At 45.4% G+C, this 60948-nt stretch overlaps 3 protein-coding genes and 1 non-coding gene across 4 annotated transcripts; 2 read left to right on the plus strand and 2 right to left on the minus strand.

The window, feature by feature from the left end:
* The first annotated feature begins 2097 nt into the window (after positions 1 to 2097).
* DPRX (divergent-paired related homeobox) lies at positions 2098 to 17890 on the plus strand. Its single transcript, XM_069552480.1, is given in 5 exon segments — positions 2098 to 2124; positions 4180 to 4189; positions 13381 to 13540; positions 17568 to 17735; positions 17737 to 17890. Coding segments are annotated over 5 exon segments (519 nt in total).
* LOC138419873 (U6 spliceosomal RNA) lies at positions 7836 to 7942 on the plus strand. The gene has a single exon (XR_011249124.1). It is a non-coding gene; the product is annotated as a U6 spliceosomal RNA (small nuclear RNA).
* A 5752-nt stretch (positions 17891 to 23642) lies between the features above and the next one.
* On the minus strand, positions 23643 to 31528 carry LOC138418268 (cationic amino acid transporter 3-like). Its single transcript, XM_069549416.1, is given in 12 exon segments — positions 23643 to 24028; positions 24195 to 24303; positions 24572 to 24744; positions 24939 to 25135; positions 25337 to 25439; positions 25541 to 25740; positions 25907 to 26129; positions 26300 to 26412; positions 26614 to 26779; positions 28475 to 28633; positions 29209 to 29608; positions 31379 to 31528. Coding segments are annotated over 11 exon segments (1908 nt in total). The 5' UTR covers positions 29588 to 29608; positions 31379 to 31528; the 3' UTR covers positions 23643 to 23942.
* An 8867-nt stretch (positions 31529 to 40395) lies between these two features.
* On the minus strand, positions 40396 to 57537 carry LOC138419254 (cationic amino acid transporter 3-like). Its single transcript, XM_069551867.1, is given in 14 exon segments — positions 40396 to 40912; positions 41077 to 41185; positions 41457 to 41476; positions 41479 to 41622; positions 41818 to 42017; positions 42207 to 42309; positions 42412 to 42551; positions 42718 to 42940; positions 43086 to 43198; positions 43600 to 43777; positions 45350 to 45508; positions 46803 to 47205; positions 47430 to 47535; positions 57325 to 57537. Coding segments are annotated over 12 exon segments (1866 nt in total). The 5' UTR covers positions 47176 to 47205; positions 47430 to 47535; positions 57325 to 57537; the 3' UTR covers positions 40396 to 40808.
* Between the last annotated feature and the right edge of the window lie 3411 nt (positions 57538 to 60948).

Below are 60948 nucleotides of genomic sequence, written 5' to 3' on the forward strand. Positions count from 1 at the left end.
CAGTTGCAGTGAGCAGGGGCTACTCTCTGGTTGAGGTGCCCGGGCTTCTCATGGCAGTGGCTTCTCTCCTGGCAGAGCATGGGCTCAGTAGTTGCGGCACACGGGCTTAGTCCCCCTGTGGCATACGGAATCTTCCCAGGCCGGGGATCGAACCCATGTCCCCTGCATTGGCAGATGGATTCTTAACCACTGAGCCACCAGGGAAGTCCTGGTGGGTGCTTTTTAAGTTAATATGCTTAGGACAGTATTTGTTTTTGCTTAGGGGTTTGGGGGTGGGTTTCAGTGGGTATTTTTGTTTTGGGGAAATGATATCTTAGCAGAGATTTAGATGAAATGACAGAAGAAGTCATGCAACTATCTGGAAGAAGGACATTTTAGCCTTCAATCTATAGGGAGAAGTCAACAAGATAAGTGTAGAGAGAGCCTCCATAAGGCAGGGCTTCTTAACCTTGCTACTATTGATGTTTGGAGACTGATGGTTCTTTGTTATGAGCACTGTAATGTGCATTGTAGAATATTTAGAGCATCCTTGACTTCTACCCATTAGATCAGCAGTCTCCAACATTTTTGCCCCCAGGGACCAGTTTCATGGAAGACAATATGTTGATTCAATAAATTTATGTGTTGTAGAAAGATTACCACCACAGCATTAGCTAGCACCTACATCCCGTACTTAATTTTTTTTTTTTTTTTTTGTAGTGAGAACATTTAGGATGTGTTGCCTTAGCAACTTTCAAGTGCACAATACAGGATCATCAGCTATAATAATCATGCTGTACATTAAATCCCTGCTGCTGCTGCTAAGTCACATCAGTCATGTTCGACTCTGTGCGACCCCATAGACCAGCGGCCCACCAGGCTCCCGTCCCTGGGGTTCTCCAGGCAACCATACTGGAGTGGGTTGCCATTTCCTTCTCCAGTGCATGAAAGTGAAAAGTGAAAGTGAAGTTGCTCAGTCCTGTCCAACTCTTCGAGACCCCATGGACTGTAGCCTACCAGGCTCCTCCATCCATGGGATTTCCCAGGCAAGAGTACTGGAGTGGGTTGCCATTGCCTTCTCCCATTAAATCCCTAGAACTCATTAATCCCATAGCTGGAAATTTGTACCCTTTGAACAATAGGCAGAGATTCTGCATTTTAACAAGCTCCCGGGTGATGCCATGAGGTTGGTTTGTGGGTTTCACTTTGAAAAGTAAAATCAGTCTGTAATGAAAATTGTTTTCCAGATACCCACTGCTCAAATATCAATAAAGAAGCCAGGTTGGTGGAAAGAAAAGTTTGCTTTATTTTAGATGTTGGCAATGAGGTGGAGAGGGTGGGATGTGGAATCCTGCCCAAAGTCCAACTATCCCCACCCCACTGAAAACCAGTGGGCAAGAGCTTTTTTAGATGGGGGGAGAGGGGCGTCATGAAGAAACAGCACAGTCAGCTCTGACAGTCATCTTGAAATTAATTGGTCATCAGTGGTCAGATCAGCATCATCTCGATTGTTTTCAGTGCTGCTTATCTTCAGCTCCAGGATTGGATGGTTCCCATATCCTTAGGGCCAATTCTCAGAACTGTGGCAGCTGTTGCCATGGCTGCAGTCTGGTCATCCGGTCCTTAACTTCTTTCACCTGGTGGGGGTTTCAGTCTCTACGGGACAGCTCATAGGATATGGCTCAGAATCCCGTCTATAGACCTGGAGAAGGATCTGAAGGTTCTTGACTTTGCCTAATGACTAAACTGGCATCATCTGGTCTCCTTTGACTCTTCCTTTGTGTCTGCGTCTTCTCACTTCTCTGACTAAACTTATTCCTTGGCTGAAGTTTCCCCACAGACAACAGACAGGTGGAGGATGAGGTTGGAGCGGGGAGGACCATAGGGTCCTGCTCCATTTCAAATCTGTGCTTAACAAATATCAGATTAATGACAGAAATGGGAGAGATCTACAGGCTCCAGAAGACCAGGGATCAGATTAGTAGATGAGGATGGGAGACATGGAGTGGGCGGGACTGGGGTATGGCTGTCAAGGGAGGTATTTAAGTCTTGATGTGAATTTTGCCATTTCTTATTACTAGAAGCACTAGAAACATAGAAGCACATTTGGATAACAGGATGTCGATGCAGACGACACTTCAGAAGGTAAGTCAGGGCCTCCCTGGTGGGTCTGTGGCGAAGAATCCACCTGCCAGTGTAGGAGACATGAGTTCAATCCCTGGTCTAAGAAGATTCCACATGCTGCAGAGCAGCTGAGCCCATGTGCCACCACTGCTGAGCCTGTGCTCTAAACCCCATGAGCTGCAACTACTGAACCCACATGCTGCAACTATAGAAGCTCGCATGCCCTGGAGCCCGTGCTCTGCAATAAGACAAGCCCTTGAAAGGAGATGCCCACGCATTGCAACAAAAGGTAGCCCCTGCTCGCTGCAACTAGAGAAAAGCCTGTGAAGCAAGGAAGACACTGCATAGCCAAAAAAAAGCAAATAAATAAATGAAATTATTATTTTTTTAAAGGTAAGTCAGAGGAGAGAGAGCTGAAGGAAAGGTATGTGAAGAAGTTGAACACAATTGACAAGGCTGGTGGAGACGGCTTAGTAGTTGTCATCTGAGGGCAAACCCAGTCAGAGGCAATGCCAAGTCTTAGTCTGAATTCCAGACCTTCCCTTTGTTAACTCATAATTCCTCTGATCCTTGAGAAATGGGCACTCTGATCCCTCTTGAAAGTGAAAGTGAAGTAGCTCAGTGGTGTCCCACTCTTTGCAGCCTAGTGGACTATAGCCCACCAGGCTCCTCCATCCATGGGATTCTCCAGGCAAGAATACTGGAGTGGGTTGCCATTTCCTTCTCCAGGGCATCTTCCCAATCCAGGGATTGAACCCAGCTTTCCCGCATTGCGGGCAGATGCAGGCAGATGCTTTAACCTCTTAGCCACCCGGGAAACCCTTAAGTGAAGTCGCTGAGTCGTGTCTGACTCTTTGTGACCCCATGGACTGTAGCCTATCAGGCTCCTCCGTCCATGGGATTTTCCAGGCAACAGTGCTGGAGTGGATTGCCATTTCCTTCTCCAGGGGATCTTCCCAACCCAGGAATTGAACCCGGGTCTCCCGCATTGCAGGCAGATGCTTTACCGTCTGAGCCACCAGGGAAACCCTTAAGAGGATGATTTTGTCACAGTATATAGGCTCTACCAAGAAATCTGGTTTGGAGAACGAAATGGCAACCCACTCCAGTATCCTTGCCTGAAAAATTCCATGGATGGAGGAGCCTGGTGCGCTACAGTCCATGGGGTCGCAAAGAGTCGGACACGACTGAGCAACTTCACTTCACTTTCTCTTAAGAAATCTGGTTGAGACTTCTGGAAATTTGGAAAGCTCATTTTACTGAGCATTGAGTAGATTTCAGGGCTTCTGCTACACTTCAGGTGTGATCTGATTCAGCCACTCAAATCTTTTAAAGTGGTAATGGTTAGAGGTCTGGTTTTACAGATAACCAAGCCAGATAGCCATTGTTTACAGTAAAGTCTATGCATATTAAGGGTTTTTTTTTAATCCCTTTAATTGATTTTTTCCACACCCTTAAAAATCTTTGAATGACATTTAATTATAGTATAGTCAAATGTTTCCATCTTTTTTCTTTAATGGTTTTCTCATTTTATATCTAATTTCAAGTCCATCCCTACTCAGAGGTCATAAAGATATTCCCCAACAATGCCCTCTAATAGATTTAAATTTTATTTTTATTTATTTATTTGGCTGCACAAGGTCTTAGTTGTAGCACTCAAGATCTTCATTGCATCATGTGGTATCTTTAGACACAGTGTTCAGGCTTCTGTAACAACACAAGAGCTTAGCTGCTCTGAAAGTATTGGACTTATTACAGAGTCCAAGCTCACTCTGCTCTGCTGCACGACAGGCAAATAAATCTGAAACGAGGTGCTGAGGCAAGGAAGAGACTTCCTTAGCAAAGCCAGTTGACGGAGAAGATGGCAGACTAATGACTCAAAATAACCATCTTATTGGGGTCTGGATGCCAGATTGTTTTATAGAACAGAGATAGGGGAAGGTGAGGAAGTAAGGTTAAAAAAAAAATGGAGAATGTAGAGGGAGAGACAGAGACAGTGAGAAATGAAAGTAAAAAGGGCCATAATCTTGCAAAACATCTCCAGGACAACCGGCCTTCAGTGGTAATCTCCTGCAGGCATTCACAGGTGGGCTGGTCAGATCATCTCTCTGTGAGCTGAACAAAGGACTTTAGTCTAACAGTCAGGTTGAAGGGCAGGGTTCTCTGAGGCTGGCCATTATGTATGATTACAGCTGGTTCTTCCTTGGTGGCTCAGATGGTAAAGTGTCTGCCTGCAATGCGGGAGACCCGGGTTCGATTCCTGTGTTGGGAGATCCCCTGGAGAAGGAAATGGCAATCCACTCCAGCACTCTTGCCTGGAAAATCCCACGAACAGAGGAGCCTGGTAGGCTACAGTCCATGGGGTCGCAAAGAGTCGGACACGACTGAGTGACTTCACTGACTGACTGATAGCTGGTTCTAGCAGTAAACAACCTGCCTGCCAATGCAGGAGACACAAGAGACTCCTGTTTGATCCTTGGGTCAGGAATATTCCCTAGAGGAGGACAGTTCAGTTCAGTCACTCAGTCGTGTCCGATTCTTTGCAACCCCATGAATCGTAGCACGCCAGGCCTCCCTGTCCATCACCAACTCCCAGAGTTCACTCAGACTCACGTCCATCGAGTCACTGATGCCATCCAGCCATCTCATCCTCTGTCATCCCCTTCTCCTACTGCCCCCGATCCCTCCCAGCATCAGAGTCTTTTCCAATGACTCAACTCTTCGCATGAGGTGGCCAAAGTACTGGATTTCAGCTTTAGCATCATTCCTTCCAAAGAAATCCCAGGGCTGATCTCCTTCAGAATGGACTGGTTGGATGTCCTTGCAGTCCAAGGGACTCTCAAGAGTCTTCTCCAACACCACACTTCAAAAGCATCAATTCTTTGGTGCTCAGCCTTCTTCACAGTCCAACTCTTGCATCCATACATAACTACTGGAAAAACCATAGCCTTGACTAGACGGACCTTAGTCAGCAAAGTAATGTCTCTGCTTTTGAATATGCTATCTAGATTGGTCATAACTTTTCTTCCAAGGAGTAAGCATCTTTTAATTGCATGGCTGCAATCACCATCTGCAGTGATTTTGGAGCCCCCCAAAATAAAGTCTGACACTGTTTCCACTGTTTCCCCATCTATTTCCCATGAAGTGATGGGACCGGATGCCATGATCTTAGTTTTCTGAACGTTGAGCTTTCGGCCAACTTTTTCACTCTCCTCTTTCAATTTCATCAAGAGGCTTTTTAGTTCCTCTTCACTTTCTGCCATAAGGGTGGTGCCATCTGCATATCTGAGGTTACTGATATTTCTCCTGGCAATCTTGATTCCAGCTTGTGTTTCTTCCAGTCCAACATTTCTCATGATGTACTCTGCATAGAAGTTAAATAAGCAGGGTGACAATATACAGCCTTGACATACTCCTTTTCCTATTTGGAACCAGTCTGTTGTTCCATGTTGAGTTCTAACTGTTGCTTCCTGACCTGCATACAGATTTCTCAAGAGGCAGGTCAGGTGGTCTGGTATTCCCATCTCTTTCAGAATTTTCCATAGTTTCTTGTGATCCACACAGTCAAAGGCTTTGGCATAGTCAATAAAGCAGAAATAGATGTTTTTCTGGAACTCTCTTGCTTTTTCCATGATCCAGGAGATGTTGGCAATTTGATCTCTGGTTTCTTTGCCTTTTCTAAAGCCAGTTTGAACATCAGGAAATTCACAGTTCACGTATTGCTGAAGCCTGGCTTGGAGAATTTTGAACATTACTTTACTAGCATGTGAGATGAGTGCAATTGTGCGGTAGTTTGAGCATTCTTTGGCATTGCCTTTCTTTGGGATTGAAATGAAAACTGACCTTTTCCAGTCCTGTGGCCACTGCTGAGTTTTCCAAATTTGCTGGCATATTGAGTGCAGCACTCTCAGAGCATCATCTTTCAGGATTTGAAATAGCTCAACTGGAATTCCATCACCTCCACTAGCTTTGTTCGTAGTGATGATTTCTAAGGCCCACACACTTCACATTCCAAGGATATTTGGCTCTAGATGAATGATCACACCATCGTGATTATCTGGGTCATAAAGATCTTTTTTGTAGAGTTCTTCTGTGTATTCTTGCCATCTCTTCTTAATATCTTCTGCTTCTGTTAAGTCCAGACCATTTCTGTCCTTTATCGAGCCCATCTTTGCATGAAATGTGCCCTTGATATCTCTAATTTTCTTGAAGAGATCTCTGGTCTTTCCCAATCTGTTGTTTTCCTCTGTTTCTTTGCATTGATCGCTGAAGAAGGCTTTCTTATTTCTCCATGCTATTCTTTGGAACTCTGCATTCAGATGCTTATATCTTTCCTTTTCTCCTTTGTTTTTCACCTCTCTTCTTTTCACAGCTATTTGTAAGGCCTCCTCAGACAGCCATTTTGCTTTTTTGCATTTCTTTTCCATGGGGATTTTCTTGCTCCCTGTCTCCTTTACCATGTCACGAACCTCCCTCCATAGTTCATCAGGCACTCTATCTATCAGATCTAGGCCCTTAAATCTATTCCTCACTTCCATTGTATAATCATAAGGGATTTGATTTAGATCATACCTGAATGGTCTAGCGGTTTTCCCTACTTTCTTCAATTTAAGTCTGAATTTGGTCCGAGGTCAGGGGTATCCAATGTCAGGGGCAGTGGCTGGGAGGAGCCACCCTACATCTAAGGAGCAGTGGCTGCACGCACGCAGGAGGGTCTAGAGGAGCTATCCCACTTTGAAGGTCAGGAAGGGCGGTGGTGAGGAGATACCCTTCGTCCAAGGTAAGGAGCAGCAGCTGCGCTTTGCTGGAGCAGCTGTGAAGTGATACCCCACGCCCAAGGTAAGAGAAACTCAATAAAATGGTAGGTGTTGCAAGAGGGCATCAGATGGCAGACACGCAGAAACCATAATCACGGAAAACTAGTCAATCTAATCACACTAGGACCACAGCCTTGTCTAACTCAATGAAACTAAGCCATGCCCGTGGGGCAACCCAAGACAGGTGGGTCATGGTGGAGAGGTCTGACAGAATGTGGTCCACTGGAGAAGGGAATGGCAAACCACTTCAGTATTCTTGCCTTGAGAACCCCATGAACAGTATGGAAAAGCAAAATGATAGGATACTGAAAGAGGAACTCTCCAGGTCAGTTCAGTTCAGTTCAATCGCTCAGTCATGTCTGACTCTTTGCGACCCCATGAATCCCTTCATCACCATCTCCTGGAGTTCACTCAGACTCATGTCCATCGAGTCTGTGATGCCATCCAGCCATCTCATCCTCGGTCACCTCCTTCTCCTCCTGCCCCAAATCCCTCCCAGCATCAGAGTCTTTTCCAATGAGGCAACTCTTCTCATGAGGTGGCCAAAGTACTGGAGTTTCAGCTTTAGCATCATTCCTTCCAAAGAAATCCCAAGGTTGATTTTCTTCAGAATGGACTGGTTGGATGTCCTTGCATTCCAAGGGACTCTCAAGAGTCTTCTCCAACACCACAGTTCAGAAGCATCAATTCTTCTGCGCTCAGTCTTCTTCACAGTCCAACTCTCACATCCATAGATGACCACAGGAAAAACCATAGCCTTGACTAGATGGAGCTTAGTTGGCAAAGTAATGTCTCTGCTTTTGAATATGCTATCTAGGTTGGTCATAACTTTTCTTCCAAGGAGTAAGCGTCTTTTAATTTCATGGCTGCAATCACCATCTGCAGTGATATTGGAGCCCCAAAAAATAAAGTCTGGTGCTCGCTTCGGCAGCACATATACTAAAATTGGAACGATACAGAGAAGATTAGCATGGCACCTGCGCAAGGATGACATGCAAATTCATGAAGTGTTCCATATTTTTAGCAAATGAAGCAACTGACAGACAACTAATCTCAAAAATATACAAGCAATTTATGCAGCTCAATTCCAGAAAAATAAATGACCCAATCAAAAAATGGGCCAAAGAACTAAATAGACATTTCTCCAAAGAAGACATATGGATGGCTAACAAACACATGAAAAGATGCTCAACATCACTCATTATTAGAGAGAGAAATGGAAATCAAAACCACAAGGAGGTACCACTTCACACCAGTCAGAATGTCTGCGATCCAAAAGTCTGCAAGCAATAAATGCTGGAGAGGGTGTGGAGAAAAGGGAACCCTCCTACACTGTTGGTGGGAATGCAAACGAGTACAGCCACTATGGAGAACAGTGTGGAGATTCCTTAAAAAACTGCAAATCGAACTGCCTTATGACCCAGCAATCCCACTGCTGGGCATACACACCGAGGAAACCAGAATTGAAAGAGACACATGTACCCCAATGTTCATCGCAGCACTGTTTATAATAGCCAGGACATGGAAATAACCTAGATGTCCATCAGCAGATGAATGGATAAGAAAGCTGTGGTACATATACACAATGGAGTGTTACTCAGCCATTAAAAGGAATACATTTGAATCAGTTCTGATGAGATGGATGAAACTGGAGCCGATTATACAGAGTGAAGTAAGCCAGAAAGAAAAACACCAATACAGTATACTAACACATATATATGGAATTTAGAAAGATGGCAATGATGACCCTGTATGTGAGACAGCAAAAGAGACACGGATGTGTAGAGCAGACTTTTGGACTCTGAGGGAGAGGGAGAGGGTGGGATGATTTGGGAGAATGGCATTGGAACATGTATACTATCATGTAAGAAACGAATCGCCAGTCTATGTCCGATGCAGGATACAGGATGCTTGGGGCTGATGCACGGGGATGACCCAGAGAGATGTTATGGGGAGGGAGGTGGGAGGGGGGTTCATGTTTGGGAAAGCATGTACACCTGTGGTGGATTCATGTCAATGTATGGCAAAACCAATACAGTATTGTAAACTAAAGTAAAAATAAAAATTTAAATAAACTAAAAAATATATAAATAAAAGACCCCACAGAGATCCCTCACCCTTTCTGTCATGTAGGGACACTACAAGAGGTCTGTGACCCAAAAAGGGGTCCTCACCCAACTATGCTGGCATCCTGATCTCAAACCTCCAGCCCCCAGACTGTGAATAAAAATTTGTTTTTTTATTAACTTAAATAAATAAATAAATAAAAATAAAGTCTGACACTGTTTCCACTGTTTCCCCATCTATTTCCCATGAAGTGATGGGACTGGACGCCGTGATCTTCGTTTTCTGAATGTTGAGCTTTAAGCCAACTTTTTCACTCTCCTCTTTCACTTTCATCAAGAGGCTTTTTAGCTCCTCTTCACTTTCTGCCATAAGGCTGGTGTCATCTGCATATCTGAGGTTACTGATATTTCTCCTGGCAATCTTGATTCCAGCTTGTGTTTCTTCCAGTCCAGCATTTCTCATGATGTACTCTGCATATAAGTTAAACAAGCAGGGTGACAATATCCAGCCTTGACGTACTCAGGTCAGTAGGTGCCCAATATGCTAGTGGAGATCAGTGGAGAAATAACTCCAGAAAGAATGAAGGGATAAAGCCAAAGCAAAACAATACCAGCTGTGGGTGTGACTGGTGATAGAAGCAAGGTCCTATGCTGTAAAAGCAATACTGCATAGGAATCTGGAATGTCAGGTCCATAAATCAAGGCAAATTGGAAGTGGTCAAACAGGAGATGGCAAGAGTGAACATCAACATTCTAGGAATCAGAGAACTAAAATGGACTGGAATGGGTGAATTGAACTCAGATAACCATTATATCTACTACTGCGGGCAGGAATCCCTCAGAAGAAATGGAGTAGCTATCATGGTCAGCAAAAGAGTCCGAAATGCAGTACTTGGATGTAATCTCAAAAATGACAGAATGATCTCTGTTCGTTTCCAAGGCAAACCATTCCATATCACACTAATCCAAGTCTATGCCCCAACCAGTAATGCTGAAGAAGCTGATGTTGAACCGCTCTATGAAGACCTACAAGACCTTTTAGAACTAACACCCAAAAAAGATGTCCTTTTCATTATAGGGGACTGGAATGCAGAAGTAGGAAGTCAAAAAACACCTGGAATAACAGGCAAATTTGGCCTTGGAATGTGGAATGAAGCAGGGCAAAGAGTAAGAGAGTTTTGCCAAGAAAATGCACTGGTCATAGTAAACACCCTCTTCCAACAACACAAGAGAAGACTCTATACATGGACATCACCAGATGGTCAACACCAAAATCAGGTTGATTATATTCTTTGCAGCCAAAGATGGAGAAGTTCTATATAGTCAACAGAAACATCTGACTGTGACTCAGATCATGAACTCCTTATTACCAAATTCAGACTTAAATTGAAGAAAGTAGGGAAAACTGCTAGACCATTCAGGTATGACCTAAATCAGATCCCCTATGATTATACAGAGGAGGACATGGCAACTTTATCTAGCATTCTTGCCTGGAGAATCCCCACGGACAGAAGAGCTTGGCAGGCTACACCAGTCCATGGGGTCACAAAGAGTCCGACACGACTGTAGAGACTTAGCACGCATGCATAATAACAACAGCAATAAAAAGCAAGTCAAAGAGACAGTTCCAACATGGAGTCAGAATTGACTCTTCCTTGCAACAATCTTAGTTCACCGACCAGTGACCAAACCCATGTCCCCTGCATTGCAAAGCAGATTCTTAACCACTGGATTACCAGGGAAGTTCCAGCAAAGCCTTTTTAAAGACAAGATGAGAGAGAAGACTTCCAGGTTAGCTTATGTACAATTCTCTGGTTAATGGTAGGGTAACAGGGCTTCCTAGGTGGCTCAGCGGTAAAGAATCCACTTACTCAGCAGTAAAGAGTCCACTTGACAATATAGCAGATGAGGGCTTGATCCCTGGGTCGGAAAGATACCCTGAAGAAGGAAATGGCAACCTGCTCCAGTATTCTTGCCTGGGAAATCTCCTGAATAGAGGAGCCCGGCAGGCTGCAGTCCATGGGATTGAAAAGAGTTGGACCTGACTTAGTGACTAAACAACAGAGTGATGTCACAGGGATTAACAGTATCCATCCTTAGGCACCAGTAGGTCTGGGGGCTACGGGCCCATGGTCATCAAATAGTTAAAAATCTTCCATTTGAGGGGAGGGGTTTCTAGCTTCTGTACAACAACTCAGGAAATGTGCATAAGATATTATTATCTTGGTGCTTCAGAGACGAGCCAAAGGAGAGGATATGGGGGAGAGTCTCCTCAGGCAAGCCCCATAGAGCCTTCCTTGGTCACGTTAGCAGTATTTAACACAGTGTGTATATATATTTTAACTATTTTATTTTATTGGTTGTACCATGTGGCATGTGAGATCTTAGTTCCCCAACAAGGCATCAAACCTGTGGCCCCTGCATTGGAAGTGTGGAGTCTTAACACTGAACCATCAGGGTCAGTCCCTAATATAGTGTATATTTTAATACTCTGTGTATGTGTGGCTCCGCTGAAGTGTAATGTCCATGAAAACAGTATTATTATTATTAGACTTTTATTAGAGTAGGTTTAGCTTCACAGAAAAATTGAACAGAAGGACAGAAATCTCCCTCAAACCTCCTGTCCCCACACAGGCATTGCTCCTCCCTGAAGCAACATCCCACACTGAGTGGTACATATATTCAGTTCAGTTCAGTCACTCAGTCATGTCCAGCTCTTTGCGACCTCATGAATCACAACACGCCAGGCCTCCCTGTCCATCGCCAACTTCCGGAGTTCACTCAAGCTCATGTCCGTCTAGTCAGTGATGCCATCCAGCTATCTCATCCTCTGTCATCCCCTTCTCCTCCTTCCCCCAATCCCTCCCAACATCAGGGTTTTTCCAGTGAGTCAACTCTTCGCATGAGGTGGCCAAAGTATTGGAGTTTCAGCTTCAGCTTTGGTCCTTCCAATGAACACCCAGGGCTGATCTCCTTTAGGATGGACTGGTTGGATCTCCTTGCAGTCCAAGGGACTCTCAAGAGTCTTCTCCAACACCACAGTTCAAAAGCATCAATTCTTCGGCCCTCAGGCTTCTTCACAGCCCAACTCTCACATCCATACATGAACACTGGAATTACTGTTGATGAACCTATATCAATAGGTCACAATCATCCAAAATCTATAGGGTTCATTCTATGGGTTTAGGAGAGCAGTGATCTTGTTTTCCCATTTCATGGCTGGTGTTCCGAAAAGATTACCTGAATTTGAGAAAAGTTATTAGTAAAAATGGGATGAAGGACAAGGATAAAATCACGTACATTGGATTGAGTTGTTCGTATTCCCTACTCGCAAAAAAAAAAAAAAAAAAAGAATCCAAACTTGGGATTCAGGAATCTATATTTAAGTGACCCTTTCCTGTGGTGGGGCTTACCTTGAGGCTCAGTTGGGTAAAGAATCTGCCTGGAGGGGAAAGGCTACTCCAATATTCTGGCCTAGAGAATTCCATGGGCTGTATAGTCCATGGGTCTGCAAAGAGTCAGACATGACTGAGTGACTTTCACTTTCACTTTTCCTGTGGTGGGTATTTAGATAGCAACAGTGACAAAAGATGAGGCTTTAGAGAAAGGCTTTAGTAGGAAAGCCATTGTCAACTACAAATTGGCACTTACCAAGAGCATTGCCAATGACTGAACAAAAAAGACATTTGTCATCTGCCTCTTCAGAGATTGAACCCAATGCTGCTATAGCTGTTGACCTTAAACAGTCCCTGAGGGAGTTCAGGGTGGAGTGAAGCACTCTGTTCTCCAGGGAATCTGGTGGGACAGGTCTTTAGATAGTTAGATGTTTTTAGGAACAGATTTTTGATCTCAAGGTCTTCCCTTGTCTGGAAAATCTCATGGATAGAGGAGCCTGGTGGGCTGCAGTCCATGGGGTCCCAAAGAGTTGGGCACAATTGAACTACTCACACTTACTTTATGATCTCAATCCTTGCATCTCCTCGTATCTAAGGAAGCACTAAATCCCTTCATGGTGACATCAGATCTCCATGACTAACAAAATCCTTGTGTGAAATGAGTGCTTCATGGCATTGAACTCCCCCTTCACCAAACCCTTATATATTGACTTTCCCCCATTGCTGCTTTGGAGCAGTCTCTCAGAGCTATCTGAGATGCTGTCTCCCAGGCTGCAGTCCTCACTTTGCCCCAAGTAAAACTTAACTCACAACTCTCAAGTTGTACATCTTTTTTTTTTTTTTTTTTTAGCCAACATCATCCACATTGTGTATGAATATCTGGGCATTTCAGTCACTGGAGAGGCAAGCTTGACCTCTGGAGAGAGGAAGGGGGAAATTCAGGCTTTTGAAAATGAAACTGAATTTAGCATCTCATTCCTGCCTTTCTCTCCTTCCTAGGAAAGTATCGCAAGCACTCAAAAAGGAAATGAACCATATTCACGGAGAAACAGTTGGCATATTTAAATTTTCTTAAAAATAAAAAAAACCCATACCCCACCCTTGGCCTCCAGAGAGAAATGGCCTCAAAAATGGAGCTCCACCTAACAGTCCTGCAGGTCAGAAAACAAGCCCCATCTCACTAGGCCACCTCATTTGTTGTTCTTCTTCTTCAGTTGCCAAGTCATGTTGCAACCCTGTGGACTGCAGCCTTCCAGGCTCCCCTGTCCTTCACCATTTCCCAGAGTTTGCTCAATTCATCCTCATTGAGTCAGTGATGCTATCTAACCATCTCATCCTCCTCAGCCCCCTTCTCCTCCTGCCTTCAATCTTTCCCAGCATCAGAGTGTTTCTCAATGACTTGTTGCATCCAGTGGCCAAAGTATTGGAGCTTCAGCTTCAGCATCAGTCCTTCCAATGAATAACCAGGGCTGATTTCTAGGATAATTCCTGAGGCTTGATACCACTGCAATCCCCAAGACTCTGAAGACCCAGACCACTACCCATACCCTATTACCCTCTCTCCTTTAACCCCTAGAGCAAGATGGGCAAAATTTTTGCGTAAAGGACCAGATAGTAAACACTTGCGAGCCATACAATCTTTGCCACAGCTGTTAAATTCTGCCTTGATAGCAGCATAGGAGCAGCCATCAAGGTTGTGAAAACAAATAGATGTGTCTGTGTTCTCATATGGGCTTCCCTGGTGACTCAGAAGGCAAAGAATCTGCCTACAATGCAGAAGACACGCATATGATTCCTGGGTAAGGAAGATCCTTTAGGGAAGGAAATGGCAACCACTCCAGCATTCTTGCCTGGAGAATTCCATGGATATTTTGTGTTCCATATGACTTCATGGACACATATTAGAAGTTATATCTTATTCACATGTCACAAATTATTCTTCTGGTGCTGGTTTTTTTTTTTTTTTTTCCTCCCAACCATTTCAAAATGTAAGACCTCTTAACTCGTGGGCCATACTGAAACAGATAGTGGATCACACAATTACCGTTAAGTGGCTTATCTTTAATCGCTCTCTTTATGTCTCCAAATTCCAGCTGCAGTGCTTCTACCATTGCCATTTATTGTTAGGTCGTTCAGTCATGTCCGAATGACTATAGCTCTCCAGGGATTCCCTGGTGGCTAGACAGTAAAGTGTCTGCCTGCAATGCGGGAGACCCGGGTTCAATTTCTGGGTCAAGAAGATCCCCTTGAGAAGGAAATGTCAATCCACTCCAGCACTCTTGCCTGGAAACACTTTCACTATAGCCCTCCAGACTCCTCTGTTCCTGGGATTCTCCAGGCAAGAATACTGGAGTGGGTTGTCATGCCCTCCTACAGGGGATCTTCTGAAATCAGGGATCAAACCCACATCTCCTGCATTGGCAGGCAGGTTCTTTACCACTGAGCCACCAAGGAAGCCATGTTTTCTCCCTCAGCTCAGCTCAGTCGCCCAATTGTGTCCCATTCTGCGACCCCGTGAATCACAGCACGCCAGGCCTCCGTGTCCATCACCATCTCCCAGAGTTCACTCAAACTCATGTTCATCAAGTCGGTGATGCCATCCAGCCATCTCATCCTCTGTCGTCCCCTTCTCCTCCTGCCCCCAATCCCTCCCAGCATCAGAGTCTTTTCCAGTGAGTCAACTCTGCATGAGGTGGCCAAAGTATTGGAGTTTCAGCTTTAGCATCATTCCTTCTAAAGAAATCTCAGGGCTGATTTCCTTCAGAATGGACTGGTTGGATCTCCTTGCAGTCCAAGGGACTCTCAAGAGTCTTCTCCAACACCACAGTTCAAAAGCATCAATTCTTCAGCGCTCAGCTTTCTTCACAGTCCAACTCTCACATCCATAGATGACCACTGGAAAAACCATAGCCTTGACTAGACGGACCTTAGTCGGCAAAGTAATGTCTCTGCTTTTGAATATGCTGTCTAGGTTGGTCATAAGTTTTCTTCCAAGGACTAAGCGTCTTTTAATTTCATGGCTGCAGTCACCACCTGCAGTGATTTTGGAGCCCCCCAAAAAATAAAGTCTGACACTGTTTCTACTGTTTTCCCATCTATTTCCCATGAAGTGATGGGACCGGATGCCATGATCTTCGTTTTCTGAATGTTGAGCTTTAAGCCAACTTTTTCACTCTCCTCTTTCACTTTCATCAAGAGGCTTTTAGTTCCTCTTCACTTTCTGCCATAAGGGTGGTGTCATCTGCATATCTGAGGTTATTGATATTTCTCCCAGCAATCTTGATTCCAGCTTGCGTTTCTTCCAGTCCAGCATTTCTCATGATGTACTCTGCATAGAAGTGAAATAAGCAGGGTGACAATATACAGCCTTGACGTCCATCCTTGACGTACTCCTTTTCCTATTTGGAACCAGTCTGTTGTTCCATGTTCACTACTAACTGTAGCTTCCTGACCTGCATACAGGTTTCTCAAGAGACAGGTCAGGTGGTCTGGTATTCCCATCTCTTTCAGAATTTTCCACAGTTTGTTGTGATCCACATAGTCAAAGGCTTTGGCATAGTCAATAAAGCAGAAATAGATGTTTTTCTGGAACTCTCTTGCTTTTTCCATGATCCAGCGGATGTTGGCAATTTGATCTCTGGTTCCTCTGCCTTTTCTAAAACCAGCTGGAACATCAGGAAGTTCACAGTTCACATATTCCCTACCCTTCACCAATACTCTTTTCACAATCTCTTTAGCAGTATATCCTGAATTCTGCCCCTTGTCTTTATTTCAAGGTCAATGCTTTGTCCTAGATTGTGTAAACACTTTTCTTATCTAACTTAGTGGCCTCTGCAAAGCACTCCTTACCATCAGTTCATCTCCAGTCAACCTTGGAACATGCCGTCAGATCAGTTATCAATGTTTTTGCTTAAAAAGTTTGTTTTGGAGAAAGAAAATTTGTTTAGGGACAGTCTGGTGGCTAAGACTCTACTTTCCATTGCAGGGGGAATGAATTCCACCCCTGGTCAGGGAACTAAGATCCTGCAGGCTGAGCGGTGCAGCCAAAAATATATACATATATTTTAAAAAGGGATTTCCTTGATGGTCCAGTGCTTAAGACTTCACCTTCCAATGCAGAGGGTGCAGGTTCAATCTGGTCAGGAGCCTAATATCCCACAGGCCTTGGGGCCAAAAACCAAAACATAAAAGAGAAGAAGAAAAAAAGAAAAAGAAAATAGAAAAAATATTGTAACAAATTCAATGAAGACTTTAAATATGGTCCACATCAAAACGTCTTTGTAAAAAATTTGTTTGTCACTTAGCCTTTAAGGTCCTTCATGATCTGACTCAAATCCTTTTGTTTTAGAATATAACTTTTAAGTTTACATGTTTTTTTTTTCAACTTTACATTTTCAAGTACAATTTTCCCAGGCAATTTAAAACAAAACAAACCAAAGAAACAAAAATAAGTGATGGTCAGATTTGGCCCAGCAGCGGACTGTGTACAGATATCCGTGCTATGGCACCCCCTAGTGCTGACCACTTTGCTTTCCCATACCTTGCCTTACCTTATAGTTTAAGCTATAGTTTTTCCAGAAATCATGTAGTGATCAGAGAACTGGGCCATAAATAAGGCTGAGCACCTAAGAACGGATGCTTTTGAATTGTGTGCTGGAGAAGACTCTTGAGAGTTCCTTTGACAGCAAAGAGATCAAACCAGTCAGTCTTAAAGGAAATCAACCCTGAATATTCATCAGGACTGATGCTGGAACGGAAGCTCCAATACTTTAGCCACCTGATGCAAAGAGTAGACGCATTGGAAAAGACCCTGATGCTGGGAAAGATTGAGGACAAGAGGAGAAGGGGGTGACAGAGATGGTTGGATGACATCACAGACTGAATGGACATGAGTTTGAGCAAACTCCAGGAGATAGTGCAGGACAGGGGAGCCTGGTGCTGCAATCCATGGGGTCCAAAGAGTGCGACATGACTTAGGGGCTGGACAACAGCAGCAAATATCTTGCTCTGGGGGCTCAGATCCCTGCCTCGCTTTCTGTGCCCACAGCCTCATTCCTGCTTCTTCCTGGCCATAGGTTGGCAGGGGTTCCACAAGCCAAGATGTGGAACCAGAGCCGTCCTCATCTAGAAACATCAGTTAAATGATTGAGTAAAATAAAAATGCTTCTGAAATCCTCTCCTCATGATTGGTTCAAGAATTGTAGAGTGAAATTCAAGAAAGCCAAAGATGAGGATTTCCCATCAGAACAGCAAGACATTCTACAGCGATTCGCTGAGGTCATGGTCAAGATCGGCTCCGCCAAGGAGAATGTGGCTGCACCTCCAAGGTTCTCTCTGGAGCCTCCCATGAATCCCTATTTGTGCAGATCTTCTGATACCTTCCTTCCAGCTCACCATACAGCCTGCCCTGAAGGCTCTCACAGACCATTCTCTGGGCCACAAAATGGTCCATGTTGGCTGCTGCCAAGACCCAAATATATACTGCCTCTATCCCATTGTAGAATCCTGAGCTGTCTCTACAAACCTCAATTCTAATTCTTTGGGCTCTTTTTTTTTTTTTTTTCGACACAAAGCTCTGAGAGAAGCCAGGCCCAGAAAGTCATATGTTATGATTTGTCATGATTCCCATTCCAAGCTGGAATCAAGATTGCTGGGAGAAGTATCAATAACCTCAGATGTGCAGATGACACCACCCTTATGGCAGAAAGCAAACAGGAGCTAAAAAACCTCTTGATGAAGGTGAAAGAAGAAAGTGAAAAAGGTGGCTTCAAATTCAACATTCAAAAAGCTAAGATCATGACATCCAGCCCCATCACTTCATGGCAAATAGATGGGGGAAAATGTTCTCATCACAAAAAAGAAGCGAGAATTGTATGATGGGATGGAGATGTTAACTAACGCCATGGCAGGAATCATTTTGTCATATATAATTATATCCAGTCACCATGCTGTACACCTTAAACTTATACAATGTTATATGTCAATTATATCTCAATAAAACTGGAGAAACAAATTTTAAATAAAATCTGTGTATTTTATTTTGCATAATTTATACCTTGATAAAAAAATAAATACATAATAGGACTAGTAAAGACAGTTACCTTCTTTTTTCCTGCTTCTTTGTTTTGATTTTGTTTCTGTTTTTTTAATTTTTCTTCAGTATTGTTCAGCTAATAAGATTTAGTCATGAGACTTCACCAGTGGTCCAGTGGCTAAAACGATGTGCTCCCAATGCAGCGGGCCTGGGTTCAATCCTTGGTCAGGGAACTAGATCCCATATGCCACAACCAAGATCTGACATAGCCAAATAAATGGACAAATATTTTTAAAAAATTAGTCGGTGTTGGCTTGTTTTTCTACTTCCTACACTTTGGTCACCTCCCCAATTATTTTATATCTGATGACAACCCAAATATCTGCAGTCTCCCAACTTTTCTGTTTCTTTTCTCTTTTGTTCTTTTTTCCCCTTTCTCCTTCTACTTTTCTTAAGATAATGGAAGGGACTTCCCTGATGGTATGGAGGTTAGGACTCCCAGCTTCTACTGCAAGGGGCCGAGGCTTGATCCTGGCTGGGGAACTAAGATCCCACAAGCTGTGGGGCATGGCCCCCACCCCCACCCCAAAGACAACGGCAACACCATAAAATCTTCCAAAGAGTTCTCAGGCTCCTGATTCCTTCCTACTAACCCCTCTCCCTGCGTGTTCGGCATTTATGAATACAGTAAAGTGTGATCAACAAATCATGTACTTTGACATGCACCTGTAGGATTTTGCACTTGCTGTTATTCAGTTGCTCAGTCGTGTCCAACTCTCTGCGACCCCATGGTCTGTAGCCCGCCAGGCTCCTCTGTCTCCACTACCTCCCAGAGTCCTCCGCTATCTCCAAGAGGTTGCTCAAATTCATGTCCATTGAGTTGCTGATGCAGTCTACTTTGTAGCATGTGTCAGATATGAGCATGACACTCTTGCAGGTAGACACTGATAGCCCTGCGCACCTGTCTCATAAAGGCATCCTACATTTGTGTGTCTACAGTGCTGAAGTTTTGGGGTTAATTCTGTTGTTGTTGTTGTTGGTGGGGGGCGGTGAAGTATAGTTGATGTACTGAGATTTTGTCACTTCTAATCCACACAGGAGCTTCAGAACAGAGGCTTCACCTCCTCGTTTTCCAGCCCTCTCCTCGATGTGTACTCCCCACCCACAAGTTCCCTCGTAGTCGTGACCCTGCACTACAGGTGGCCTTAGAGAATTCCAGTTTCTTTCTCTCATTCTCTTTCCCACCAGAGGCAACCATTCTAACATGTTTTGTGTTCCTCATTCTGTGTATGTTTTTGTGCGTGCGTGCTCAGTCATGTCTGACTCTCTGCAACCGCCATGGACTGTGATCACTCACCAGGCTCCCCAGTCCATGGGATTTCCCAGGCAAGGTTACAGGAGTAGGTTGACATTTCCTTCTCCAATTAATTATACATATACAAATTTTAATATGTATACATACATAGACATGTATACGTTCAGTGGACATGAATTTGAGCAAACTCTGGGAGACAGTGGAGGACAGAGAAGCCTGGAGGAGTACAGCCCGTGGAATCACAAAGAGTCAGACGTGACAGTGACCGAGCAACACATACACATGGTCAGGCACACCTCCCTTTTCTGCCCTTTGAAGATACTGCATTTTTTACAAATTGAAGGTTTGCTGCAACCCTAGGTTATCAGATCGTTGTTAGCTTTTTTTTTTTTTGGCTGTCCCGAGTCTTGCGGCATTCAGGATCTTTGATCTTAGTTGCGACATGTGGGATCTAGTTCCCTGACCAGGGATCAAACCCAGACCACCTGTACTGGGAGCAGGGAGTCTTAGTCACTGGACCACAAGGGATGTCCCAGCATGTATTTTTTGGTAATAAAATGCCTTTTAAAAATTTTATTTGTATTTACTTATTTGACTGTGCCAGGTCTTAGTTGTGGCATGTGGGATCCAGTTCCCTGACCAGGGATCGAACCTGGGACCCCTGCATTGTGAGTGCAGAGACTTAGCCACTGGACCACCAATGAAGTCCCAAGTGCTTTTCAATTAAGGAGTGTACATTGCTCTTTTGGACAGAATACTTTGCACACTGAATAGACTACACTGTAGCATAAACATAACTTTTACATGCCCTGGAAAATGAAAACTTGTGTGACTCTCTTCATTACAGTGCTCTCTTTATTGTGGTTGTCTAAAACCAAACAAGCAACGTCTCTGAGATACGTCTGTATTGGCTCTTCACTTTGGGTCATATCATTTATTTATTTAATTATATTTAAATTTATTTATTTTAATTGGAAGACAATTGCTTTACAATATTATGTTGGTTTCCGCCATACATCACCATGAATCAGCCAGAGGTACACGTATGTCCCCTCCCTCTTGAGCCTCCTCCCTCACCTCCCACGCCATCCCACACCTCTAGGCTGTCACAGAGCACTGGGTCTGAGCTCCGTGTCTTATAGAGCAACTTCCCACTAGCTGTCTGTGTTACACACGGTAATGGATATGTTTCAATGCCCCTCTCTCAATTCGTCCCACTCTTTCCTTCCCCCACTGTGTCTAAAGTGTGTTCTCTATTGCTGCCCTACAGGTATGTCCATCAGAACCATCTTTCTAGATTCCATACATATGTGTTAATATATGACATTTGTTCTCTTTCTGACTTAGTTCACTCTGTATTAAAGGCTCTAACTTCATCCACCTCATTAGAACTGAGTCAAATGTGTTCCTTTTTATGGCTGTGGGTCATATCATTTAATTGGTATAAAAACGGGACCATTCTTCTGCCCTGGAGAATTGTCAACATGCTGGTTTTGGTTGACTGTGTTTTCAGTTGAAATGTGAATCTATCCCTTATGTTCATGATGAGCTGTGGTTGATCTAGAGGCTTGAGGACTTTCTGATTCAGCTTTTCATCAGGACTGTATTCCAGGCGGTGTTCTGTGTTGCCTGTTACAGCACACTGGGCAGCATGGGATATCTGGTTGTCCCCCAGTGGTAAGGGAAGAACAGCAATCAGGTGATGTCAGCCTCCTCCATCAGAGCTTCACCTGACAGAATCAGTCACATTAATTGTGTCCTAAATCTGATTTCATTGGAACTTGCAAGACAGTGACTTTGCCTAAATCTGTTCATCCTCCTCCATCTATTTTTAAATTCATGTAGTAACTTTGGTTTGTTTTAATGACAGTACTTTGGCCACCTGATGTGAAGAGCTGATTCATTTGAAAAGACTCTGATGCTGGGAAAGATTGAAGGCAGGAGGGGAAAGGGATAACAAAAGATGAGATGGTTGGATGGCATCACCAACTCGATGGACATGAGTTTGAGTAAACTCCGGGAATTGGTGATGGACAGGGAGGCCTGGCATGCAGCAGTCCATGGGGTCGCAAAGAGTCTGACACGACTGAGCAACTGAACTGAAATGAATAAATTTGCTACTCAATATCTTGACCTGCAGCTCTCCTTCACTGCACTTCAGTTGCTCGTTCCCACTTCATTATTACCAACATCTTCAGTGTGTATAATCTCAATTTCAAGCATTCTGTTTGCAGCAACACCTTTTTATTTTGATTTCCCCATTTCACATCCCATCTTTTAGTTCCACGTCCCATCTTTTAGTTCCACTCAACTGTAACCATTTATCAATCAAGTGTCTGCCTCCAATGCGGGAGACCTGGGTTCGATCCCTAGGTTGGGAAGATCCTCTGGAGAAGGGAATGGCAACCCACTCCAGTATTCTTGCCTGGAGAATCCCATGGACGGAGGAGCCTGGTAGGCTACAGTTCACAGGGTCGCAAAGAGTTGGACATGACTGAGCGACTTCATCTTCACCTTCAGGACTACTTCCCATCCCTGTCACTCACCTCTGGCAATGCAGGAGGTTTGTTGTTGTTGTTGTTTTCAATTAAGAACTTTTCCTCATCAACTCTACTGTGTAACTCTTAGGGTCTGTGACAGAAGAGTAAAGTGCTTATTACACAGTGTGATTCTATATCTCAGTGAAACTGGAGGAAAAGATGAAAATGACTGATTGTCTTTCTCACTGTAAAATAACCCACTTTATCTGTTATTATGCTCTTTTTCTTAAAATCGACTTTGTCTGATATTAATACTGCTCTGCTGGCTTTCTATGTTACTCTTTGCATGATGTATCTGTTCCTTTCCTTCTACTTCCAACCTATCTCTTTTCTCATGTTTAAATTGCAGCTCTTTTTTCTAAAGAAAGATTTGAGTTGCCAGATAACAGGAACATGAATTTGTAATTACAAATCCTCCCACAAAGCAAAGCTCAGGCTCAGGTGACTTCTCTGCTTAAATTCTATCAAATAGTTAAAGAAAAAATAATATGGACACTTTATAAGCTCTGTCATAAAAAAAAAAGGAGTATGAGAACATGTTTAAAGTCATGAGTTGTTCAATAAAGCTGATTAGATTTTCAATTTTTTTTAAAAAAGTGAAATTCTTTCTTTTAAATTCATTTTTAATCTTTTTTTCTGATTTTTTGGCCACATTTCACAGTGTTTAGAATCTTAGTTCCCTGACTGGGAACTGAACCCTGGCTATGGCAGTGAAAGTGCAGAGTCCCAACTCCTGGACCTCCAAGGAATATCCTCCAAGTGTAATGCTTTTTCTTTTCTTTTATATATATATAATGTGGACCATTTTTAAGTCTTTATTGCTTCCATTTTATGTTCTGGTTTTTTGGCCATGAGGCATGTGGCATCTTGGTTCCACAACCAGGGATCAAACAGGCACCCCCTACATAGGAAGGCCAGGTCTTAACCACTGGACGGCCAGGAAAGCCCCCTAAAGTGCAACTCTTGTCATAATATGGGCTTCCCTGGTAGCTCAGTTGGTAAAGAATCTGCCTGCAATGCAGGAGACCCCAGTTCGATACCTGGCTCAGGAAGATCCACTGGAGAAGGGACAGGCTACCCACTCTAGTGTCTTGGGCTTCCCTGGTAGCTCAACTGGTAAAGAATCCACCTGCAATGTGGGAGACCTGGGTTCAGTCCCTGGGTTGGGAAGATCCCCTGGAGAAGGGAAAGGCTGACCACTCCAGTATTCTGGCCTGAAGAGTTCCATGGACTGTATAGTCCATAGGGTCACAAAGAGTCGGAAACAACTGAGTGACTTTCACTTTCTTGTCACAATATATGGTTACCTGTGTTTCCTTCCCATGTGACAGCTTATGTGTTTTCACTGGAAACAGGCACAAAGAGGCATTGCTTATATTCAAGTTAATATTTTATTTCTTCCTTTGGTTTCTGGTTACATTTTTGTACATTTTTCATGAAAATTCACTTTTCTGGATGTGTATTATGCTTTCAAATGTTTCTGTCAGCATTTACAGCATTGAAGTCACTTTGTCCACTAGCAATAAATACACAGCTGTAAATGCATTCCGCCTTCACAGTCCATAGAGGCTCACAGTGCCCCTCGAACCAGCAGATCCTCCAGTGCATGGAGGGATTCCACACAGCATCCATGTCCTGTAGTTAAGACAATTCATCACTAGGGATGCTTCTGTTAAGTCTGAGAAGTGGAGGCTGCTGGCTGTTGATCATTGTTCTCCTGGCTGTGTCGGATCCCATATCCAAAGTATATGGCAAATCCTAGGAGGGAAATGAGACAGAGAGAAGGGAAAGTAGGTGCTCTCCTCATTACAACTGCCCAATAGGGCTCCTATCATGGTGTCTGACACAGTTTAGGAGAGAGGTAGTAGGAAGAATATTGGGTTCCATCACTCAAGAAGCCTCTTTATCCCAGAAAACCACTCACCAATTGCCATCCAGATGCCAAATTGAGCCCAGGTCTGAGTGGTCATCTGTATCATCAAGTAAGCATTCACTAAGGTGCTCACCAGGAAGACGGCAGGCAGAGCAGGGACCTGTGAGCAAAGTCAGTTCATTCCTGAACACACCCCAGATGTCTGAAAGGGAAACCCTACCCCATGAGGGCAGGAAGACTCCAGTTCTGCTCAGACTGTGTGCTCAGTGCTTAGTGAGACTGAGTTTGTAAAGCACTGAGTGTGGATCAGGGAGGAGTCCATTGGTTTCAGCAAATCCCCTCGTTGCCTGTCCAGCAAAGGATGTTTAGACCTAAAGCACACAGACCTTCACTCAAGGTGGACACTTTAGACCCATAAGGTCACCTACCCTGAATGTAGGTTCAAGAGGAGAGGGGCTCTGAGGCTGCCTCCAGATGATGACCGTGACCCCAGTGATGAGCAGCAGCAGCAGCACAGCCACTGTTGTGAGCACGGGGTCTCCAGAGAACACCTGGCTGGACCACCAGTACAGGATCAGGCTCAGGATTATCAGCAGAAGCACTGCAAGGGTCAAGGTGGAGAACAGGCTGGACCCAGAAGACAAAGATGTCAGGACCTCAGGTCACATCCCTCCCCAGGCTGCCCACATCAGGAGGGGCCATCATATCTCCAAGACTCCTCAACTGACAAAATACACACTCCAGTACCACCCTGTCAATTTCAGAATATGACCAAGGAGAAATCCCACTGCTCACCAAGCAGGGAGGCACATCCATAGACAATCCAGCCAGATTTCCGGGTGGGGATGGTGCTGGGAGGGAACCACAGACTCTTTAGAATGCCTGAGATTCCTGCTTCAGGTTCAGATTCCAAAGGACCTCCTTCAGCTTCAGGGTTTGTCTCAGTTTCCTCCTCTGTTTTCTCCATGCTTCCATTCTGGGCTGGTTGATACCTGAATTAGAAATATTAAAGCAATAGTAGTAACAGCCCCTACTGCTGATCCAACATCAGTCTGTCTAATGCCTCTCTTTCCCCAATCAGTGGTAGCAGGACATTAAGGAGGCAGCATGAAGGTGGAAGATGATTCCCTCCCCATCAACCCTTACAAGTCAAAGACCACCCCCCCCCCAGTCCAGGTGTCATGGGGTCTCACCTGAGGACAAGGACAGAAAATGTCACCAGGGAGTAGGCAAGCAGGGACCGAAGTGACATGAGGTCCACCAGGTCAGTGAAGTCGAAGAGTAACGCCATCACCGCTGGGATGAGGGAGCAAAGACAGTGGGGGAAGAGTGAGAAACCACTGGAAATATGCAAGTTAAGACATATGATTTTAAAAGGGTGAGTTCTGTCTATTCACCTGCAAGAGTTCCAGGAACCAAGACAGCCATAATGGGGTTTCCTATGGGTGCAACGGTGCGGACAATGATGCGGGCATCGGTGCGGGCATCAGTGCGGGCATCGGTGGGGGCAGGGATCCAGGTAAGTCTCCGGAAAAGGAGCCCATCCTCTGCCATTGCATAGGTCAACTGAGCCATGATAAACATGATGCTCAGAAGGCTGGAAGGGAAAATGGGAATGTGTGAGAAGGGGCAGAAACAGGAGAGACCGGGGCTTTTGCTCCCTGGTCTACCTGGGGAAGATGCCTTTCTCTCATCTCTCAGTCCCGAGGGCTGGGGATACCCGAGCGTCTGACAGTAGATGAAGAGAAAACCATGAGACTGACCTGTATAAAAGAATGCAGAGGGTGCCAACAGCCACGACATATTTGGCCGGCTCCCACCCAACATAGACGAAAGCCTGCGGCAAGGGGCTCTCGAGCTGAATCAGGTAGTAGGGCACCATGAGGGTGAGGGCCGCCGAGACACCAAAGCACACCAAAAAGCAGATGAAGAAGGAGATGACGACAGCCAAGGGCATGGACCACTGAGGACGGCTGGCTTTGCTCCCTGCAGGATAGGAGGAGGTATTGGGTCACTGGGGTTTCACCGAGGTGAAATCACAAAACCCACTTTACTCTTCAAGTTTCAAAAGCAGCCTAACCTTCTACCCACCTCTGTGTTCAAGGGCAGCCCATTCTGTTCCCAAACCCCGATGGGACACACGATGCCCATGTTACCTGCACTGACAATGTGAGCAAAACCAACAAATGCCTAGAAACATGTAGCTGCTCCCTGGAGAATTCCATCAAAGCCAAAAGGCACAAGCCCTCCAGAACCCAGAAGGCCCAAGCTATGGTGAGAGGAGCAAAGAGGAGGAACGTGAGTGAGGTGTGTTCGGCCATCTCTACTGGGCCCCTTAGTACCACAGGTCCTGGGCTCCAGGGACCCTCACACTTGGACCATCACCCCAGGTCTCATTAGTCCCCACCATGTTCCCAACTCTGCACACCACACACACACGCATTACTACAACCAAGGGTACCCTCCTAACCTGTAGGCATCACCAGATCCAGCTGCAGCCAATTGGTAGTCCTGTTCTGTGAGCTTCCAGTTGTGCAGGTCTCCCTTAATGAAGCCAAAGACGATGATGAAGCTGAGAACCAAAATGTTCAAGCCTGTGAACACGGTTGACTCATAAATTCTCAGAGCCAGGAGTCCTGTGGGAAAAATGGAAAATGAGACAACAAAATAACTAAATCCAGGACTCCCCTGGTGGTCCATTGGTTAAGACTCTGAGCTTCCACTACAGGGAGCATAGGTTCAATCCCTGGTCTGGGAAGTTCCCCATGCATTACAATGAGGCTAGAGAAATAAGTAACTAAATCCAGAGAGACAGAAAGCAGACTAGTGGTTGCCCAGGGCTCGTGGCTGGTGGTTGTGGACAGATGGCAGTGACTGCTCAGTGGGTACAGGGTTTCCTTCTGCTGTGATGAAAATGTTTGGTACTGGATGGGGTGGTGGTTACACAGCATTGGGAATGTACTAAGTGCTGCTGAATTGGACAATTGCAGATGGATATGTTCTTACTGTGACCATCATCTCACAAAATCCATGTCTATCAGATCATCCTAAACTTTTACAATGCTGTATGTCAGCTGTTGTTGCGGTTCAGTCGCTCAGTCATGTCTGATTCTTTGCGACCCCATGGACTGCAGCACACCAGGCTCCCTGTCCTTCACTATCTCCCACAGTTTGCTCAAACTCATGTCCATTGAGTTAATGATGCCATCCAATCATCTCATCCTCTGTCGTCCCCTTCCCCTCCTGCCTTCAGTCTTTCTCAACATCAGGATCTTTTCCAATGAGTCAGTTCTTCTCATCAGGTGGCCAAAGTATTGGAGCTTCTGTTTCGGCATCAGCTCTTCCAATAAATATTCAGGACTGATTTCCTTTAGGATTGACTGGTTGTATCTCCTTGCAGTCCAAGGGATTCTCGAGTCTTGTCCAGCACCATGATCAAAAGTATCAATTCTTTGGTACTCAGCCTTCTTTATGGTCCAACTCTCACATCTGTACATGACTCCTGGAAAAACCACAGCTTTGATTACATAGACCTTTATCAGCAGTGATGCTTCTGCTTTTTAATATGCTGTCTAGGTTTGTCATAGCCCTTCTTCCAAGGAGCAAGTCCCTGTTAGTTTCATGGCTGCAGTCACCATCCACAGTGATTTGGTAGCCCAAGAAAATAAAGTCTCTCACTGTTTCCAATTTTTCCCCATCTATTTGCCATGAAGTGAATTATATCTCAATAAAGCTGGGAAAAATAATAAAGTGGTTAAATCTATGTGGATTTCCTCTCAGTTAAAAAAAAACTTTGATCTCAGTATGGAGGAAGAAACTTGTTGGTCTAGGTAAGTGATTCCCAGCTGGGATGATTTTTTGCCCCACTGGGATATTGGCACTGTCCAGAGACATTCCAATTGTCACAGTTTGGGGGGCTGACTGTCACTGGTATCTGGTACATAAAGATCACGGATGCTGCTCAACATCCAACAATGATTTTTTGAAGGGTACCCCTCTTGGCATGTGGGATCTTCGTTCCCTGACAGGGGATAGAACCCAAACCTTCATCAGTGAAAGCACAGTGTCCTAACCATTGGACCACCAGGGAACATCCCCAACAATGATGTTTTATAAAGCAGAAATGCATAGGCCAGCACCCCACACCAAAGAATGACCCAACCTAAGTTACCAATAGTCCAAGGGTAGGAAAAAATGCCTTGCCTTCCTCTCTTTCTTATTCCAAACCATTTTCCCAGTCCTAATTACCCACCCTTCTGCCTTCGAGGCTTCCCCATGCCAGCTCCCCCTACATACCTGCTCTTCCCTTTCTGTCTCTGGTCTCCTCTCACCTGTGAGCAGCAGCACCAGGCCCAGGGCAAGAAAGTCTGGAAACGAGGCCAGGAAGGAGGGCATTTGCAGAGAGAAAGTTCCCCCTAATGCCTCAGAGATGTGGTTCCCAATCAGGCTGTCAAAGGTGGAGCTCCAGGCCCGGGCTATACAGGCAGTGGCTGCAGCAACAGAAGGAGGAATGTTTACAAGCAGACAGAACTTGAACCCCTATTATGCACCGTGTGAGATATTTGGGGCAGGAGGTGAGCAAAAAACACCTGATCTCAAAGAGTTTCTCATGGGGCGGACAGGGGAGACCCAGGTGATTCACAAAAAGGCCAACTATTGACTATGCTAGGAGATAAAAGTGATGGAAAACAAAGAAACACAGGTAAATGGGAGTAGGAGGGACTAGATCAGAGTTGAATTTTTAAGTTGAGGTGTAAGGGAAAATCCAGGAAGACGACAGCTGAGCAAAGACTTCACTGTGGTCAGGGGATGAGCCTAGGGGCTTGCCTCCCTCTCACCTGCTCCCTCCAGTTCCCTTTCCTCTGGTTTCTCGGTCCATCATTTAAGGAAAGCAGGATAGACCTGCGTGCAATGAGGTCGTGCAGTTTTCCTGCCACCGTTCCCCCTCTCCCAACCCTGCCCTGAGGGTGGATAACAGGGTTCTGATGAACGAGTGAAGCCCCCACTCATCTCTCCTACTTTCTGCATCTTAAGGCCCACTTCTCCCCTATCCCCATCGTCTCACCGATAATTAGATACAGTAAGAGGTTCCAGCCACTGATGAAGGTGTACAGTTGTCCCATTGTGACATAGATGACGAAATACCCAGAAACAGGTCTTTCTACTCTGGCTGCCAACTCGACATAGCAGAGCCCAGACAACACAGTAGTCAGGCCGGCCACCAATAAGGAAAGGATGATTGCTGGTCCAGCTACGTATTTGGCCACTCCCCCAATCAGAATGTATATGCCAGCTCCCAGCATGTTGTCCAAACCTATCACCACCAGGTCCAGGGTGTTCGGAGGATGGGTCTCAGAACTCTCAGGTTCCTCCCGGAACTGTGGCTTCCTGCGGACCAGCTTCTGACCAAACTGGCGAAGATACTGACCCAGCATCAGAGACATAGTTGAGAAGGCTACGATCTGCTGAGAAAGCAAGACATGAAGTCATCAGTGATGTCCATCTGCCCTTGACCCTGGAAGCTCAATTGCACTGAGGAATGGAGGGATGGGGAGCAGGTGGTAAAAGGACACACTGAACAAGTTCTCTCTGTGTGAACTTTGGTTTCTTCGAACGTAAAGAAGATTTTTAATATATTTCAAGGTTACTCGAAGATTTGCTTGAAGAGAAGTGAGGGGGTTGAGAATTCGTCTTCCCAAATGTGCCACTTTGGCTCAGGGATTCTTTATGAGCTGAAGGTAATTAAGACCCAGGAGGCTTGGAGAAGCTTCCTGTCGCTCCCTTGTCTGCGTGTGTCAGTTGCTCAGTCACGTCTTTGCAACCCCTCTGACTCCTCTGTCCATGGGGTTCTCCAGGCAAGGATGCTGGAGTGGGTTGCCATGCCCTCCTCCAGGGGATCGTCCTAACCCAGGGACTGAACCCAGATCTCCTGCATTGCAGGCAGATTCTTTACCATCTGAGCCACCCTTAAGCCACTCGCCAATATACAAATACTGTATGATTCCATTTCCATGAAGTATCGAGAGGAGTCAGAGCCACAGAGACAGAAAGTAGAATGGTGGTTTGCCAGGGGCTGGGGTTAAGGGGGAAATGGGGAGGTGTTGTTAAATAGGGCACAGTTTCCATTTTACAAGATACAAAAGAGCTCTTCAGATTGGCTGGACAGCAATGTAAATATACTTAACATTACTGAACTGTGCACTTAAAAATGACGTAGATGGGAATTCTCTGGCAGTCCAGTGGCTTGGAGTGAGAACTTTCACTGCCATGGACCTGCATTTGATCCCTGGATGGGGAGCTAAGATTCCCCCACCCACAGATCCCCAAGGGGGAACTGTGAACCATGTGGGTGTTGGGGCTGAATTTTTCAAAAAACAGTTATGATGGTAAATATTATGTATATTTTACTACCTTTTTGCTGTTGTTGTTGCCAATGATAAATAATAGAGACCAGCTTCAAAGTGTTGCTGGGTGTAACAAACCCTAAATTGATTTAATATAAATCAACATAGCATTAACTTGAGCAAACTCAGGTGGTGGTGAAGAACAGGGAAGCCTGGTGTGCCACAGTCCATAGGGTCGCGAAGAGACGGACATGACTGAGTGACTGAACAAAAACCTACCATCATCCCCTACAGACACCAACACCTGCTGACCGTATCAGCAGATGACGAACTCATAGATTCAAAAGGCGGACGGTATACAAGAGACCAAAGTTGGTGGCCCACATATTATAGGCCCTGTATAAGGCCAATCTTCACTATTGTTTGAGCACAAGTATCACCCGTCTGTCCCCCTCAAAAAAAAAGTGATAAAGAGCCTGCCTGCCAATGTAGGAGATGTAGGAGATGCTGGTTCGATCCCTGGGTTGGGAACATCCCCTGGAGCAGGAAATGGCAACCTACTCCAGTATTCTTGCCTGGAGAATCGCCATGGACAGAGGAGCCTGGTGGGTTACAGTCCATAGGGTCGCAAAGAGTCAGACAGGCTGAAGTGGCTTAGCACACACACAAGACCTCCAGGCACTGATCTAACCTCCCCTCCCGCTGCCCCCCAACTAATTCTCACACAAAACACAAGAGCTCCCAGCTCCTGCTTTCATCTGTAAAATGGGTCTCTCCACACTAGTCAGGAGCCACGCTGACCCCTCTGCACTCTGGGGTTGCAGAGGTCTCTTTGGGAGGATGTGAACTCAGCGCCCAGTCTTCCACAGAAGAAGGTGACCCCAGACTTACTGGATCCTTGGAGTAGAGTTGGAGCACTGGTCAGTCAGGGAGGCTGAGGGTAATCGTGTGGGGCTGGAGCTGAGACATCTCCAAGAACCGAAGCAGGGAGTCCTGAGCACAGAATGCAGTCCTCACCCCTGGGTTGTTGGGGTGGAGATGGGGCTGGGAGGGCGGGGACCATCTGCTGTGTTGCTATCAGCCCTGACTCCTCTGTGGTTACCCTCGGGGGAGGTTCTGAGAGGGTTCTGTGTTTTTTTTAAGTAGTTAAGATGATTGTGTGTTAATTAATTAGTTTACTGATTGGTATGCTTGGTCTCTGTGGCTGCGTGCAGGGCTTTCTCTAGTTGCAGCGAGTGGGGGCTACTCTGTGGCGGTGCAGGAGCATCTCACGGCTGCAACTTCTCTTGTTGTGGAACACAGGCTCTGGGGTGGGTGGGCTGCACTAGCTGTGCCTTGTGGCCTCAGTAGTCCTGGCTCTAAGAACGGGCTTGGGAATTGCAGGGCACAGGTTTAGTCGCTCTAAGGCGTGTTGAATCTTCCTTGATCAGGGATCGAACCTGAGTTCCCTGCATTGGCCAGCAGATTCTCTACCACCAGGGAAGGCCCTGAGCTGTTTTCTTTGTTGTAGTAAAGTACACACAACAAAATTTACCGTTTAATTCATGTTACGTGTGCAGTTCAATCATGTTCTGTGTGTGTGTGTGTGTGTGTGTGTGTGTGCTAAGTCACTTGAGTCATGTCCGATTCTTTGCAACCCTGCCAGGCTTCTCTGCCCGTGGGAGTCTCCAGGCAAGAATACTGGAGTGGGTTGCCATTTCCTCCTCCAGGGGATCTTCCCAACCCAGGGATTGAATCCAGGTCTCCTACATGTCTTGCATGGGCACCCAGATTCTTTACCACTAGTGCCACTTGGAAAGCCCCTCAGTCATGTTAGGTATATTCATATTTTGTGCAACCCAATTCCAGAACATTTTTCACCTGGCAATGCTGAATCTCTGTTCCCGTTAAATAACAATTCCTTCTTTTTACTTTTCCAGTTCCTGGCAATCATCATTCTACTTTCTGTCTCTGCGAATCTGATGACTCTAGAGCCTTCACTTAAATGGAATCAAACAATAGTTCTCAAGTGTAGTCATGCTTATTTTACTGAGTATGATATCTGCAAGGTGCATCCATCATGTGTTAGAATTCCCTTCCTTTCTAGTGCTGAGTAATACTTTATTATTGGTACATATCTGGTCAGTGGGCACGTGGGTTGCTTTCATGTTCTAGTTATTGTGAAAAATGCTGCTATGACCAAGGGTGTACAAATATCTCTTCCATGGTGCACTTTCAGTTCTTTTTGGTATATCCTCAGAGGTAGAATTGCTAGAGCATAAAGTTCTAAGATTTTTATCTGCTTGTGATGGAGAAGATGTTCACATATTGAGGTATGGGGAAGTCATTTGCTTATACATGCTTCATCTTGAACTGTGTGTGAACTAAACCAGCCTGTCTAACCCCCACAGCTCATCTGCTTTAACCATTGAGGTAAAGAGCATCTGGTGTGAAGATAAGAATGAGTAACTCCCTTCTAATGGTGCCCATATTAACACTCCCTCCAAGATAAGGTTCCCTTCCCGGACACCAGGGCCCTGCTGTCTCACTGCCTACATACTGAGTCTGTCTCTTTTGAAACCCTGAAGGAATACACCCTGTCATGTGCGATGCATGTTCTCTGTTTGGATGTGATATAAGACTGTGCCGGAAACCATGCTTCAGTGGGACAGTTCTGAGAATTCCCTGGCAGTACTCTGTGCGTCCTCTGCAGTGGGCATGGGTTCAATCCCTGGTTTGAGAACTAAGGACCTTCCACCCTCCCCTCCTTCCTCATGCCATGCAGCTGGGCCAAAAAACAAAACAAAACAAAAAAACAAAAAAAAAAGCAACAACAAAAAAACCCAGAGCAGTTCTTCAAAGTTATTTAAGTGGCTGTCTCCCAGGCTATAGTGCTCAGCTTGGCTCAAGTAAAACTCTTTTATTCCTGTTAGATTGTTTATTGAGTCTTTCCATGGACACTTGAACTCATTTGATCATAAAGGACCATGAGACGTGTGACCCGACTTGGGTCCCGACTTACAACTCTGCTCCCTCCCAGTCCATTTGCTGGACTCCCCACTGTCTGCACATGACCTGAGACACTCCAGTGCAGGGGGACACACAAGCCCAGCTGGACCCCAACCGGGAGAAGGGGAACTTAAAGCCTCTGATGTTAATTCAAGCAACACAACATGGAACCAGCATCTCACGTGCACCCAGCCTTGCGCAAAGGATGGAAGAGGGTAAAGGGGGTGTGACTTGGTCTGCTTCTTCAGGGAGCTCTCTTTGCTGGGAGAGCTGAGCACAGAGATGGAGAAGGAAAACGATGCAAGAGATCAGGAGCCCTGCTCCTCCTGGAAGGAAAACCCGAGAGTGAGAGGGGAACGTTGCAGCTTTGGAGGATATTAAAGTGTTGACTAGATTCCGACCTGAATCAAGTGACCCATGTGCTAAAACACTGGGCACAAAGCAGCAAAAGGAGACCAAAACGCAGCACTCGATGGACTCTCACATCTGCTTTTTTTTTTTAACATTGAAGTATAGTTGATTTACAATATTGTAAGTTAAAAAAAAAAAAGCCACACAAGATGAAATGAAGTGGTTTAACCTTTCTGGAAAGTTCTAGTTGGTTGAGTGACGACATGGTTAAATCCCCAACTTGGTAAGAAAAGTGTAGTATTAGTCACTCGGTCATCGGACTCTTTGTGAGTCCATGGATTTTAAGAAGGATGTCAAGAAACACCTGGAGTAACAGGCAAATTTGGCCTTGGAATGCGGAATGAAGCAGAGCAAAGACTAATAGAGTTTTGCCAAGAAAATGCACTGGTCATAGCAAACACCCTCTTCCAACAACACAAGAGAAGACTCTACACATGGACATCACCAGATGGTCAACACCAAAGTCAGATTGATTATATTCTCTGCAGCCAAAGATGGAGAAGCTTTATACAGTCAACAAAAACAAGACCAGGAGCTGACTGTGGCTCAGATCATGAGCTCCTTATTACCAAATTCAGGCTTAAATTGAAGAAAGTAGGGAAAACCGCTAGACCATTCAGGTATGACCTAAATCAAATCCCTTATGATTATACAGTGGAAGTGAGAAATAGATTTAAGGGCCTAGATCTGATAGATAGAGTGCCTGATGAACTATGGAAGGAGGTTCGTGACATGGTAAAGGAGACAGGGAGCAAGAAAATCCCCATGGAAAAGAAATGCAAAAAAGCAAAATGGCTGTCCGAGGAGGCCTTACAAATAGCTGTGAAAAGAAGAGAGGTGAAAAGCAAAGGAAAAAAGGAAAGATAAAAGCATCTGAATACAGAGTTCCAAAGAATAGCAAGAAGAGATAAGAAAGCCTTCCTCAGCAATCAATGCAAAGAAATAGAGGAAAAGAACAGAATGGGAAAGACTAGAGATCTCTTCAAGAAAATTAGAGGTACCAAGGACACATTTCATGCAAAGATGGGCTCGATAAAGGACAGAAATGGTATGGACCTAACAGAAGAAGAAATTAAGAAGAGGTGGCAAGAATACACAGAAGAACTGTACAAAAAAAGATCTTCATGACCCAGATAATCATGATGATATGATCACTCATGTAGAGCCAGACATCCTGGAATGTGAAGTCAAGTGGGCCTTAGAAAGCATCACTACAAACAAAGCTAGTGGAGGTGATGGAATTTCAGTTGAGCTGTTTCAAATCCTGAAAGATGATGCTGTGATAGTGCTACACTCAATATGCCAGCAAATTTGGAAAACTCAGCAGTGGCCACAGGACTGGAAAAGGTCAGTATTCATTTCAATCCCAAAGAAAGGCAATGTCAAAGAATGCTCAAACTACCGCACAATTGCACTCCTCTCACACGCTAGTAAAGTAATGCTCAAAATTCTCCAAGCCAGGCTTCAGCAATACGTGAACTGTGAACTCCCTGATGTTCAAGCTGGTTTTTAGAAAAGGCAGAGGAACCAGAGGTAAAATTGCCAACATCCGCTGGATCATGGAAAAAGCAAGAGAGTTCCAGAAAAACATCTATTTCTGCTTTATTGACTATGCCAAAGCCTTTGACTGTGTGGATCACAATAAACTGTGGAAAATTCTGAAAGAGATGGGAATACCAGACCACCTAATCTGCCTCTTGAGAAACCTGTATGCAGGTCAGGAAGCAACAGTTAGAACTGGACATGGAACAACAGACTGGTTCCAAATAGGAAAAGGAGTACGTCAAGGCTGCATATTGTCACCCTGCCTATTTCACTTCTATGCAGAGTACATCATGAGAAACGCTGGACTAGAAGAAGCACAAGCTGGAATCAAGATTGCCGGGAGAAATATCAATAACCTCAGATATGCAGATGACACCACCCTTATGGCAGAAAGTGAAGAGGAACTCAAAAGCCTCTTGATGAAAGTGAAAGTGGAGAGTGAAAAAGTTGGCTTAAAGCTCAACATTCAGAAAACGAAGATCATGACATCTGGTCCCCTCACTTCATGAGAAATAGATGTGGAATCAGTGGAAACAGTGTCAGACTTTATTTTTGGGGCTCCAAAATCACTGCAGATGGTGATTGCAGCCATGAAATTAAAAGACACTTACTCCTTGGAGGAGAAGGCAATGGCACCCCACTCCAGTACTCCTGCCTGGAAAATCTGTGGACAGAGGAGCCTGGTAGGCTGTAGTCCATGGGGTCGCTGAGGGTTGGACACGGCTGAGCGACTTCACTTTCACTTTTTTCTTTCATGCATTGGAGAAGGAAATGGCAACCCACTCTAGTGTTCTTGCCTGGAGAATCCCAGGGACGGGGGAGCCCAGTGTGCTGCCGTTTATGGGGTCGCACAGAGTCGGACACGACTGAAGTGACTTAGCAGTAGCAGTAGCAGTACTCCTTGGAAGAAAAGATATGACCAACCTAGATAGCATATTCAAAAGCAGAGACATTACTTTGCCGACTAAGGTCCGTCTAGTCAAGGCTATGGTTTTTCCTGTGGTCATGTATGAATGTGAGAGTTGGACTGTGAAGAAAGCTGAGCTCCAAAGAATTGATGCTTTTGAACTGTGGTGTTGGAGAAGACTCTTGAGAGTCTCTTGGACTTCAAGGAGATCCAACCAGTCCATTCTAAAGGAGATCAGCCTTGGGATTTCTTTGGAGGGAATGATGCTAAGGCTGAAACTCCAGTACTTTGGCCACCTCATGCAAAGAGTTGACTCATTGGAAAAAACTCTGAGGCGGGGAGGGATTGAGGGCAGGAGGAGAAGGGGATGATAGAGGATGAAATGGCTGGATGGCATCATTGACTCGATGGACGTGAGTCTGAGTGAACTCTGGGAGTTGGTGATGGACAGGGAGGCCTGGCGTGCTGTGATTCATGGGGTCACAAAGAGTCGGACACGACTGAGCGACTGAACTGAACTGAGGCTCCTCTGTCCATGCGATTCTCTAGGCAAGAGTCCTGGAGTGGGTTGCCATTTCTTTCTCCAGGGGATCTTCCCAAACCCTGTGTTTGAACCAGGGTCTCCTGCATTGCAGGCGGAGTCTTGACCGTCTGAGCCCCTTCCCTATTTCATGTTGGCTGGGCAGGGTCTTCGTGCTGCGGGGGCTTTCTCCATCTGCAGTGATGGGGCGGCTGCTCTCTAGTCACGGTGCTCAGGCTTCTCTTGCTGGGGAGCTCAGATCCTAGGGTCACAGGAATCAGCTGTGGCACAGGGGCTCTAGAGCACGGGCTCAGTAGTCAGGAGGATTACTTTAAAAGAAGACCTTGGAGATGTAACGGACGCAGAAAGAAGCCTTCTCGGAGCCTCCCTCATCAGACTCAAAGCAGAAAGTTCTGGTACGTATGGCTGCCAGAAAGTCCCTCTCTGAGGAGAGGGTGCGCCCAACGGCTCCCAAGGGCCCAATGGTGAGTAAAACTAGGACAATAATTGTGGACACAGTGGGGGAAGGAGAGGGTGGGACGCATTGAGAGAGTAGCATGGAGACATACACGCGACCATGTGCAAAGCAGATGGCCAGTGGAAAGTTGCCATATGACGCAGGGAGCTCAGACCTGATGCTCTGTGACACCTAGCGGGGTGGCAGGTGGGAGGGAGGTTCAAGAGGGAGGGGACACAGGTCTACCCAGGGCTGATTCATGTGGATGTATGGCAGAAGCCAACACAAAGTTTTAAGGCACTTATCCTCCAATTAAAAACAAATACATTTAAAATTTTAAAAAATTTTACTCTCTTGGAGTTTTCTTGCCTGAAGAAGCTGGAAAGACTACTCACACCTGCAGAGACAAATATTAGTACAAAGCGTCTCATCTCTGATTTCTTAATTTATTTGTCTTTCCCAGAGAAACGCTTTTGTTCTTCCCATTAAAGCCTTTTCTCCCTACACCCCTCTACTGAGTTAGGCACAGAAGCCTGTAGCTTTAATCATTTAGCAAGTCATACTGTTGTTGTCTCCTGTATCAAATCCTTCCTCCTGGTAATTTGCCCTTTCTGTGTCATTTTTGCAGGCTCCAGTCAAAAAACCTAAGAGGATAAAGGGGGGAACATTTTTCTGTTCCAAGAGCAGCGAAGTTTAACTGTGTCCACAATACGATGTTGCTACTGCATAAAATGTGTGGCCAGGTAAAAGAAGTAGTGGACAGCGTTCAGGCATTTGACGTTGCCATAGAGACGACTATGTGCCAGGAACTAAAATAGGCATCAGAGACTTAGAAGGAAAGAGCACCACTCCCCACTTTAACAACAAGGGGCATTGGAGACAGTTTATCTGGAATACACTTCACACACTTTTTTTTTAAAATTTTTAATTGGAGGATAATTGCTTTACAATGGCTTATTGGTTTCCACCATACATCGCCATGAATCAGCCATAGGTACACGTATGTCCCCTCCCTCTTGGGCCTCCTCTCCTGCCTCCCACCCCATCCACCCCTCTAGGTTGTCACAGAGCACTGGGTCTGAGCTCCCTGGGTTATAGAGCAACTTCCCATTAGCGATCTGTTTTACACCTGGCAATGGAAATGTTTCAATGCTCTTCTCCCTATTCGTCCCACCCTCTCCTTCCCCCACTGTGCCCACAAGTCTGTTCTCTATGTCTGCGTCTCTACTGCTGCCCTACAGATAGGTTCATCAGTGCCACCATCTTTCTAGATTACATACATATGCATTAATGTAGGATATTTGTTCTCTTTCCAACTTACTTCACTCTGTATTAAAGGCTCTACGTCCATCCCTAACCTCATTAGAACTGAGTCAAATGTGTTCCTTTTTATGGCTATCGGTCACACTATTTAATTGGTATAAATGCTGGATCATTTTTCTGCCCTGGGGAATTGTCAACATTCTGGTTTTGGCTGATTGTGTTTTCACCCAAACTGTAAATCTATCCCTTATGTTCACGATGAGCTGTAGTTGATCTAGAGGCTTGAGGACACTCTGATTCAGCTTTTCATCGGGGCTGTGTTCCGGGCGGTGTTCTGTGTTGCCTGTTACAGCACACTGGGTAACATGGGATATCTGGCTGTCCCCCAGTTGTAAGGGAAGAACAGCAATCAGGTGATGTCAGCCTCCTCCATCACAGTTTCACCCTCCATTGTTTCCCAGCCTGTATTTTAGTAGACTTGCAGGATGGTGAACTTGCAGGATTTTCCTAATTCTGTTCATCCTCTTCTATCTATTTTTTTAAAAACTCACTTAACAACTTTGCTGCTCAATTTCTTGACCTCCATCCCTCCTTCTTTCTACTGCAGCTGCTCATTCCCACAAACAGTTGAGTACTTCATAATAATCAATGTCCTTACTGTTCATAATCTCAGTTTCAAGCATTATTTTCTTCGGTAACGTCTTTTTATTTTTACTTCTCTAGTTTCTCTTCCTGTCTTTTAGTTCCACCTTACCATAACCGTGGTCTTCCCTGTGGCTCAGCTAGTAAAGAATCCGCCTGCAATACAGGAGACCTGGGTTTGATCCCTGGGATAAGAAGATCCCCTGGAGAAGGGAAATGCTACCCACTCCAGTATACTGGCTTGGAGAATTCCATGGACTGTATAGCCCATGGGGTTGCAAAGAGTCGGACATGATTGAGCAACTTTCACACAACTGTAACCATTCATCAACCAACCATTACTTCCCACCCTCTTTCCTCACCTCTGGCAATGCAGGGTTTTTATTTTTCAATTAAAGAACTTTTCCTCATCATCTCTACTATCTAACTCTAAGAGTCCGTGATAGAAAAGTAAAGTGCTTATTATACAGTGTGATATATATCTCAGTAAAGCTGAGGGAGAAGATGAAAATGATCATTTCTCTTTCTCAGTAAAATAATTCCATTTATCTATTATTATTCTCTTTTTCTTAAAATCTCTTTCATCTGAATTAATATGGCTATGCATCTTTCTTGTGTTATTGTTTGCACAGTGTATCTCTTCCTTCTGCTTCCAACCCATTTGCTTTCTCATGTTTAAAATGCAACTCTTTTTAAAAATTCACGTTTATATATTTTTTTCTTATTTTTTGGCCATGTTGCACAGTTTGCAGGATCTGAGCTCCCCAACCAGGGATTGAACCCTGGCCATGGCCGTGAAAGCACTGGGTCCTAAATCCTGGACCTCCAGGAAATTCCCTAAAGTGCAACTCTTTTTTTTTTTAAGATTTTTTTTTTAATGTGCACCATTTTTGAAGTCTTTATTGCTTCTGCTTTATGTTTTGGTTTTTTGGCCGTGAGGCATGTGGGATCTTAGCCCCACGACCAGGGATCGAACTGGCACCCCCTGCATTAGAAGGCCAGTCTTAACCACTGGACTGCCAGGGAAACCCCTGAAGTACAGCTCTTGTCACAATATATGGTTACCTGTGTTTCCATCTCATGTGACAATCTTTTTTTTTTTTTCTGTCGTTATCTTTATTTCTCATGTGACAATCTATGTGTTTTCACTGACAACAGGCACAAGAAGACACTGCTTATGTGCAAGTTAATATTTTATTTCTTCCTCTGGTTTCTGGTTACATTTCTGTACATTTTTCATGAAAATTCTCTTTTCTGGATGTCTATTACCTGACTTGATGTACATGAATTTGAGTGAACTCTGGGAGTTGGTGATGGACAGGGAGGCCTAGCGTACTGCAATTCATGGGGTCGCAAAGAATCAGACATGACTGAGCGACTGAACTGAACTGATTATGCTTTTAAATGCTTCCTTCAGCATTTGCAACATTAAAGTCACTTTGTCCACTAGCAATAAATACACGGCTGTAAACGCATTCCACCTTCACCGTCCATAGAGGCTCACAAGTGCCCCTCGAACCAGCAGATCCTCCAGGGCATGGAGGGATTCCACACAGCATCTCTTTCCTGTGGTTAAGATGACTCAGCATCAGGGATGTCTTTGTCCAGCATTTGGGAAGTGGAGGCTACTGTGTTGCTCAGTGTCCTCCTCTAAGTTGTGTCGGATCCCATATCCAAAGTATATGGCAAATCCTAGTAGGGAAATGAGACAGCGAGAAGTAAAAGCAGGCGCTCTCCTCACTTATAAATGCCCAATAGGCCTCCTATTATGGCAGCTGACACAGTTTAGGGGAGAGGTGGTAGGAAGATTGGGTGTGGTTACCCAAGAGGCCTCATTATTCCAGAAAGTCACTTACCAATAACCATCCAGATGCCAAATAGAACCCAGGTCCAAGTGCTCATGAGCACCATCAGGTAAATGTTCACAAAGATGCTCACCAGTGGGAGGAAAGGCAGAGCAGGGACCTGTGGGCAGAGTCAGGTCATCCCTGAACACACCCCAGACATCTGAAAGGGAGACCCTATTCCATGTGGGAGGGACAAGTTCGGAGCAATTCAGGCTGTGTGTTCAGTGCCTACTTAGATCGTGTATGTAAAGCACTGAGTGTGGATCAGGGAAGGGTCCATAGCTTTCAGCAACTCCCCTTCCTCCCTGGTCCAGCAAAGGAAGCTTAGACCTAAAGCACGCAGACCTCCTTCACTCAAGGAGGACACTTTGGGCACATGAGGTACCTACCTTGAAGTGAAGAGCAGTGGGTCCTGGGGCTGCCTCCAGATGATGACCGTGACCCCAGTGATGAGCAGCAGCAGCAGCACAGCCACTGTTGTGAGCACGGGGTCTCCAGAGAACACCTGGCTGGGCCTCTGGGCCAGGATCAGGCTGAGGATAATCAGCAGGAGAACTGCAAGGGTCAAGGTGGAGGAGAACAGGCTGGACCCAGAAGCCAAAGATGTCAGGACCTCGGGTCACACCCCTCCCCAGGCTGCCCACATCAGGAAGGGCCATCATATCTCCCAGACACCTCAACTGACAAATATACACTCCTATCCATCCTGGAAATTTCAGAATACCACCAAAGAGAAGTCCCACTGCTCACCAAGCAGGAAGGCAAATCGATAGACAATCTGGCCAGATTTCCGGGTGGGGATGGTGCTGGGAGGGAACCACAGACTCTTTAGAAAACTTAAGGTGCTGGCTTCAAGTACAGAGTCCAAAGACCTTTCTTTGACTACAAGCTCCATCTCAGTTTCTTCCTCTGTTTTTTGGTTCTTGCTTAAATTCTGGTCTGAGTGATACCTGAATTAGAGGTATGATGGCAAGATGAACAGCAGTCCCTACTCACCCAACATCACACAGCCGAATCCATTTCTTTTTTCCCACAAAAGCAGAGCAGGACATTTAGAAGGCAGCATGAGGCAGAGAGGATTAGCCCCCATCAATCCCCACAAGTCAAAGACCCCCAGTCAGGGTGGAGTGGAGTCTCACCTGAGCACAAGGACAGAAAAATCGACCACCAAGTTAGCAAGCAGGGACCGAAGTGACATGAGATCCATCAAATCACTGAAATGGAAGAGTAACGCTAAGACCCCTAGAGTGAGGACATAAACAAGGTGGGGGGATGGAGTGAGAAACAGCTGGAAATATGCAAGCCAAAGAAGATAATCCAAAGGGAGTGGTTTTGTTTATCTACCTGCAAGGTTTCCAGAAATCATGATGACCCTGATGTGGGTACATGTACGGGCATTGACTTGGGCAAGAAATCGGAAAAGAAGCCCGTCCTCTGCCATTGTGTAGATCAACCAAGACATGGCAAACATGGTGTTCAGGAGGCTGGAAAAGAAAACAGAGGAGTGAGAACGTGCAGAAGCAGGGGAGACCAGGGCATCTGCTCCTTCGTCTACATGGGGTAAGGTGTCTTTCTCTCTTGTCTCTCAACCCCAAGGGCTGGGATACACAAGCATCTGACAGTCAACGAGGAGAAAACCAAGACACTGACCTGGATGAAAGAGCACAGAGGATGCCAACAGCCACGATATATCTGGCAGGGCCCCACCCAACATGGAGAAAAGCCTGTAGAAAGGGGCTGTCAGGGTGAATTTGGTAGTAGGGCACCATGAGGGTGAGAGCTGCTGAGACACCAAAATACACCACAAAGCAGATCACGACTGAGACCACGATGCTGATGGGGATGGACCGCTGAGGATTTTGGGCTTTTTCCCCTGCAGGATTAGAGGAAATACTGGGTCAGGAAACACACCAGAGTGAAACACACCTTTCCTGTTGAACCTCCAAAAGAAACCCCTATGCTCATGTCAGCCCAATCCGAGCCCACACCCTGGATGGGACACACAGTGACCATATTACCTGTAGTGACAATGGAATCAAAACCAATGAACATGTAGAAACATAAAGCTGCTCCTCGGAGAATCCCTTCAAGGCCGAAAGGCACAAACCCTCCAGAACCCAGAGGGCCCAAGCTGTGGTGAGAGAAGCAGCAAGGAAGAACGTGGGTGAGGTGTGTTCAGCCATGTATACTGGACTCCTCCCTTAATATGACGAGTCCTGCGCCCCAGGACCCCTAGGCCAGGTCTCTTTAGGTTAGTTTCTCAACTGTGTCCAACTTCATGCTCATAGATTGTACCCCACCAGGCTCCTCTGTCCGTGGAATATTCCAGGCAAGAATACTGGCATGGTTAGCCATTCTGTTCTCCAGAGGATCAGGAAGACCTGGGGATTGAACCCTGGTCTCCTGCATTGCAGGCGGATTCTTTACCATCTGAGCCACCAGAGAAGCCCGAGACGTCTTCAACCTCCAGATTCCCAGATGGGCACCCTTTCTCATGCCATACATTACTAAGGTCAAGGACATCCTCCTAACCTATAAATGTCTTCGGATTCAGATGTGTTCAACGTGTAGTCCTGTTCTGTGAGCTTCCAGTTGTGCAGGTCTCCCGTAATGAAGCCAGAGACGATGATGAAGCTGAGGACCAAAATGTTGATGCCCATGAACACTTTGTTAACCTGGGGTAACACATGAACTCCCAGAACCAGTAGTCCTGTGGGGTGAAAATGGAAAATGAAACTTTCTGAATAACTAAATCCAGGACTCCCCTGGTAGTCCAGTGGTTAATTCTCCAAGTTTCCACGGCAGGGGGCACAAGTTTGATCCCTGGTTGGGGAAGTTCTGCATGCCTCATGGTGAGGCCAAATAAATAACTAAATCCATAGAGATAGAAAGCAAACACATTTTTGCCTAGGACTGGTGGTTACGGGTGGTAGACAGACAAACAGTGACTGCTCAGAGGGTATGGGGCTTCCTTTTGTTGTGAAGAACATGTTTGGAACTGGAAGGAGGTGATGGTTACACAACATTGAGAATGTACTAAGTGCCACCAAATTGTACACTTTCAGGTGGTTAATTTCTTATTGTGGCCATCATCTCACAATATACATGTCTATCAAATCATCTTAAACTTATACAATGTTGTATGTCAATTATATCTCAGTAAACTGGAAAAGTTTCCTCTCAGTTAAAAACAATCTTTGTGGGGTGGGAGGGAGGCTCAAAAGGAAGGGGATATATGTTTACCTCTGGCTGATTCACAATGATGTCCAGCAGAAACTAACACAACATTGTAAAATATATTCCAATAAAATGATAAAGTAAAAAAATAATCAATAATAATTTTATAAAATCTTTGCTACTTCCCTGGTGGTGCAGAGGTTGAGAAACTGCCTTGCATTGCAGAGGATATGAGTTCGATCCCTGGTCCAGGGACTAAGATCCCATGTTCCATGCTGCAACTGCTGAGCCCAAGCACAGCAATGAAGAGCCCGAAGGCCACACAAGAAGACCCAGTGCAGCCAGGAAGAAAAAAACCAACTTTGATTCTCAACTGGGGTAATTTTATCCCATAAGGGACTTTTGGCACTGTCTGGAAACATTGTGATTGATACAGTTTGGCAGGCTGCGCATCACTGGTATGTAGTACATAAAGTTCAGCATTGCTACTCAATATTCAACAATATTTTTTGGAGGGGAGGGTGACCTGCTTGCCAAGCGGGATCTTAGTTCCCCAAACAAGGACTGAATCTGCACCTTTATTAGTGAAAGCACAGAGTCCTAACCACTGGACCACCAGGGAATTCCCCCCAAAAAATGATTAAAAAAAAAAAAAACTGAAATGCCCAGGACAGCCTCCCCCACAAAGAGCAAAAGTGTTAGTCATTCAGTCGTGTCCGGCTCTTTGCGACCCTATAGACTATAGCCCACCAGGCTCCTCTGTCCGTGGGATTCTCCAGGCAAGAATACTGGAGTGTGTAACCATTCCCTTCTCCAGGGGATTTTTCCAGACTCAGGGATGGAACCCTGGTGACCCACATCGCAGGCAGATTCTTTACTATCTGAGCCACCTACTACCTCTACCTCAAAGAATGATCCAGCCCAAATTTTCAATAGTCCAAAGGTAGGGAAAAAAATGGTCTTTGTCTTGCCTCCCTCTCTTTCTTATTCCAAACCTTCCTTCCCAGTCCTAATTCCCCCACCATTCGGGAATCCTGAGGCTTTCCCAACCCAGCTTCCCATTCACATCTCATGCTTCCCACCCTAGCTCTGACCCCTGACTCACCCGTGAGCAGCAGCACCAGGCCCAGGGCGAAAAAGTCTGGGTACTTGGCCAGGTAGTAGGGCATATACAAGGAGAAAGTTCTCTCTAACGCCTGAGAGATGTGGTTCCCAATCAGGCTGTCGAAGGTGTAGCTCCAGGCCCGGGCTATACAGGCTGTGCCTACAGCAGCAGCAGAAGGAATGTTCATGAGCGAACAGAAATTGAACCGCTATGATCTAGGGAGAGGAGTGAACAACAATAACAACAAAGAACCCCTAATATCTAGGGATTCAAAGAGTTTCTTCTCATCAGGTGGGGAGGGCAGACCCAGATGATTCACAACGTAGGTCAACTCTTTAATATGCTAGGAGATCAAAGTTACAGAAAATGAACAAAAAACAGGGAAGTGGGACCAGGATGGTGGCATCGGAATTGGCATTTTAAATCAGAGTGTCAGGAAAAATCCCAGGAAGTCAGCAGCTAACCAAAGTCTTCACTATGATGAGGAGATGATCCTGAGGAATTTGCCTCCCTCTACCCACTTCCTGTGCAGGGGGTGGTTCAGATGGTAAAGAATCTGCCTGCAGTGCAGGAGACCCGAGTTCGATCCCTTGCTTGGGAAGATCCTTGGGAAAAGGAGATGGCAACTCACTCCAGTATTCTTGCCTGGAGAATTCCAGAAATAGAGGAGCCGAGAGGGCTACAGTCCGTGGGATCACAAAGAGTCGGACAAGACTGAGCGACTAACACACACACACACCCACTCCCTACAGTTCCCTTTCCTTCAAGGTTATTTGTGGTCACTGTTGTTTAGCCCGTAAGTCGTGTCCAACTCTTTGTGACACCATGGACTGCAGCACACCAGGCTCCTCTGTCCATGGAATTATGCCGGCAAGAATACTAGAGTAGGTTGCCATGGCCTTCTTCAGGGATTCTTCCTGACCCAGAGGTTAAACTCAAGTCTCCTGTACTGGCAGTCAGATTTTTGCCACTGAGCCACCTGGGAAGCCCTCAAGTTCTTAGTCTCATCGATTAAGGAAAGCAGGATTGAAGGGAAACCTGGCATGCTGCGGTTCCTGGGGTCACAAAGAGTCACACACAATTTATCAACTGAACATCAACAGTGGCATCGAACTGAGTAGAATGAAGTTGTAGAGCCTTTCTGTCACTATTACCCACCTCCCTCCACAAGGTGGGGTTCGATCCCTGGGTTGGGAAGATCTGGGAGGAGGGCATGGCAACCAGGACATGGCAACTCACTCCAGTATTCTTGCCTGACGAAATCCCAAGGATAGAGGAGCCTAGAGAGCTACAGTCCATGGGGTCGCAAAGAGTCGGACACGACTGCAGTGACTGAGGACAGCACAGCCCCGCAAGGTGGATAACATCTGCTTGTGAAGGAGCAAAGATCCCATTCATCTCTCCTAGCTTCTTGATCTGAAGCCCCACCCCTTCCTGTACCCCAATATCTCACCAACAGTTAAGGACAGTATGCGATTCCAGCCGATGATGAAGCCATACACCTGACCCATGATGCTATAGCTGTAGAGATACATAGAACCAGAGCGTGGTACACGGGCCCCAAATTCTATATAGCAGATCCCAGACAACAGAGAAGACAGGGCAGCCACCAGGAAGGAGAGGATGATCGCTGGTCCAGCGATGTACTTGGCCACTGCTCCAACCAGGATGTGCACGCCAGCTCCCAACATCCTGCGCACGCCTATGGTCACCAGGTCTAGGGTGTCCAGACAACCAGCCGTGTGATTGTCAGTCTCCTCTCTGGGCCCCAGTGGCCGCCTGCGCAGGAGCTTCTGACCAAATCGGTGAGCATCCTGAAGTAGCATCCTAGACGGAGGTCACGAGGCTACGATCTGCTGAGGAAACAAGATGCAAAGCCGTCAAGATGATGAACCCCCCCACTTCTTCTGACACAGCACAACAGCTCCCAGCTCCTTTGAATTTCATCTGGAAAATGGGTCTCTCCACCTTCATGCTGGAGCTGGGCTGACCCCCTGCACTCTGGGGTTGCAGAGGTCTCTTTGGGAGAATGTGAACTCAGCACACAGTCTCCCACAGAAGAGGGTGATCCGAGACTTACTGGATCCTTGGAGCAGAGCCTGGAGCACTGGGTCAGTCAGGGAGGCTGAGGTTAAGCCATGCAGGGCTGGAGCTGAGACATCTCCAAGAACCGAATAGGGGAGTCCCTGTGAACAAAAGACAACTTTTTGTTGGGGTGAGGATGGAGTTGGTGGCAGGAAGGAAGCATCTGCAGAGTTGCTATCAGCCCTTGATTCTTCTGTGGTTACCTCAGGGGGTGCTTCTGAGGGTTTTTTTTTTTTTTAAATTGTGTTGTAATACCGCAAGGAGATCCAACCAGTCCATTCTGAAGGAGATCAACCCTGGGATTTCTTTGGAAGGAATGATGCTAAAGCTGAAGCTCCAGTACTTTGGCCACCAGATGTGAAGAGTTGACTCACTGGAAAAGACTTTGATGCTGGGAGGGATTGGGGGCAAGAGGAGAAGGGGACGACCAAGGATGAGATGGCTGGATGGCATCACGGACTCAATGGACGTGAATCTGAGTGAACTCCGGGGGTTGGCGATGGACAGGAAGGCCTGGTGTGCTGCGATTCATGGGGTCGCAAAGAGTCGGACACGACTGAGCGACTGAACTGAACTGAACCCAGAACGTAACATTAACTATTTTAATCTTTTTTAAGTGTGTAGTTTAGTTAAGTACATTTACATTTTGGGCAAACCAAAGTGTAGAACTTTCTTCATCTTGTAAAACTGAAACTCTGTACCCATACAGCAAAATTCCTCCTTTCTTCTCCACCCGTCTTGGCCGCCACCATTCTACCCTCTGTCTCTGTGAGCCTGACTGCTCTAGAGCTAGCGCGTTGCTGCTTCAGTCATGTCCAACTCTTTGGGACCACTCTAGGTACTTCATCCTTGTGGGTTCATACACTATTTCTCCTTTGTTGTCAGGCTTCACTCAGTATAATGTCAACGGAATTCATCCACGTTGTAGCATGCGTTAGAATTCCCTCCATTTTTAATGCTGAATAATACTCTATAGTATTATGAGTACATACCGCACCTGGCTCATCCGGTTCTTGGTCAATGGACACGTGGGTTTCTTTCATGCTTTGGTTATTGTGAATAATGCTGCTATGAACACGGGTAAACAAATATATCTTCCGGAGTGCGCTTCTCTCCATCTCTTCTGGGTGTATACTCAGAAGGAGAATTGCTGGATCGTATGGTTTTAAGATTTTTATCTGCTTGTGATGGAGAAAATGTTCATATATTGAGGAATGGGGAAGTCACTTTGGCTTATTTGTGGTTCAGCTTGAACTCTGTGGACTAAGATAGGCTGTCTGACTCTCACAGCTCATCTGTCTTAACCATTGAAATAAAGAACATCTGGTTTGAAAATGAGGATGAGCAACTCGTTTCTTATGGTGTCCATGAAAAGACAAGGTTCCCTTTCCAGATGGTGTCCTGCTGCCTGAAGAACTTGTAACTGCGGTCTCTGCCTATTTCTGTTGCTCACCAGCTGAATCTCTTTTAAATTCTGTCATACTTGACACTGTTCTGAGTCAACTGCCCTCTTAGGTACCGTAACTCCTTTCACCCAACGTCACTTTGGCTTGATATAATCATCTGAACCTTGCAATTTTCCTTCCAGCACCTCAAGATGACAGCAACCTAATTGCATGGTGCTAACTGACTACCTTCTTACTCCTATACCTGCGCTATTAGGGCGGCTCCTAATGACTAATGCTCTTCTAAGAAGAGAATGGAATCCAGAGCATATACACGGACACCAAGGAGTGAGCAATTTAATAAATAAAAATACAAAACACCTAGGTATACTGAATTTCAGACAAAGAGTGAATATTCAAATATATATTTCAATACACAGCTTTTATATAAATGCATATTTGTGTATTAATTATACTTATATTTTAAATCTGTACTTATACATGTACAAGCACTATCACGCACTGATTTATTGTGCCTCAAAGATACTGCCTTTTCTTATAAATTGAAGATTTGTGGCAACCATGTGATGGTCAAATGATTGTTAGCATTTTTTCTTTTTACAAATACAGTATCTTAAAATTACAGAAGAATCTGAAGGAGCAAGAAAACTTGGAGCCTGGCTGGCTACAGTCCTTGGGGTCGCAAGACTCAGACACAACTGAGCAACTGAACGACAACATAGCAGGGAGCAATTTGCTGGTGGTGGCAGTGGGCGCCCAGCTCTGATTCCCGGGGTGTTTCTCGAAAGTTGATGAGGAAGCACTGCTTGGGTGAGGGATATGCTGGGAGTTGTAGATCAGGCAGAACAAGAGAAAGAGGAAAGGAGAGAGAAAAAAGTTGGCAGCCCACTCCAGTGCTCTTGCCTGGAAAATCCCATGGACGGAGGAGCCTGGTGGGCTGTAGTCCATGGGGTCGCTAAGAGTCGGACACGACTGAGCAACTTCACTTTCACTTTTCACTTTCAAGCATTGGAGCAGGAAATGGCAACTCACTCCAGTGTTCTTGCCTGGAGAATCCCAGGGATGGGGGAGCCTCGTGGGCTGCCATCTATGGGGTCATACAGAGTCGGACATGACTGAAGCGACTTAGCAGCAGCAGCAGCAGGGCTCCTTCACTGAATGGACCTAGATTCAGCCCTGTGGGTCTTGGAAAGAGAGCAAAGCAGAGAGTGAGAGTAAGCAAGTTCTCCTGGGAGAGAGAGAGTCAGAAGTCTCCAGCCAGCAGTTTGGGGAGACCTGCAGTTTACCTTGAAATCCCAGGCTTCAGCATCAATGATCTCAGAGAGAGAGACAACCATGAGGAGTGGCTTAGTTCTCTGCCCAGGAATTGGACCCGGGTGGCCTGGGTAAAAAACCAGGAATCTTAATCTCTAGTCCACCAGCAGCTAGAAACTAGAAACAAGGTTCTCCTGGTTCTTGCCCCCAGTAAAAAATGCATTTCTCAAGGAGGCAAAAACTAAAAATATGATAAACGTGCATTACTGGAGACACAGCACAGTCATGGGGGAGCACACAGAGGAGGTTTGTTAAGACAGAAGCCAGGCAGAGTTCACACCCAATAGAAAGGCTGTGGGCGTCCTCCCGAAGGAGGAGGAGCCTCATAAAGAGACTGTTAAATCGCCTGTACAGAGTAGTTCTTCCCGTCTTTGTTTGCCTTTGGCTAATTACCTGCCCTGCCCTAGGACCCGCCCTGACAAGTGTGTGCAGCTTTTTTTCCTAGATGGATTCCAGCACATAGGCCTGTGGGGGCCCTGGACATCACTTATTATGGGATGGTGCCCCCATCTTTCTGCCCCCCAAGGAGACTTTCTGTGCATGTGGGGTGCCCCAAAGATAGAAAATATGTGGCCTCTTGATCTTTTACACACACAGGGTTTAGCCCTTCTTTGTCCCTGCCATGATTGTTATATTACCGTGTCCACAGCAGACAAAGTCCAGCTATTTACTCTGTTCCTGTCATTTCCATCTCCCAGTGGGAACAGAAGGCTGGTTGTAAATATCCAGCCTAGAGCCCACTTGCCTTCTTTCTTGGGAAATGTAAACAGAAGGCTTCTTTCTCCTGTTCAATCTACCCTTCGTGTGTCTACTTTGCATGGTCCAGACAAAGAACTTAAGAGGATAGAGGGCACGGTATTCTGCCCCAACAGCAGTAAAGTTTAAATGCTTCAACAAGATGATATAAGCTTCCCTGGTGGCTCAGACAGTAAAGAATTTGCCTGCCATGCAAGAGACATAAGAGATGTGGATTCTATCCCTGGGTCGTGAAGATCCCTTGCAGGAGGGAACAGCAACCTGCTCCAGTGTTCTTGCCTGGAGAATCCTGTGGACAGAGGAGCCTGGCGGGCTATAGTCCATGGGGTCACAAAGAGCTGGACACAACTGAACAACTAACACTTTCACTTTTCTTTCACTAATAAAATAGGTGGTCAAGGAAAAGAAGCAGCGTACAGAATTCATCCAGCTAATATTGCCAAAAGGCACCCTGAAATAGGCACTAAAAGAGACATTGAAAACATGGCCAACTCTCACAGGAAAAGATGGCCTTCATTCATGATTATTGGAGAAATGCAAATCAAAACGACGATGAGGTACCACCTCATGCTGTTCGGAATGGCCATGATTAAAAAGTTTACAAATAATAAATGTTGTTAGAGGGTGTGGCGAAAAGGGAACCCTCTTACACTGTTGGTGGGGATGTAAAGAGGTGCAGTCATTATGGAAAACAGTATAAAGGGTCCTCAAAAAATTAAAATTGAGTTGATATAGGATCCAGTAATCCCACTTCTGACTGTATACCCTGACAAAACTATAATTCAAAAAGATACACGCATCCCTATGTTCATAGCAACACTATTTACAATAGCCAAGGCATGGAAATAATCTAAAACTCATCAATATGTTAGGGGAAGGACACTGATTGAAACCGCCCACCCTGGCCGGGCACCATAGTAATCATTTGCATGAGTTGTCTTATGACAGGAGGTCCTGGTAAGGAACAGGGAACTAATAAGCCTCCACCAACCAGAAGAATTTGGGAAAGGTCAAAAGGAGACATCACTTGTCTGCCCACCTCCCAGAATCCTTCTTTCTGGCATCCATCTTGGCTGAACAAGGCGTGCACCACCAGGAAGAACTCAGAGTCAGAACGATTGGCTAAAGACAACCCAGAAACTAATCCCATCACCATAAAACCCGAGACCGCAAGCCATGAGACAGAGCTATTCTCCTGAGTTCCCTTTACCCTGCTGCTCTCCACCCAGGTGCCCTTTCCCAGAAAAATCTCTTGCTTTGTCAGCACACATGTCTCCTTGCACAGTTCATTTCCAAGTGTTAGACAACAGTCCAGTTTCAGGCCCTGGAAGAAGTCCCCCTTCCTGCAACAAATAGATGAATGGATAAACAAGATGTGATGTGATGTGTGTGTGTGTGTGTGTGTGTGTGTGTGAATATTTAGTGGCTCAGTGGTGAAGATGCCTGCAGATGCAGAAGGTGCAGGTTTGATTCCTTGGTCAAGAAGGTCTCCTGGAGAAGGAAATGACGACCCACTCCAGTATTCTTGCCTAGGAAATTCCATGGACAGAGGAACCTGGCTAACTACAGTAAATGGGGTCGCAACAGAGACAGACAGAACTTAGCGACTAAACAACAACAAATATATATATTCAGACATACATACACACCGACAGACTGCTCAGCCATGAAAAATGAAACTATGCCACTTGCGGCAGTATGGATGGACCTAGACAATGAGATTATCACATTTAGTGAAGTAAATTAGAACGAGAAAGACAAATATTGTATGATACCATTTATATGTGGAGTCTAAAAAATGACCCAAATTAACCTATCTATGAAATAGAAACAGACTCACAGATTTAGAGACTAGACTTATGATAGCCAAGGAAGAGAGGAAAGGAAGGATTGGGAGTTTGGGATTAGCACGTGCAAACTATCGTATATAGAACAGATAAACAACAAGGTCCTATTGTATAACACAGGGAACTATATTCAATATCTTGTGATAAACAGTCCTGATAATCACCCCTCCCCTAAATTTCCCAGCCTTCTGACCTCTATCTCTCAAATATTAACACCTTTTCTTTTTTATGTACTTCCTGAAGTATCTGAAATTATTTCTCAATTCTATAACCATTGCTGAGTTTGTGTGCTTTGCATATACCTTATATATGAATATTTTAAATTGATGGTGCATTCATGGTGACCTGTAATTCACCGTTGATAATCTGCTCCTTCCCCCTCACCGCCAGTCTTTAGTATCTTAATCCCTCTGTCTTTGCCTCCTCCTCTTGCCTCTTTTGGACTTCCCTAGTGGCTCAGACAGTTAAGTGTCTGCCTACAACGCGGGAGAGCTGGGTTCGATCCCTGGGTCAGGAAGATCCCCTGGAGAAGGAAACAGCGACCCACTCCAGTACTCTTGCTTGGGAAATCCCATGGAAGGAAGAGCCTGGTTAGCTACTGTCCACAGGGTTGCAAAGAGTCAGACACCACCGAGCGACTTCACTTCACTTCACTTCCTGCCTCTTTTCTATCTCAGATGGAAACACTTCATCTCACTCTCTCTCTCTTGCCTTCTGCCCCCTCCCCCCATACATCCTGTTTTGACATGAATTCATCACTGTGCCTTAGACCAGTAGATTTCCTGCCTTGGTTGCATTTGGAAACCATCCAAATCTCTAAGCCAGGCTAGCCCTGTCAGAACAGAAACTAAGTCAGAGGGGAGGTGAAACGGACGACAGTAGAAGAGAAGGAAAAAATTCCCAATCACGGTATCGTCAAAGATTCTTCCGTTATGAGGGGACCCTCGAAAGAATACAGACTGACAACTCAGGTTTTCTCCGTTATCTTATAAAAGGAAGGAGTCTAGAAATAAATGCAGTCTTTTGTTATTGTTACAATTCTTAGTTTTTTGGACTTCCCTGGTGGTGTAAGTGAATGAGAATCTACCTGCTGATGCTGGTGCTGAAGCTCCAGTTCTTTAGCCACCTGATGTGAAGAGCTGACTCATTGGAAAAGACCCTGGTGCTGGGAAAGACTGAGGGCAGGAGGAGAAGGGGGCGACAGAGCGTGAGATGGTTGGATCGCATCAATGATTCAATGGACATGACTTTGAGCAAACTCCGGGATACAGTGAAAGACAGGGGAATCTGGCATGCTACAGTCCATGGGGTTGCAAAGAGCCAGACAAGACTGCGGGACTGAACCAAAACAGCAGCAACTGCAAGGAGAAGCATGCATCCCAAAATAGAGTAGCCCCAGATCACTGCAACTGGAGAGAAGGTCCTCCCGCAGCAACAAAAACCAAGTGCAGCCAAAATTGTTTAAAAAAATTTTTTTAAATCAAATGTTTTGTGGAATTCACTGATGAAACTATCTTTGCTGTGTTGAGAGGTTTCTTATCACTGATTCAACTTCCTTTCTTGTTATTGGTTTATTCAGATGGTTTATTTTTTCCTTCCAGGTTATCCAATTTGTTGGCGTATACTTTTTCATAGTATAAGAAGTGTGTATAAGTCTGTGTATATTTGAGGTACCATTTATAATACCTCCTCTTTCATTTCTGATTTGACTTATATGAGTGTTCTCTTTTTGATTTTTTATTGGCATATAACTCTTTTACAATGTTGTGTTAGTTTCTGTGACACAAGAAGTGAATCAGCTTTGTTGTTGTTGTTTAGCCGCTCAGGCGTGTCTGACTCTGCCACGCCGTGGGCTGTTGCCCGCCAGCTCCTCTGTCCACGGGATTCTCCAGGCAAGAATACTGGGGTGGGTTGCCATTTCCTAATCATGGGGATCTTCCTGATCCAGGGATCAAAATTGTGTCTCCTGCACTGGCAGGCCAATTCTTTACCACTGAGCCACAAGGGAAGGAAGCCCAGGGAATAGCTATATGTATACATGTGTCCCCTCCCTGCTGGGCCTCCCTCCCACCCCGTCCCCCATCCCAACCCTCTAGGGCACCACAGAGCTGCAAGCTGAGGTGCCCGTGCTCTTTGCAGGTTCCTATTAGCTATCTGTTCTGCACATGTAGTGTATACATGTCAATCCTAATCCCCCAGTTTGTTCAACCCTCTCCTTCCCCCACTGGGTCCACATGTCAGTGAGCCATCATCTCACAGAAGTCAGAATGGTCAGCATTGGAAAATCTACAATCAATAAATGCTGGAAAGGATGCAGAGAGAAGGGAACTCTTCTGCACTGTTGGTGGTCTCCAGCCACTATGGAGACCAGGATGGACATTCCTTAACAGTCTAGGAATAAAACTACCATATGACCCAGCAATCCACTACTGGGCATAAACCCTGAGAAAACCAAAGTCAAATCAAACCAAACCACAAAGACACATGTATGCGAAAGTTCTTTGCAGCCCTGTTTACGACAGGCAGGACATGGAAGCAACCTGGATGTCCTTAGACAGATACATGGATAGAGAAGGTGTGGTACATATATACAATGAAATTGCTCAGCCATAAAAAGGAAGGAATTCGAGTCAGTTGTAGTGAGGGGGATGAACCTAGAATCTGTTTTACAGAGTGAAGTAAGCCAGAAAGAGAAAAACAAATATTGTATATTAATGTATGTATATATATATGCACCCTAGAAAAATGGTACAGATGAACCTATTTGCAGGGCTAGAATTGAGATGGAGTCAGAGAGATTGCACTTGTGGACACAGTGGGGGAAGGAGAGGGTGGGATGAATTCACAGAGTAGCTTTGACCTATGTGCGCTACACGTGTAAGATGGAGTTAGTGGGAAGCCTCTGCACAGCTCAGGGGGCTCAGCCTGGCTCTCTGTGAGGACGAAGACACATGTGATGGGAAGGGGGCGGGAGGCTCACCAGGGGGACAGTATATTTATAATTAGGACTGACTCACTTTATCATACAGCAGAAACCAACACAATATTGTAAAGCAATTATTCTCCAATGAAAAAGCCAAAAAAAAGAAAAAAGTTTCTAATTAATTATTATTGAATATCGGAAAAAAAAAGGATAACCAGACCAACCTCCCAAGTGCCTGGAGTGAGGGAGGACTAATCCTCATTCTGAATCAGAAATGAGAGACTCCGTTTTCTATCCTTTGGGACATAGAATGTCTCCCCATTACACTGCTCTTCGGGGCCAGGCTGACTCAGAGAACACGAGTTCAGGGCAGGGGGCTTCTATCCATGTTACTCTAAGGTCCGAGTTGAGCATTTTGGTTGAGGGCAAGCATTCAGAGTCAGGAAGCTATGATTAGGATCTTGGCCCCACCTCTCTGCCCTTGAGCAAGTCATACACTTCCCTGGACCTGTGTTTCCTTCTTGTTCAAATGCTGCTGATGAACTTTTGAGCCCTGTCTTTAGGATCATAAAATGGTACAGTTGCTGTGGGTAAAGTATGGTGGTTCCTCCAAAAAACCAAAAGTGAAATTACCATCATGGTTGAGCAGTCCCACTTCTGAGTGTACACCCAAAAGAACTGAAAGTGAGGTCACAAGAGACGTTTGCACACCCATGGTGGTATTATTCGGATTAGCTGAGAGATGAAAGCAACCCAAATGGCCAACCACAAAAAATGGATAAATACAATGTGCTCTATACCTACAGTGGAATATTATTCAGCCTTAAAAATATGGGAAATTCTGACCCATGCTATAACATGGAGGAAACTTGAGGACAATATCCTAAGTGATATAAGCCAGTCACCATAAGACAAACACTGTATGATCCCTCTTCTATGAAATAGCTAATACAGTCAAATTTACAAAGACAGAAAGTAGAATGCTGGTTTGCTAGGTGCTGGGTGAGGGGGAAAATGGGAAATCATTGTTAAATGCGGACACAGTTTCAGTTTACAAGACAAAAAGAATTCTGCAAACTGGTTACACAGCTGTGTAAATTTACCCAGTATTGCTGAAGGTTCATTTAAAAATGGTGAAGATGGCAAATTTATGTGTATTTCACCACAGCTTTTAAAATTTTATGCCGAGGATAAACGGGAGAGCCAGCTTCACAGAGCTGCTGAATGTACAAAGTTCCAACATAATTAACTCAACACACGACACCACTGAGTTGTCCTCAGCAGAATGCTCAGCTCCTAGAGGAGGCATCAGCAGACGTGGAGAGCAGAAAGGAGACAGGCGACTGAAGGCAGTGGTACCCGCATCACACACTCTATGTGAGGGTCATCTTAGGGTTATGTGAGCACCAGATTAAAACCAGTCCAAGAGCCCCTGGACATTGATCCAATCTCTCCCAGCCCCTCCTCTCCTCACACAAACACAGACAATCCCCAGCTCCTTCTACTTTCATCTGTAAAACGGATCTCTCTACCCTCAGGCTGGAGCTGGCCTGACCCCGTGCACCCTGGGGGTGCAGAGGTCTCTGTGGGAGGATGTGAACTCAGCGCCCAGTCTCCCACAGAAAAGGGTGACCCGAGACTTACTGGATCCTTGGAGCAGAGCCTGGAGCACTGGGTCAGTCACGGAGGCTGAGGGTAAGGCGCGCAGAGCTGGAGCTGATGTTTGTCTAAAATCCAAAGAGGGGAGCCCCTGAGCACAGAAGACAACTCTTAACCCTGGGTAATTGGGGTGGGGATGGGGCTGAGAGGACCGGAAGCCTTCAAAATTTCTGTCAGTCCTTAACCACACCCCTCTGTGGTTACCCTTGCGAGATTTTCTAAGATGTTCTTAGCTGGGGTAACATACACATACCAGGAAATTTTAACTGTCTTTAAGTATTCAGTTCAGTCATTTTGTAAGTGAAAGCAAAGTCTGGCTGCTGGCTGCTCAAAAGCCATTCAGGAGGCCAGGTTGGTGGAAGGAAAGTTTGCTTTATTTTGGATACCAGCACTGGCGGGAGGGGGTTACACTCCTGCCAAAGGTCGACTCGCCTCCCACCCCAACAGGCAGCAGGTAGGAGGTTTATAGACAGAGGGAGGGGGCTACATGGAGAAACAGCACGGTCAGCTCTGACAGTCCTCTTGCAATTGGTCATGGACGGCTGGACCAGCAGCATCTTGATTGTTTTAGGTACACTTACTCTTTAGTCACAAGGTCAGTTTGTTCCCATTTCCTCGAGGCCATTTGTCCCCATTTCCTCGAGGCGGTTCTCAGAATTGGGGCAGCTGTTGTCATGACTACACTCTGGCCATCAGCTCGGTACTCTCGCACCTGGTCGAGGTGTCTGCCTCTGCACACTCTCAGAATATTGTCTGTAGCCCTTGAGAAGGAAGTAAAGGTCCGTGACTATGCTTAGTCACCACATGATTATTATTTCTTCTCCTCTGACTGTTGTCCTTTGTTTCTGCATGATTTCACTTCTTGGATTAAACTTATTCTTTGGCTAAGCTTTTCCCACAGACAGAAGGCAGGCAGAGGACATGGGGGTCAAGGACCCTAGGGTCCTACTCCATTTCTATGTTAAGTACGTTCACATTTTATGCAACCAAACTCTGGGACATTTTTCCTCTGACAAACAGAAACTACACATTCAACAACAACAAAAATCCCCCTTTATCCTTTCCCAGTTCTTGGCAATCACCTTTCTATTTTCTGTCTCAATGAATCTGACTACTCCAGGTTCTTCATTTTGGTGGAATCACCCAATATTTGTCCTTTACTATCAGGTTTATTTTACTGAGTATAATATCCACTAAGCTTCCCTGGTGGCTCAGAGGTTAAAGCGTCTGCCTCCAATGCGGGAGACCTGGGTTCGATCCTGGGTCGGGAAGATCCCCTGGAGAAGGAAATGGCAACCCACTCCAGTATTCTTGCCTGGAGAATCCCATGGACGGAGGAGCCTGGTGGGCTACAAGTCCATGGGGTCGCAAAGAGTCGGACACGACTGAGCGACTTCACCTTCACCTTCGCCTTCAATATCCGCTAGGTTCATCCATGTTGTAATGTGTGTATATCCCCTTCTCTTTAAGTGCTGAATATACTCTATTACTGATACCTACTACATTGGCTTAACCACCCTTTGGTCAATGGGCACTTAGGTTGCTTTGATGTTTTCGTTACTGTGAATAACGGTGCTGTGAACATTGAGTGTACACATGCCTCTTCCCAAGTGTGGCTTCAACTCTTCTGGGTATATCCTCAGAGGTAGAATTGCTGGATCATATGGTTCTAAGATTTTTAGCTGCTTGTGATGGAGAAGATGTTCACATATTGAGAAATGGAGAAGTCTACCTGTCTTATACACGATTCAGCTTGAGCTTTGTGTGAACTAAGACAGCCTGCCCAACCCTCACAGCACATCTGCTTTAACCATTAAGGTAAAGAAAATCTGTTCTGAAGATAAGGATGAACAGCTCTGTTCTCGTGGCACCATGTTAACACTCCCTGGAAGATAAAGTTCCCTTCCCTGACACCAGGGTCCTGCCGTCTCACTGTGTACTAAGTCTTTTTTTGAAGCCTCGAAGGAATACACCCTGTCATGTTTGATGTATGTTCTGCGTTTGGATAACGTATAAGACTGTGCTGAAAACTCTTGCTTCAGTCAAGCAGGTCCTCAGAACTATCTGAGCATCTGTCTCCCACAGTACAGTCCTCAGTTTGGTTCAAACAAAACCCTTCCATATTCCCATTATAGATGGTTTATTGATTATTTCTTTGGACACTTGAATTCACAGATCTCAGAAGGGGTGTAAAACTGGGGGCCCCATTCAAACCCTGCTCCCTCCCAGTCCTCTTACATTTCTCAGCTCCCCACAGTCTGCACTTGACCTGAGACGCTTCAGTGTGGGGGGACCCCAAGGCCAGCTGGACCCCAGCCAGGAGAAGGGGAGCTTAAGATCTCTGATATTAATTCAAGCAACAAAAGCATTTAACGAGCCTTGTGCGTGCATCCAGCTTTGCACAAAGGGATGGAAGAAGGCAAAGGAGATGTGACTTGGTCCTCTTCTTCAAGGAGCTCTGTTTGCTGGGAGGGCTGAGTGCACAGGCAGGGAAGGAAAATAGGAGATAAGAGACAAAGAGCTCTGGTTTTCAGGAAGGAAAACTTGGCAGCAGGAAGTGGAATAGTGAAGAGGGTGGGGGTCCTGGTGAAGGGTTGACTAGACTCTGAAATCCATCAGGTGACCCATAAGGTAAGACCCTGGACATGATCCATCAAAACAGGACTTAAAGTGTAATAGTTGACTCTTATATTAACTTTTTTTTTAATCGAAGTATAGTTGACTTACAATATTGTAAATTTTTTTTTAAAGGCAACCACACAAAGTGGGGAATTCCCTGGTGGCTCAGAGGGTAAAGATTCTGCCTACAATGTGGGCGCCCTGAGTTTTATCACTTTCACTTTAAGTTGTCATAGAGAGTTTAGACACTATCCATCTGTTACAGGAATTAGCCTGTAAGTGGTATAATACCTCCACAGACAAACTGCAATTCTGCTCACCAGTTGTGAAATATTTAAGTCGTTTCATATCTAAGGAAGAATGTTGATTGATTCTGAAAGAATTAAGGGAATCCTGGCTTTCTCAGTTCCCGATATCTCAGGGCGTTTCTAAGTCTAACCAGACATCGTGAGAATTAGGTGCCTAGATGGTCCTGCATTGCCCAACCTCGCTATGCATGACTAAGCTCCACCCAACCAGACCCAGCTGAATGAATAAGCAGAACAGTCTATCAATGCTTTAAAATCTGCATTAGCCCAGGCGCCAGCAGCAGGCCATCCTAACTATAAATTACCATGTTTAATCTTCATGCATGAGGAGAGAGAACTCACCCTGGGTATATTAACTCAGAGGCAAGGTGGCCAGCATTGACTCATTGGCTATCCTAACCCAGCACCTAGATCTGTAACTGACGGCAGGTTTGGCCACTTACCACTGGACAGACAATAAATCAAGGGACAGGCTTCCCTAGAGAAGAAAGATGCTTTATTCAGAAAAGCCAGCAGTCTGGGGAGAACGTGGACTTGTCCATGACAGTTCCCCTCAGCCAAAACAATCTTTAAAGGGAAACAGTCTCAGTTAATCATTAAGGCGGGAGGTCAGATTCTCTGTCATTTTTCCATTGCCACAAGCCTGCTGACTTCCCTCTGTCTTCCCTGGGACACTGTCTTG

Source organism: Ovis canadensis, chromosome 14 (genome assembly GCF_042477335.2).
Source record: "Ovis canadensis isolate MfBH-ARS-UI-01 breed Bighorn chromosome 14, ARS-UI_OviCan_v2, whole genome shotgun sequence".
Classification (NCBI taxonomy): Eukaryota; Metazoa; Chordata; class Mammalia; order Artiodactyla; family Bovidae; genus Ovis; species Ovis canadensis.